A 72089-nucleotide genomic window follows, 5' to 3' on the forward strand; every position below is an offset into this window, starting at 1 on the left:
CAAGTGCAATCATCCAAATAAGAGAACCGAAAAAAAAACTTTAGTTATGACTTATGACCAACGTTTCGATAGGTTAAGTTTTTTACTTTTTCGGGATTGCTAAACCTCAGTCAACTAAGGCTTAACGAAGTCTCAAATATTATATTCGTGAGATCTTACATAAAGATTCGTGCAAACAATTCTTAAAAAAAAAATCTTTCTTCTTCCTTATATGTTGTGTCACTTGACTAAGACTTGTTCAATGTACTGAATCTAGCCACATCCTTACTTTTTTAGTCACCGTTCAAACAGCATGGCCCCTAATTCAACCCCTACCTTCGTTTAGGCCTGCGCCCCCGTCACCACTACCATGTCGCAGATTCGACAATCTCAGTATACTCTTCCTCGACAGCCGTAGCGGTCTGTGCCTCGCTCTTCCTTGTCCTCTCCGCCGGACGGTGGAAGAAAAAGGCCCGCGGCAGGTACATCCCGCTGGCAAAGCAGGGGGATGGAGCTGGTGGTTGGCGCTTCGCAGGCGACCATGGGGTCCGTCCTGTCCAAGCTTGGAGGGCTTCTCTCCGACGAGTACAGGCTGATTAGGGGCGTCGAGGGTGACCTCCAGTACATCAACGACGAGCTCGCCACCATGCAGTCCTTCCTCCGCGCCTAAAATGGTGTTCATGGCGGCTTGATGAAGGACTGGATGAAGCAGATCCGCGACGTCACCTACGACATTGAGGACTGTATCAACGACTCCGGCAAGCGCATCCGGGGCCTGCGCACCAGCCTGCGCTGCTACTGCCTCGTCAGCAGCGTCTACGAGATCCTCACTTGGCGGCCTCGCCGCGACATTGCCTCGAAGCTGTCCGTGCTCAAGATGCGGGCGCAGCAGATCAGCGAGCGGCGCGACAGGTATGGGGTCGTCAACCCAGCTGAGTCCAGCACCAGCGCCGCTAGATTTGACGTCGCCGACGACCAGGCCCCCAGCCTGCTTCAGCTGGTCAGCACGAGAGAACCCGTGGGAGTGGAAGAGCACACGCGGGACCTCGACAAGAGGGTGACCTGTATTGTTGGGTTTGGAGGCGTGGGGAAGACGGCCATCGCCACCTCCTTGTACAGGAACTCCGGGGACAAGTTCAGCCACCGTGCGACGGTCACCGTATCTCAGAGCACCGACCTGGAGGCCATCCTCCTGATCATCAGGGATCAACTCAAGCCCCACACCAGCGTCCACAAGCAGCTGGGCAGCTCGGAGAAGAAGAACAGCCTTGTTGCAGCTGCCGTCAAAGGCGTACGGGGTCACGTCAGCCGAGGCTCGTCGACCGTCATGGCGGCCATATGCTGCAGATCTGACGAATCCGAGGAAGCACGTGAAATCGATCACTCAACAAAGACATCGCGGACTTCTTGAACGAAAAGAGGTACGCACTAATTAACTTGCGGTAGATCCTCAGGAATTTTGGAAGGCAGCTTCATACAGTTCGCCCATCTTCAAAGAAAACAGAGGCAGAATGTTTTTAATTCATAGGAGCAAATGTTTACAGCCAATGAGTTAACATCATGTGAAAATAGAGGAATAGGCGTGTTTAATATCATGTGAAAATAATTTAGACCGCCAAATGCCTTCTTAGTCCCTTCGTGGACCCATAGTTTTTTCCCTCCCCTTTTCCTGTTCTCTATGTCACTTCGCTGATCACTGTACATATTTTTTCTCCCTGCTTATTAATAGAAAAAAGCCGTGACTTGCTGGGTCTTTCCAAAAAAAACTTACTAGAATATTTTTTTTTTCACATTGTTTGCTTTTACTGCTGGTTGTATAGATGTATAGAAGTCTCTGTTCTACCACAAACTTAATCTTAAACTGCAGTCTCAGCAAAGTTAGCTTATTTTAGAGAACCCATCCCATTGGATTTTAGTTTACTTCATTTTGTTTCAACTTCCTACTCACTTTGCGCACCCACTTTTAAATTTCTGTTCTTGGCAGTTACATGGTCTTAATTGATGACGTATGGTCTGCATCGCTGCTGGATAGTATTATAAATGCACTTCCAACTGGTGAAGAAAGCAAAATAATAGTTACTACACGGTTTCATGATGTTGCTACAACACAAAGAGAAGTCGACATTCGTAAAGTTCGTGGTCTTGTTGAAGAAGAATCCAAGAAGTTGTTTATGCAGGCGTACAATGAGTCCAAAGGAAGCAAAGATCCTACTCCAACATCTAAGAGAAAAGAAGGTGATTTATTTCATAATGTTTTGTTTTGTTTTGTTAGTTAGTGTACAAGATTTTATTCAGAATGCTAACACTTTTCTGGTCACAATCCTGCAAACTCATCTAAAGAAGCCACCTCAGAAACTGAAGGCAGGAAAGATGGTCTATTTCCAGAGCAAGTATGGAAGATTTGCAAGGGGATGCCATTGGCCATAATTACAATGGCTGGTCTTGTGGCCTGCAACCCAGGCAAAGAGCATCAGTATTGGGAGAAAGTTTGCAAAGATATATTTCCAGAATCAGCGAAAACTGGTGCGGAAGATCTTACACAGGAGGAAGTGGCCAGGCTCATTAGCCATTGCTATGACGACATGCCTGCTGAAATCCAGACTTGCTCACTGTATTTGAGCATATTTCCCAAGGGGTACAAAATCAGCAGGAAACGCTTAACAAGGCGATGGATAGCTGAAGGTATAGTCTGTGAGAAAGACGGGCTGGGTGTGGATGTTATTGCGGAGACATACTTCAATCATCTCATAAGGAGGAAGATCATCCAACCAGTAGAGCATAACGGTAATGGAAAGGTGAAGAAATGTGCAGTTCACGATATGGTTCTTGAGCTCATTGTGAGGAAGGCAAGTGAAGAGAATTTCATCACTGTGGTTGGTGGTAACTGGTTCATGCAACTTCCCAGCAGCAAGGTCCGTCGGCTGTCCATCCAAGACAGTGATTCCAAACATGCAAAGGATACCGAGAAGATGAATTTGTCTCATGTCAGGTCACTGACCATCTTCGGGAGCTTGAAGAAACAACTCTCTTCCCATTCGTTTAAGTTTGGAATTGTACAGGTCCTCGATCTTGAAGGCTGCAAGGATGTTAAACAACACCATATAAGTGAGATATGTGAAATGTTTCTTCTCAAATATCTCAGCCTCAGAAAAACATACACCAACCAACTTCCTGATAACATTGGAAAGCTTAAGAGCCTTGAGACGCTGGACATAAGGGAGACAGAAGTTGTCGAGTTGCCTAAAGCTGTAAGCCAGCTTGAATGTTTAGTTAACATACTTGGAGGGGATAAAGCAACACGGAAGGCATTGAGGCTTCCTGGAGATTTCAAGAAGAAAATAAAGGCACTGCAAATACTATCAGGGGTTGAGGTTGTTGAGGGATCATCGGACCTTCGTCATTTGACCAAGCTTAGGAAGCTTGCTATCTACAAGCTCAAAACCATGGTCACTGATGCCAGTTTAGAGAAGTTAAGGTCCTCCATTGAGTACCTAGGTGGCTGCTCTCTGCAGACCCTAATAATTGATGATGAGTCATCTGATTTTGTCAAATCACTGGATGGTTTGTCATCTCCTCCAAGATTCCTTGTTGCCCTTGAGTTATCTGGGAAGATGATGAAGCTCCCCAAGTGGATCACACAACTGAATGTTCTGAACAAGTTAACCCTTTCATTGACAGCCTTCCGGACAGATAACTTGAAGGACCTCAGTGAACTAAAAGCGTTGTTTTCTCTCACATTCTGTTTTAGGGCCAAACAACAGGACCGACAAACACTGAGTATTATTGCGAAAAACAAGATGTACTCCGACGGGCAGATCACGGTACCAGATAGTGGATTCAAGAGTCTAAAACTTATGTGCCTCTCTGGTCCTATATTGCCACTTCTGAGATTTTCAAGGAAGGCCATGCCAGAGCTAGAAAGGCTTGAGATTAGGTACAACATGCTGGAGGGCATTCTTGGTGCAGAAAACCTTGAGAAGCTGAAAGAGTTTCATTTGACATCAACCGACGAAGAAGAGGACCATCTAACGACCAAGGAGATTGTAAGTGAGCTGTGTAAATTGAAGAGGATTGACGGCACAACGCCCAGGGTGATCCTTCACCAGCGACCGGTTATAGTGAAACCAAAGTCCGGGTGAGTTTTGTAGGTTCAGATATTCACAACAGCTTTGTTTTTCCCTTTGCCAGGTTTGTTTCACGCTACCAAACTTGCTCGTATTTGAATGATGCTTCATTCTCGGTGCACATCATAAGAGAGTGATCAAATGTTGTGGGCTTTGGTCACAGGGCAATATTCACATTAGTCCCGGTTCGTGTGGCCAGGGGCCTGCCGGGCCTCGTGGGGGCATTGGTCCCGGTTCGTCCGACCCCTTTGGTCCCGGTTGGTGGGACAAACCGGGACCAATGGGCAACGCTCCTGGCCCACCACCCTTTAGTCCCGGTTCATACCACAAACCGGGACTAAAGGGCTGGTCCTAGTTGCGTCCAGTGTTTAGTCCCACCTCGCCAACCGAAGGGCGCTCACACCAGTTTATAAGCCCGTCCCTCTCTGCCTTGTTGAGCTCCTCTCAAAGTGAAAATAGATGCCCTTATACAGGGTATTTGACCTAAATTCACAATAAATTTCTTTGAATTTTATAGAAATTTATTATGAATTTAGGTTGAATTTTCTCTATAGGCGCATCTATGTTCATTTTTTATAGTAAATAAAATAAATAAACCTTAATAAAATAAATAAAAATAAATAAACCTTAATAAAATAAAATAAAATAAACTATAGTAACTAAAATAAATAAACCTTAATAAATTAAATAAAAATAGCAGCAGTAAAATAAATAAAAATAGCAGCAGTAAAATAAATAAAAATAAAATACATGAGTAATTAGAAATAAAATAAATAAGTTTTTTGTTGTAAGTAGAAACAAAACAAAACAAATAAAGCAAAAAAGAAAACAAAAACAGATAAAAAAATTATGCCACCTACTGGGCCACCACAGCCTGAATACGACTTGAAACCCATCCATGGGCCAGGATTCAGGCCCGCATAAGGCCTAGTAGGCCCCACAGGCAAAGAGAACGGTTAGGCCCGAAAGCCTGCAGTTGAGAGGAGCTCGAGAGGGTGGGCGCAGCAGCGCTTATAAACCACTCTCGAGCCCTCTCAACTAGCGAGGTGGGACTAAACTTTTGACGCGGAGCAGCACAAGGCCTTTGGTCCCGGTTGGTGCCACCAACCGGGACTAAAGGGGGTCATTGGTCCCGGTTCGTGGCACCAACCGGGACCAAAGGCCTTTAGTCCCGGTTGGTTCCACTAACCGGAACCAATGAGTTCCCTATATATACCCCATCGCCACAGCAGAGCACTCCACAGTGCTCTGTTTTTTCTGGCCGGCGAGGGAAGGGCATTTGGGTGCTCTAACTCACCTCCTATGCACATGAGGTGTTCGATGAAATGTCTGAGCCACACTAGTTAATCTTTCTCCTTTCGAAACTCGACCTCCGAGCTCCATTTTTCCCGAGATTTGTCTAGGTTTAGCGGTCCGTCACGTCCCGTCCCCGTCTTCACCGCCGTCGATCGCCCGCGCCGATCTCGTCGCCAGCACCACCGTGGTGAGCCTCTTGTTCTTATCTTCTTTCTGAAAGGAAAAAATTCTTACTTTAGATAAATACTTGTCTAATTTTGTTACTTTTATTATTCCTTCTTATTATATATTGCGATGGTTTTGGTCCAGCTCAGCTCAACGCACACGCGATTTAGTTTGCCGGTTATTCGCACTAGTGCCTGGGTCGTGCGGCCTTACATTACAGAAAAATCATTATTCGGCCTGGTGCTTGCGTGCTAGGCCTCTGCACGCTTCGGCCTGGTACCAGTGTTATATTTGACAGTGCTGATTTTTCTATCGCATCATTATTCGGCCTGCCCATTTCCTCTTTTTGCAATCTTCTTTTGGTTTGTTTGGTTTTCTTGCTTTTAATTTGGATTCATCGGTTTTCTTTGTTTTCTAAGTTTTTTTATTTTTCATCTTTATTTGGATTTCACCGGTTTCCTCATTTTTTTGTGTACCTCTGCCTGTATTCTTTGTCTATCTTTGCGTATTTCCTTTTTTATAGTTCTTCTGCTTCATAACTGTTTTTTTTCAAATTCTTTGGCTCCTTTACCGGTTATTTTGTTTTCATCGGTTTTGTTCATTTTTTGTTTTTCCTACACGGTTTCCCTTTTTCTTCTTCTTTTCCTACTTTTTCCAACACATGGCTACTTTCTTTCATACACATAGTACATTTTTACCCTACATCAGGAACATAGTTTTTATAAATGTGTAACATTTATTAATTACATGATTAACATTTTTTAAATACATCTTTGATGTTTATTTTTTCATACACATTTGTACATTTTTTTTGTACATATGAAATATAGTTTCTACATGCTTAACATATTTTAAATACATTATTAACATTTTTTCATACGTACGTATCTAAAACAATTCCAAATATGTGTTAAACATTTTTCAAATACACGTTAAGCAATTTTCTTAATACTACGATACTTTATAAAGAAAAATAATAATTTTGTAATGTCACAAAAAATTATTTTTTGCCATGTGTGAATATTTTACTTAATGTGTTTACATTTTTTAACACAAACATTTTCTCTTGTATTCGACAAACAGTCTTTTACATTGAATAATATTTTTTTAAATGCCGCGTACATTTTTATGAAACATGTAAGCATTTTAAATGTCACAAACATTTTTTTATGCCATCATGTGCCGGCATATTTTATATTTACGATTTTATGGCGGAAAATGAAGTAGTTTTTAGCTTCAAATATATGTATTTTAATATTATCGAAAATATGAAGAAAATAAACGTAAAAGAAGAAAAATAGAACGAACGACAAATCTCTCCTATCTAAAAGAAGAGTACCATTCCTTGTTTCGGCCTTTTTTTTCTTTAAAGCCCTTACGATGTGATCGATCTAAATGCAGAATCTATCGATAGGATCGGTCGGACCAAGCCACTCAAGCGACCGATTCCAGACTAGTCCAGTCCAGCGCATGTCTCAATGCGATGAGCGATCAATCATCTTTCCAGCTTTCCTGCCCCAATCCTATTATGCGCCTTAAGCACCGGTTAGAGTCCCCTAAAAAAGGCGACGGTTATAGACTATTTTGCCAACCCACGCACACCCCCTCCCCCCTCCCTCCGCCATAGGTCAGTGATTTACACTTTTTTCTGTAAACCTTCAAACCATGTTTGCCCAGCAAGATTTGAACCCCTAACCCATTGGCTTAGTACAAACCACGGTAACCAACTGGGACACCACACCTGTTGTGCCTGCTTTATTTCTTTTTTACTTTATCAAATATAACGCTAAAAAAATAGATGTTTCCCTGGCTAGTTTTATTTTTTTGGCTTTGTTTTGGCCAGTTTTTCTTCTGTTTCTTTTTCTTTGTCTCTTTATTTCTATTTTTTCATTTTTTTCTTCTCTTAAATTCGCTAGAAAATAAAAAAATCTTAAATTCTTCCAAAGTTGCGAAAACAAAGTTGCGAACTTTTTTACAAATCCGTGAACTTTTTTCTGAACCCATGAACTTTTTTCAAACTCGTCACTTTTTTTCCAAAATCAATGACCTTTTTTCAAATTCGCAAACTTTTTTTGAATTCCATGTTTTTAAATGTCAACAAAAATTGAAAATTGATGAGATTTTTTACAAATTCATGAAAATTTTCAAAATAAATGAACTTTTTTGAAATCCCTGAATTTGTTTCAAATCCAAGTACTTCTTTTTTCAAAATCACCGTGAACTTTTTTGAATTCGTCCACTTGTTTTCAAAATTCATGAACTTTTTTTATTTTGTGAACTCTTTTTTTTTTATTTCATGAACTTTTTGAATTCATGAATTTGTTTTCTATTTTTTGATATATTTTTTGCTATTTTTTATAATTTAATGATAGACTGATCAACTAGTTACCTGTGACCGAGCGAACAAGGTGATCATGGGACGAGCGGGGCGTGTGGGCGCTGGTTCTCCTAGCTGGCGCTTAAGGCGCCAACTAGGAGGTCTCGCTTTCCTCAGCCTAGTGATCAATCCCAGAGGGCGCCGGACGGCGAGCTTGGGAAGCTGGCGGCCAAGGCTCCGCCTAGGTTGCAGGCAACCGCCACTAAACAATCTAAAGCTAGCTTGTGTAGGCATTCTTATGTGTGCAAGGTGTCAAACCGAATAGGCTGGGAGTGAAAGGGACAGGGAGGCGCTCGAGTGGGCAAGGGCAGGGGAGATGGGGAGTCGCTGCCACGGCATGGCGCTGGAGCGGGGCAGGGGTGGCGCAACGTTGGAGACGGGTAGGGAGACATGGAGAGAGATATGAGAGAGGTACAGATTTTTCCGGCTATGATGTGTATTGACGTTCGTGCTACTACTGACATGAAAGATGGAGCAAAGGCGGCGTGAGAGATGAGATTTTTTTTATCCTATGTTGTTGTTGCTGCTATTTGATGCTGCTACTCAGAGATGAGATAGGCTTGAGAGAGAGAGAGAGAGAGAGAGAAAGAGAGAGAGAGAGAGAGAGAGAGAGAGAGAGAGAGAGAGAGAGAGAGAGGGAGATCTGAGTGGAATAGAGTGATGACTTTTTTGACAAATGGTGAATTTTATTGACTTATAATGAAGCATCGAGAGGTACAAACACAATGAGTACACACCCGGCCTTTGCATAATTAAGATGAAAGAGAGAGATGAGATGAGATTTTTTTTTCCTGAGCTGAAGTTGCTACTACTAGTTGCATTCCTTGTTGATGCGTAGATGGAAGATAGATAGATAGATTTTTTGTTTGTTTGTTACGATAGGCTCAAGTAAATGGATTTGTTGACTTGCTATCATTGTATTTTGTGTCACCATAAAAGTGCATCGATGATGTAGTGTGGTACATTTACATTGATGTACTCAAGTGGAAGTATGCGCCAAACCTAATTTTGCTTCGGATTAGCATTTTTGTTTCCAGTACTCATATGAAGTGCTGTTAAGCTGTCTTGCCTCGCAGTGGTGAACATGGAGCCCAGGCTGCGCTACATACGCTAGCCGCTAGGCTGAGGTGTCAGAGGATTTTCATCGGCCGCAAGTGTTGTTCGTGATAGTCAGGGAATGTTTGCACGCAAGTATTGGTGGTGCCATGAGATGGTGCATTGGCCCGAATACTTCTTTTCAGTGAATTCACCTCAAGTAATTCCCACCTTTTTTGTTCACAACATTTGATCCATGAATTCGGTTGATAATAATCATAATCTTATATGTCTTAAATATGTTATGTCGAATAGTGTTTCTGAGACATACATACTTAAACATAAATGTCTTTCTTTACCACATCATAAACCGTGTTTATGGAACGGACTAACCTTGATTCAGGGAAACTACTATTTGTTCTGCACGAAGCGTGAAGGTTGACAAAGAGGCAAAAAAGGGATAATAACTTCGATGCTTGCCACAAAACACATGGAGCGATTGCTCGCCTTTTACCCGTAGTAAGACACGGGCATTGCGGCAAACACTCATGCTTGAGAATTCACAAAAGTTCTTTATCGGTACCACATCTACACCAACCTTTTACCCATAGCAATTCACGGGCATTGCGGCAAACACTCGTGTTTGTTCAGTAGGGTGGTGCAGGAATATTCGTCTCCCATGGCAACACACGTCATATTTGAAAGTTGAAAGAAGCGAATGAGAAGCCACTTTCGGTTCCGCTAATGGACCTGGCCGCTGGTGCGCCATTGACGCGAGGCTACGCTAGGTATACCTACAAGGGTTACATAGTCGCCCCCTCTGTTCTTTCCTGCAACAAGAGACAAGGACCACTCCAGCAAGCGTCTATTTAGCTAGACCGGTAGATTAGTTCTTCCTAAGTTTGTTCTTCGTTCGTATGATATTTTTTATAATTCTGAAATATTCAAAACACATAATTTTCAGAAATTAATTTACTTCAAGGTATAAAAGTGTTTATCACACATTTAAAATATATTCGCACAGTGTAAAAAATGTTTTCACAACTTTTGAAACATGTAAAAAGCATTGAAAATATCCATAACATTTTATAAAAATTACACGTTTCGTAAAAAAATGCAATATTTAAAATATATACATAAACCATGTAACAAATATTATTTTGATTTCTAAAAGTATTTCATGCCATTTAAAAAAAGTTCAAGACCTTTTTAAAATATGATCATACATTTCAAAAATATGTTTGAGACATTTGTCAAAACATGCTTATAGAATGTAACAAATGTCCACATAATTTATGAAAAAGATGTGTCCTACCATTTACAAATATTGATCAAATATTTGAAGAATACTTAACACGTATTCAAAATAATATTAAAATATATATTAAAATAATTCTCTTCATGTATTTGAAAATTTTCAACATATATGAAAAAATGCTCCATGTGGAATTTGTACTAAATAATTTGAGATGTATCTCAAAAAAGAAAAGATAGAAAATAGAAAAAATGAATGGACAAAAATAGCTAAACAAAAAGCTGATGAAAAAGCAAAACATAGAAAAGAAAGAAGTAAAAAATGTGTTGAACCTTTAAAAAATGTTAATCAAGCATTTGAAAATGGACATACAACTACAACGAGACATCAAGTGAGCAATCAAGTGTGAGCCAGTGATCAAAAGAAAAAACGGGTCAACGCAGTTTAGAAAATGCTTCAGCGAGACGGAAGATATGCTCGCTATAAGAGTGACACTGTTCAAGATATCTTCCGATATTCCGATAAATCGGCCGATTTATCGCTTACCGTTGTCTGACCGATAAGATAAATCGGCCGATAAATCAGCCGATATGGCGATAAATCAGCCGATATGCCGATAAACTGGCCGATTTACCCCTTCTCATGGGTCGGCCGATAAGTTCCCATAAGCGATATCCCCAACATTGAAGAGTGATATATTGGTTGTTTGGTTTGAGACTAAGGGGTTGCTTGGTTTGAGACTAAGTTTGCCAAAAATTGCCACACCTAAGGTTAGACAAGTTTCATCAACTTAGGTGTGTGTTTGGTTCAAGCCATATCTTAGGCAAGCCACACTAGGGCCCCACATACTCAAAAAGTGTGGCAAGATTCCATTAGGCTTGCCAACTTGTGGCTCTCATTTTGAAAAACTAGCCTTAGGCAAGTTTGGCAACATTATATGGCAAAGTGTGGCACTCGTAGACCTAGAACCAAACAACCCCATAGTCTTCGCGCTTATTCAACACCTATAGCGCTCGCTAATGGCAAACCGTACGTGGCGCACATCCCCGCAATTAATTGGGCCTGCTCATAAACGTTCAACGTTCCGGTTTTGAGAAACTTCTAGAAGCTTTTGATCGGGTTTCTGTTTCTGTTTGTTTTTATTTTTATTTTTGTTATTCTTTATTATTCCCTTTTCTCTTTTTATTTTTTGTTTTTAAATTTTCATAATGTTTTTAAAATTTGTGTTCTTTATCAAACATCCATGATTTTTTTGAAATCTATGAATTTTTGCAAATTTGTATTGTTTTGAAAATTAATAATTATTTTTGAAACATTGACCTTTTTTAAGTTCATGAACATTTTTTGAATTCATGAAATTGTTTTAAATTTGTAAACATTTTTTCAAATCCAGAAACATTTTTTTATTTCTTGAACTTTTTAAAGTACCAGATTTTTTTTTCAAAAGTCAGGTCGACCGGTCATGCGTTGACCGAGCGAAAGATGTGGGGGTGGGAGGGGGTGGAAGTGAACACGTCGCGTTGAAGTTTTCACTATTGTTGAGGATAACAAGATAGATAGATTCTATTATAGTGTTTGTTTGTCAAATTAGCACTCTTCCTATGAGATACTTAGGGGTCCCTATAACATACTCCATGCTCAAGAATATTGATTGTGACTATCTAGATGCTAAGTTGATTAAGAGGTCGTACACTTGTATTGGCTATTCTACTTCTTCTCGAGCCAAAACAATCGCGCTTAACTCCAGTTTAGCTGGTATCCCATCTGATTTCATGTTTGTGTTTTCGCTTAACAAAACATTCATAGAAAAGGTGAATACTCACTGTAGATGTTTCTTTTGGAGAAAAAGAAAAAAGAAACATGCTTATCATATGGTGAAATTGTTGAGAACCTACCGCTTCATGAAAATCGGACGCCTGAGCTTAAAGACCTCCATAAGCAAAATATTAGTCTTTTTGGTGAAACGATGGTGGAAATTAGAGACTAGCAATGGCCTCTAGCAACAGCTTGTGTGTTGTAGATATTTTAAACATAAAATTGTTGCTAATATTCAATCCTGCTTTACCAATTCCCTTTCTTGGAAGGCAAATATGAAATTTAAGGAGGTTTATCTCACTGGTTGGAGAATTATTATCAATAAAGGTGATGTGGTTAGGATCTGGCATTATCATGGGGTCCTTGAGATTCCTTTGAAAGTTTGTTTTTCTATGTTGTTTGATGTTTGCGAGGAACAAGAATGTACTCTAGCTGAGTTTGTTTCTGTTGATTACAACATTCCTTTCCATCGTAGGTTGTTTGGAGAGCATATCATGCAATGGATGGAAATTATTTCTAAGGCCATGGGCTTAATTTAAATGGCTCTCCTGATGTTGTTACCTAGACTTTGATGAGTGAAGGGGTTTTTATCACAAAATCCGTTTATGGGTGTGGAAGGCCGGCATGCTTTTTAAAATTAAATTCCCATCTGGCAGTTATTTCGAAATGATGTGCTTACTCGTGACAATATGCGCAAATTCAAGTGGTTAGGGAATCCCTCAGGCTATTTTTGTCGAGATATTGACACTACCGATCATTTATTCTTCACTTGCTTGTTTAATCGTTCAGTGTGAGGTGTTTTTAGTCTGGTGCTGGGTTGTACTGGGTTTATTTAGTAGAGTTTTTCGTGGTTGTATTGTTTCCTTCTTGGTGGCAAGAATTTTTACATGTTGATTGTTTCCGCCATATGTTGGGGTATTTGGTGTACACGTAACAAAGTAACGTTTGAGGGGCATGTGGTACATTCCCCATCGGAAGCTGTTTCCATTGCTCATTCCTTTATGATGTATTGTGTAGGGCTGCTGAAGATAAAAGATAGAGCTGCATTTCAGGCTGACATGAAGAGGGTGAAAGTGGCCTCCTCCTTGGCTGGTCGATCTGCTACTGGGACGAAGCGGCTCTATGTGCTTTAGAGTTATATGCACTTTTCTTTTGCTTTGATGTTCTCACTAGGGTTTGATGCCCAATGAGATGGTTATTGCAGTTCTTCTGCGGTATGTGGTCGAGCTTGTTTGATACTGCTCAGGTTGTTGGTGTTCATAAGATTTTGCCCCGGAGTAGGTTTTTTGACAGCGAGTTAGCGAGTATCTGCAGTGGGTATTCTATTAGTGCCCCAACTCGCTTCTCTCCTTTCCCGTCTCCTTTTCCTTTGGTTCAGCTATAGCTGAGACTGTGTACTGAATATTTTTGTTAGGAAATTAATGGAAGGGGTGTCAGCCCGCTTGGGAAAAACCTTCATGTGCTTCCCAATGATGCTGGATAGGCTCTTCGGAGGTGGAGCAGGATATTTCCGGTGCCTAGTGGTCAACTGGCGCATATAGTCGAGCTTGGTTACCGTCCTTCATCCCGAAAAATCTTAATATTTGGATTGGCCATTGTTCCTGACTTTTTTTTACTCTCATAGCAGCTATGGCTTCTTTTCTTTGACAATATTTCTTTAGTGTTCACCCAACATGAGTTTTGTGTGATATGTCTATTTTATTTTCTTTTATTTAATTGATGAACAATCTTCTTCTTTGTCAATGAAACAAGTAAGGCCTTCTTTGGTTCATATGATAGGAATATCATGGGAACAGAAAAAATCATAGGAATTAAGATGACATGCATCTCATTTTCTATAGGGATAAAGATGCTAATTGATTGGTAGGACGTGGATATTTTCGTTGAGTCTAGGCTAATATTTTTTCTTTGAAATGTGAAAGATTACTTCCTATCCAATATAGGAATATGATTTATTCCTACTCCCTTCGTAAAGAAATATAAGAGCGTTTAGACTACTAAAGCAGTGACCTAAATGCTCTTCTATTTATTTACAGAGGGAGTACAAACTAAAAGATTTCAAAGAAACCTTTTTCTATAAAATCCCTATCACTTAGAAACCGTACATAATTCATGTAAACCAAAAGAAGGCTTAATGCTCTTTAGAAGGACCCTCATACCCGGCGAACGTTCTCCGGGGGAGGTGGCACATGCAGACGTTCACATAGCAGTTTTAGTTCAAGGGAAGAGGGGTGAGTGGGCAGATTCTTCAGGCGACATGACAATCTCTCTCTGAAAAAATAATTTTCGTTTAAAACCTGTCGTCGTCTGATCTTGTTTTTCAACTAAAACTGCCAACAAATATGGTTCGCTTGTTGTCTCTCCTGCACCGAAACATTCGGTAGCTACCATTACGTTTTAGAAAAAAAAACAAATTGAAGAGCCCAAAGAGAAGAGGAAACTGGGTTCACATGTCAGTGCACATGGCATCTGGGCAGAGAATAAATAAATACTTTAGCATAATGGAGAAAGCATATGGCGTGGCCACGTAGACGCATGCAGCAGCTCGTGGTGAAGAGAGGTTGGATAAGGAAGGGGCAGGAGGCGCGCGGAAGGCGCAGCCACAGACAGCAGCAGCGCAGCTCCCCGTTCCCGCCATGGCCACATGGCCACGTAGAAAGCATAATGCTCAGCGTGGATGAAGCTGGTGTGTGTGCTTTAGAGTTATGTGCTCTTTTCTTTTGCTTAGAAGTTAGATGTTCTCATTGGGCTTTGATGCCCCCCCTAGATGGTTATTGCAGTTCTTCTGCTACATGTGGTCTAGCTTGTTTGATACTGCTCAGGTTGTCGGTGTTAACAAGATTTTGCCCCGGAGTAGGTTTTTCGACAGCGAGTATCTGTAGCGGGTTTTCTATTAATGCCCCAACTCGCTTCTCTCCTTTCCCGTCTCCTTATCCTTTGGTTCAGTTGTATTTTCTTAGGAAATTAATGGAAAGGGGTGTGCCCGGTTGGGAAAAATATCTTGCATGTGCTTCCCAATGATGGTGGATACGCTGTTCGGAGGTGGAGAGAGATATTTCCAATGCCTAGCGGTCAACTGGCGCATAATAGTAGAGCTTGGCTGTCCTCCTTCATCCCGACAAATCTTCATATTTGGATTCGCCATTGTTCCTGAGTTCTTTTCTCATAGCAGCGGTGGCTTCTTTTCTTCGACAATGTTTTTTTTAGTGTTCACCCGGCACGTGTTGAGAAGGCTTGACATGTGATGTATCTGTTTTACTTTCTTTTAATTAATTGATGAACAATCTTCTTCTTCACTAATGAAACAAGCAAGTCTTTCTTTGGTTCATAGGATAGGATAGAAATGTTATGGGAATATAAAACCATAGGAACTGTGATGACAATCATCTTATTTTCTTTAGGAATAAAGATGCTATTTAATTCATAGGATATGGATTTTTTCCATTGAGTCTAGGTTAATAGTCCCTTCATCCGGAATTACTACATCCATTTCCGCGACAAATAATTCGTGATGGAGAGAGTTTTTTTTTCCTTTGAAATGTGAAGGATTACTTCCTATCCTACATAGGAATATGAATTCATTCCACCAAATCAAGGGGTTCAAAGGAATTTTTCCTACAAAATTCCTATCCATTAGAATTCCTATAAAATTCCTCTAACCCAAAAGAAGGCCTAAAGCTTTGTAGGAAAAAAAGCATTGCAGAGCCAAAAGAGAAGAGGAAACGGGGCTCACATGTCAGTGTACATGGCATCAGGCAGAGGATAAATAAATACTTTAGCATAATGGAGTGGAGAAAGCATATGGTTCGGCCACGTAGACGCATGCAGCAGCTCGTGGTGAAGAGAGGTTGGATAAGGGGCGCGGAAGGCGCAGCCACAGACAGCAGCAGCACACCTTCTCGCCGTTCCCGCCATGGCCACCGCCACCGCCGCGCTCCACCTCCTCCTCCCCACCCGCCGCCGGGGCCGCCTCCTCGTCCCCCGCGCGTGCCAGGCCGACTCCTCCGCCACCACGTCCCGCCGCGGCCTCATTGCCGACACCGCCACCGCGGCCGTGGTCGCCGCCGCCGCGCCGCTGCTGCTGCCCCGGCTCCCCGCGGCGCGCGCGGAGGACCTGTCCGAGTGGGAGCGCGTCGGCCTCCCCATCGACCCCGGCGTCGTCCTGCTCGACATCGCCTTCGTCCCCGACGACCCCTCCCACGGTAAGAAAAGAGCCTTCTCTGTTCAGTTCAGTCCATGGATTGAGTGGCCAAAGAAACACCATGCCGATCGACAATCCTCCGGTCTGCTGTAGGGTTCCTCCTGGGGACGAGGCAGACGATCCTGGAGACCAAGGACGGCGGGCGCACCTGGTTCCCGCGCTCCATCCCGTCGGCGGAGGACGAGGACTTCAACTACAGGTTCAACTCCGTCAGCTTCAGCGGCAAGGAGGGGTGGATCGTCGGCAAGCCGGCCATCCTGCTGCACACCAAGGACGCCGGCGACAGCTGGGAGAGGATCCCGCTCAGCGCCCAGCTTCCAGGGGACATGGTAACTAACTGATTATTTGGTTCCTTTCTTGACTGCATTTTCTGAATTGCAACACTCATTTTGCATTGCAAATGCATATACCAACTAAGTTGAGGGAACAGAGGTAGGGACTTGACTGATGGTTGATTTTGTGGCAGGTGTACATCCAGGCTACCGGGGAGCAGAGCGCGGAGATGGTGACCGACGAGGGAGCCATCTACGTGACCTCCAACCGCGGCTACAACTGGAAGGCCGCCGTGCAGGAGACCGTCTCGGCCACTCTCAACAGGTAGGGAGGCCAAGCATGTGTGTCCAGTTGAATTCTTCATAAAAAACTTATAATTCTGTTCTGCTTATTCTGTCAAGGCTGTTTGCAATGGTTATACACATGTTACACATTTTTTGCTGCTGGCTAATGAGCTTTAGAGACATTAGTAGGGTGTTGCACTCTACTTCCTGCTTCCTGTCATGTGCAATTTGGGTGACCAACTGACCAAGGCAAGGCATGACATTGTTTGCTCTGTCGTTTTTCTCTGTGGTGCAGAACAGTTTCAAGCGGCATTAGCGGTGCGAGTTACTACACCGGCACTTTCAACACGGTGAACCGCTCGCCTGACGGCAGCTACGTCGCTGTCTCCAGCCGCGGCAACTTCTTCTTGACATGGGAGCCTGGGCAGGTTCGATGATATTAAGCTACTACTTAGCAGTGTAGATTTAGGTGAATTGCGGGGTTTGGTTCTGAAATATCTATACATACCTGCAATATTGCAGCTATATTGGCAACCGCACAACAGGGCTGTGGCGCGGCGGATACAGAACATGGGATGGAGAGCAGATGGTGGTCTCTGGCTCCTCGTGCGCGGCGGTGGACTCTTCCTCAGTAAAGGAACAGGGGTGAGTGCTAGTTCTTATTGGATTTGATCAGTTTAGCTAGCAAAATGGGCAAACACAGCATAATGCAGTTCCTTTAAGCGCTCATTAACATATTCTAACTAGGATCCATTTCCAGATAGTTGAGGACTTTGAGGAAGCGTCGGTGCAAAGCCGGGGGTTTGGGATTCTGGACGTGGGCTACCGCTCAAAGGTAACAATAACTGAAACGAACGGTGCTCTGTTTACATCATACTACAAAGTATGATTGAACAACTGTTGTGCCATTTTAAAGGATGAGGCATGGGCTGCCGGTGGGAGTGGCGTCCTGCTGAAAACAACCAACGGCGGCAAGACCTGGGTGCGCGACAGGGCCGCCGATAACATCCCCGGCAACCTATACTCCGTAAAGTAAGCACTTGGATCGCCTGAATTCGGCAGGAGATATCATTCTTTTACTTGTTCAGGGTCTGAGTCTGTTTAACGTCTGAAACTCTGCCAACATTTTACAATGGTTGTTATGGATGTTGCAGGTTCATTGGAGACAACCAAGGGTTTGTGCTCGGGAACGACGGCGTCTTGCTCCGATATGTTGGCTGAAGTTAGGGAAAAAACCACGGCTATCTAAACCCTTTTTGTATGTAATGATCCATATATAGTCACACATGTGAAAGGCTGCTGATTGTCCCGGCGTTCTTTCTTGTGCAAGAGAGTGTAAATCTTATCTGTCTATTACTGTTATTTGACCGGCGATTGTTTCAAACATTCAAAGGCATACAGCACAGTACGACGTGAGCACATGCATTTATGCATGTATCTGATGCTGATATATATGCGATGAATTTTGTGAGGTGCAAAAGAAGTGCATACATCAAGACTGCCAGTACGTACTTCCCTGCTGCAAAACATGAAAACAGGTTGTGGTCAGGATATATATATATATATCTCCTGTCAACTGTCATGCTCATGTGAACATGTGGCAATGAGCAGCTTGCAGAGCTACTAAGGCCTGAGTTCTCAGAGAGGAGATGACATGGATTGTAGTACAGAAATGCCCTTGTATAGCAAGGGAAGGTCCCAAGTCACTGGAAGTGAAACACTCCCAATTTCTTCTTCTCCGCCTGACAGTACACAAAGCACGAGAAGCAAGATGGTTCCATACGCCGGCGGCAGAAAGTGGAGGCGGATACCTGGGATACCCAGGATGACCTTCTGTCGGAGTCGATCAAGAAGATCAAGAGCTTCCTGCCGAGGCCGGTCTCCAGCATGCGTCTGAATCAATGTTTTAAATAACGGGCTATTGCCAAATAGCGGCGGACCTCAAAATCAGCTATAGCGGGCTATAGCAGGCTATAGCAGGCTATAGCGGGCTATTTGTACATGGGACCATTTAGCGGCACCCTAGTGAAAAGGCTATATAGCGGAGCTATAGCCGGCTATTTAAAACATTGGTCTGAATACGGACGCGGGCAGCCCGGATCCTGCCGCGAAGAGCAATGGCGGCTCATTCCTCGACGGGTTCAAGTCCGTGGTGCGGAGGAGCTTTGCGGACTCGGAGAACAATGGGCGGGGTCTCCATGTGGTCGAGCTCCAAGTGGACATTCAACCACGAGGATGAAAGCTGCCCTAGACTGAGTTTTAGTCTCCTTGCCGGCGCAACACTAGTTCTACTGCTGCAAACTCCATTTGTGATCACTCATGTCATCCACGCATGTGATCTGAGTTGAGAGGGGAATGGAAGAGGTGGCTTGGTTTGCCATCATCTTCTGCCACCTCAATCCTTGTTCCTCATACTGATGACCATCACATTGACCACCCCTCTTTTCCGCCCAGCTGCCTTTTCTCATGTGGCTTCTGCTGCTAATTCTTCATTCGTCCTGTATAATTGTATATCGCATTATATACGGAGTAAAATGCATTGTTCAACTTTGTTACCACGCTTGTCTGCTTTGTTTATTTGGTTTGGTCGTTGTATTCAGGGAAGTGCAAAAATACAGGAAGTTGTAATTTTGCTACAGTTCAGAGTGACAGCAATATGTATGCACAACAGCAGCAGTTACTAAGATCAACCATGGTGCACAAGACTATGGAGCTTTCCTGCCTGTTGTACTCTGAAACAACGGACTCCGACTCCACGCGCTGTTATGCCGACAACCCTTACACCTCCGCTGCCAATTTGATCGGCTGCTTCCATACACGGGCGGTTCCTGACCATTGATAACAAGTGGTTAGTAAGCAGTACGTATGCCACTGGCAGATCGTTTCAGGCTTTCAGCGTAACTGATGCAGATGGGCAAAAACAAGATTTCAAATGGTCACCATTGGATGCCTTTTCCCCTTGAGATTACGTGTTGTGCCTGATGCTGAAGAAGAAAGCTTTGAAGAATCATCATGGTTGCAACTACCCGTGGAAAAGATGGCAAAAGGGCTTTTGCAGGCAGCAGAAGCAAAACGCCTTGTGTTTGCAGGTTGAAAACTCTGCTCTGCAGATGCACAAGTCCATCTGGTGAACTCATATTGTTATATCGAAATAAACCATCAATATATTCAGTAGTCAGTACCGAGGCAGCACAAGATTTGTTGATTTTTTTTTTCCCATGACATGGTGCAGCAAGAAAATATACTCGTATGAGTGAATTTGTTGTGCAGAGGACCTATAAGACAATGGGAAAAATTGTCTTCATCCTGAGAGATAGTTTAACAGAAAACCCAAGATATATATTGCTATGTAAGGCACTCCATTCTGAAGCATATACAACAAAATATATAATCTATTAACTCGGTAAGATAACATCTGGGTTCATGTAATTCCAAAACGGCAAAAAGGAACCTTGTAAATCCTTTCTTTTTTCCTTTTGGTGCGAACATTAAAACCTTGGCCCCAAATCCCATCTCACTAGTATTGCAAGGAGAGAATCTTCGATCTCAGGAGCCATGAACAACAAAACTCGCAAGTTGGAGCTGGCGAAGGCCTCCACCTCCACGTACTCTGCCCTGCCATCTATATAAAACTAACGAAACAAAAAAAAAAGTGAACAAAACATACATGCTCACAATTTGTCATGGTTGTGTATATTTTTTAGTGAATTCTGTTTTCTTTCTCTAATTTGTCACATAATAAGTTTAACTTTTTTCCCCAACAAGTTTCCAACAACTTGTCATGATTTTTCCTTACTGTATAGAACATTTTCCATCAAAATTGTGTTCTGCAGCAACAGCACACATCAACGAATGCTCCCAAGCAAGGCCAGGGCGAGACCGATGCTGCGGACGTCTCCACCTCCAAAGGTATGAACGTGCCGACTGATTTAGCTAGGCTCAACGATTTCCAATGGCACATTAACGCGTGTGCTTGCGCAGCACCAACTGAGATCATCCAGTTGGACGATGACGATAAGGTCGACCCTCCCAACCCGGAGGCTAACACGGGACTGGCGACCAACGTCGACGTGGTCATGCAGGAGGCCTCTCCTTGCCGAGTGGAGCGCGTTTCACCCTCCAAGGCTGCTGCAAGGCGTATCGGACCGAGTCCTCTGGCCCAGGGCAGCTTTGCACCCGTGAGCACCATGATTCCGACTCCAAGGCTTGCGCCCGCACTGCCGTTGACCTCCGTCACCGCCTACCCCCTATACCATGTCCCAGAAGACCAAGTGGGGGCGAGCAAGGAAGCCCGCATCTAGGTGAAGTTGATGTGTGAGCAGAGCAGCTAAAGGATGCGCATGACACCAGCGAGGCGCTGCAGACCAACGTCCGAGTAAGTACTATTGTGAGTATGATTTCTGAATTTTTTGTTGTTTCTTCTTCATGCTCCGAATGGTAGATAATATTCATGTCAGTGGGTTTGCGCGGGGCACACCCACCTGATGTTTTCTTTCCAGTGGGGGCACACTGAGTGCACCCACTGGGTGTAGTCCTCGAGGGTCCTGTTGGCTAGAAGCAGTCGGCGGGAGTCTTAGAACTTTAGTTTTCTTGTATTACCCCTCCACTAGGGTTTAGCCAGGGCGTTTCCGAGTGTTTTTGGTTCCAGTGGGGGCACGCTGAGTGCACCCACTGGGTGTAGTCCCTGAGGTTGTCGTCAACTGGAAGTAGTCGGCAGGAACCTTAGAGTTTTTAGTGTCTTTACCCGAAGGCCGATTGCCAAATTGTTTTTTTAGCTCATAAACATGAGTCACTTTCTAGTGGGGGCACGCTAAGTGCACCCACTGGGTGTAGTCCCCGAGATAGCCGCTGATTGCAGGCAATCGGTGGTGGTCTTTAGAACTTTGTTGGCAGTGAGGCACTCGGAGTGCGTCGTCACCCTCGGCTGGCCGAGTGGGTCATCTCATGATATGAAGGTCAGAGCGTTGTTGTCCTCGATATCCTTCATTGCCGACTCGGTGGCCGACCAAGTGATCAAAGAACAGAGTGTTGTTGTCCTCGATCTTCTTCATTGCGGAATCAAGCAATCCTGTATTTGAGGGCTTTGACATGTGTCTTTGCTTACTTCCCCTGACTGACCATTTTCTTATCTTGTAACAGATCTAGGGCCTGCGAGCTGGGATCACACTACACCACCTTGGAGAAGGAAGTGATATCACTTCGGGTGGATCTAGACGCCGAGAAGCACAAGAGTGCCCAACTGGACAAGGAGAAGAGAATCCTGGGAGGTTAGTTATTTTCTCCGACTGGTCATCGCATTTTGTTTTCTCTCTTGATCCGAGTCGATTCGTCTCGACAGATGTTCGTAGCGAGAACACACTTGTAAAGAGGCTCAGAACTTCTATTTCTGTAGAAACCATGAAGCAGGGACGCCAACTTGGCGCTGGCGCAGAAGGAGGCCAGGAGCAAGACTAAGGCCGCCGAGGAGAAGTTGGCGTCAGTCGGCAAGGTTGAGGAGGAGATCAATACTCTCAAGGCCGTTGTTTAAGTGGCGAAAGGTGAAGCCTCTGAGTGGGAGAAGAAGTGCAAGGACCAGGCCGGAGTCTTCGAGCAGGAGAAGAAGACCTTGGAGGAGAACACTACTAGGAAAAGGCCTGCTAGTGGCGCACCTGTTTTGCCTACTAATGACGCACTACACGTCTTGCTAAAGAATTGTAGACCTTGGAGGAGAACACTACTAGGAAAAGACCTTGAGTGGATGTCACTCTAAAGAATTTATCAAAGAGGTTATACGTCTTGCTAAATATCCGGTGGAACTGTACTGTAGGAAAGCACAAAAATTCAGACAATAAAACCTAATACAATCCTGTAGGACACTGGTCACATCATACAACAACTACAAGCCAATTCTGCCCACAACAGGCACAGACATTTGCAGCTTATTGGTGAAACAAAACAAACATCTGCAGCTACAGCTGCACGGTCATGAAAAATACATTATACAATGCGGAATGCAGATAAAGCGGCCTCTTCCACCAAATTGTGCATCTAGTCGGATGCATCATAAATACAGTCAGGTACACTTCATCTTGTGCACAATATTCTGCTGCATGGCATCGATACAACTGAAGAAAGCAACCCGCCAGATCTTGCACAAAAACAATGCTCCAAACCATACCCAGAAACCAAATACAATTCCAGCAATCACCGAGTAGTACAGCCAGAGTGTTTCCAGTTCATGGTGATATTCCTTTGCCCCATCCATCGGTGGTGTACCACTCGAATTATTTGTGCATGATCTTAAGGGGGGACCACAGAGTCCCAGATTATTGTCGTAGATCGATGGGTCATCGAGTGTTTGGAGCTGACTGCCTGTAGGTATCTCTCCTGACAGAAGGTTGTTGGAGAGATTGAAAGTGGTGAGGGACATCAGGTTTGAGACACTAGGAGGAATATGGCCTGATAGTTTGTTCCAAGAGAGGTCAAGGGATTCTAATAAATTTAGATTGCCAATATCCTTGGGGATACTACCAGACACATTATTTCGAGAAATATTTAGTAACCGCATGCCTCTGAGACTTGTCAGCTCTGAAGGGATCTCACCAGATAGAGAATTACCAGAGAGATCAATACCTGTCAGAAATGCATATCTTCCCTCAAAAGTGTACTCCCGTCCCTTCCAAATTATGGCCATGCTTCCATTGTAAAAATACCACTGAGGTATGTCAATTGTTACAAACGGTTGCATCACAAATGTCTGTTTCATCAAGGACAAGTTGTTGAAACTTTCTGGTATGGAACCTATAAAATTATTTTCAGCAAGATCAAGCAGTTGGAGATGAGGGAGTTGTGACAGCTGCCAGGGAATACTTCCGAAGAACATGTTTGTTCGCAGGCTGAGAATCCTCAAAGAAAGATTGATTTCCCCTATCCACAGAGGAATTACACCAGAAATTTTATTGTTCCCGAGATCCAAAACAACTAGGCTTTTTAAGTTCTTCAACACCGCTGGAAAGCAACCTGTGAAGTTGTTGCCTGACAAGTGCAGTGACCTTAGTGAAGAGTTGTTGAAAGTTGAGGTTGGAACTTCCCCAGCAAAAGCATTGCCTGACAAATCCAAGGTTTGTAAATCTTTCAAATTCCACAAGCAAGCAGGAAAATCTCCAAACAGCTCATTGTTTGATAGATCCAAGAGCATCAGAAGCGTTAACCCACAAAACACAGACCTTGATTCTCCCGAGAAGTTGCTATTGTCTGTACTATTGGCAACCTTAACTGGCAACTGCCTGCTGTCACAATGAGGAATGATACCTGTAAACTTGTTGCCAGACAAGTCGAGAGCAACAAGATTTATGAGCAAGGAGATAGTTTTAGGAAGCTCACCCTTTAGTTGGTTGGAGCTAACGCCAAGGAATTTCAAAGATGTTGCGTTACCAATATCTGATGGCATATTTCCAGTAAGGCGATTTTTGGACAAAAACAATGCTTGCAAGTTTCGCATGCTCCCCTATCCCGACTGGGATGCTTCCAGTTAGCAAGTTTTCAGATACATCAAAATAGATGAGCTCCTTGCACTTGCTGATATGCGATGGGATGCTTCCAGTTAACAAGTTTCTGGATACACCAAAAACTTTGAGCTTCTTGCACTTGCTGATATGCGATGGGCTTCTTCCAGTAAACAAGTTTCTGGATACATCAAAATACTCGAGCTTGGTCCAGTTTGTGAACATCTCTGTCGGGATGGTACCATTAATATTATTTCCAGCCAATGAAAAAATCATCAATGTTTTTATCCTGGCAAAACATGGTGGCATACTTCCATGTAACTGATTCTCCTGCAGCTCGAGATGCTTAAGACTAGTAAGGTTCCCCAGCTCAGGTGGAAGAGTAGAAACCAAACTAGTGTTTCTGATTTTGAGCACCTGTAGCAACTGAAGCTGCCCCAGTGAGGTTGGGATCGAACCACCAAGTGGGTTCCTGCCCAGTGAAAGGTTTCGCAACCCAGATATCATCCCCAGCTCGGGTGGGATTCCTCCTGTCAGATTATTTCTCCCGAGATATAGTGCCTCGAGGTTTTGGAGCCTTGAGAATGAGCGAGGTATGGATCCATAGAAACCATTAATGGACAGATTTAGATACCTCAACCGTGGGGCCATCTCCGGCAGTGAATCTGGTAATGGACCTGAGAAGGCGTTACCCGATAGATCGAGGGATTTCATCCTCAAATTGGTGCAGTTGAGGATGAATGGTGGGAAGGTACCACTGAGATCATTATTAGCTAGAGACAACATGTTCAAACTGGACATAGGTGAGAACTTGCTGTATTCCAGGTTAGTCAAGTGGTTATTTGCCAGATTAAACTTGACAAGCATTGGTAGGTTGCTGAGTTGGTAGGGGATGGCACCAGCAAGATTGTTGCTGCTCAAGTCCAGATAAGTGAGCGTTAGCAACTTGGATATGTTTGCTGGGATGGCGCCAACAAGATTGTTGTTGTTGAGTTTGATCTTGGTGAGGTTCAAGAACGCCGGCGAATACAAGTAATCGAGCGTACCGTTGAGTCCAGCGTTGGGAAGGCTGAGTTCCATAACATGCCCGGCAGTGTCACAGGAGACGCCAAACCAAGAGCAGGTGGAATTCGCAGTCGACCATGAGGACAGCGAGTTAGCGCCAACCAAAGTCGACTTCCACCAGAGAAGTGCTTCTGCTTCTGGGTTGGCCGCCTTGGCTGTGCATACTAGCAGGAGAAGTGAGATATGGACGAGTTTTTTCAGGGGCGCCATTGAAGTGTTGGGTAAGAAAATGGCGAGCTGCAGAGCATTTCCTTAGTTTACAAGTAGCTAGAGTTCACATAGATGAAAGAGATTGGTGTAGAAAACGCGAATAATATCTTGGGTATCTTAATTCTCAGCCTCACAGGGAAGTGACTACTAGTCCCTGCTGGGTGATAAGGTGATGACTGATGACGATGTGTGTGGCTGTGGCTGTCCGTTAACACAAGTGTAAGTGTACACCACCCAAAACAGCCAGTCCGATGCACGTCTCTTCAGAAAAGTCTGGACCACAGAATGATCGCTCTTGTGGCCAAGACATCTGTTCCGATTACGCAAATATTACTCCCTCCGTTCCTTTACATTAGGTGCATTTGTTTTTTGATAAAATTCCACAATGTAAGATGCATTTGTTATACTTTCACTTGAGGCCTCCGCTTCCATGTCGCTCCGTGGGGCGACACCAGGAGACCCAAACCCTAGCGCCAGATCTGCTCCTGCCTCAACCCCCGCCGCCGGCGGCGGCGAAGGCCTGCGCCGGAACCGGAGCACGCATCCTCCCTCAATCCAAGCTCCTGGGCACCACCTCGTCCACCTCCACTTGCTGCCAGATATGCAGGGGCGAGGCCAAGCTGGTCCGGTTGCCTGCGACCTGTGATGTGGCCACCGCCCTGGTGGTCTCCATCGCCATGCAGCCGTCCAAGTGCGCGGTGCCTCACCCTCAGCCGCTTGCTGCGTCCGTTTTGAATTTCTTGGGACATATCCGGGTGAAAACGTAGTCTTCGACGGTAGCCTGAGCCGGTGATGGTGAGTCGGTGACGCCCTTGGTGTTGTTTCCTTCATGAAGGCATCATTGACAATGTGGAGTTTTGGCGGCGTGGCGCAGCGGGATCTCGTCGACGGATGTGTGATGATTGACGCGTGTACGAAGGTGGCGTTGTCTGGCGCCGTGGTGGCGTCGACGGCAGACCTGACAGTCAGTGCGTCAGTACCTAATCTGTAGATGGATCGGTGAAAGATGGTGGCGGCGGCCTCTAAGAGTATGCCAGACCGGTGAGTGCCTCGCGGCTTGGTTGGGCCCTTCGGATTTAGATGTTAGGCCTTGATGGGAGGTCTGTTTGGCATCGTCCAGATGCAGAGGCCGGGGGTCATCCTCCTTTTGAAAAAAAAATAGTGCTGGAAGGAGAAGAATGACATGGAGGGCTCCGGTTCAGGGTCACATAAAGATAATGGTGGACATAGCAGTCTCACGAAATGGCAGGAACGAACTCGGTCTCTTTCAGGGAGCTTCGGTTGTTATAATTCAGGATTTGGTCCATCCAGAAACTCTAGAGGCAATTGCCTTCAACGAAGCACTTGTATTAGCGGCTCATTTATATACCCTGAAGGTTCATGTTGCTACTGATTGTTTGTGAACGGTGAATCATTTGAAGGGACCATATATGGGAGCAAGCTCTGGTGTCATTGATGGTATCAAGGAGAAGATGAAAGATTTTGAAGGAGTACATGTTGAGCTGAGCATGAAAAGAGAGAGATGAATTGGGAGGCTCATAATCTTGCAAAAGCTTCTATAACTCTAGATTTGGGTCGCCAACTTTGGCTTTTGAAGCCACCTGATTTCGTTTGTATCGAACTTTTTGTGTAGATTGAATAAAATAGTGTTACACCCCTCCAAAAAAAACATAACAAAACAGAGGCCATATAATGCAGCCCGATATTAAAACAGAGACAGGCTCTGGTGAGAGGCGATGCTGGACACACAGGGTCACGAGGGACACAGGTGAGACATAACTAAATCTCATCTAGATGAGGTTTAGCAAATCGGAAAAGAAATAGAGTCTGAGAATGGCGTTTTGAAGGCCGAGCTCCATGGAGGCCTTTATTTTCGAAAAATTCAAATTCAAATTTTAATGTTTCAAAAAATTCTGAAAAAAATATGCGTATATGTAAGGATGTAACCCACATGTGTGTAAAATTTTATGATGCAATCCATTGAAATGTGACTTGTACAAAAAAGATAAATTCATGACCAGGGAGGATAAATAGTATCATGTGTTAAACAGCCCCAGATTTGTCTTTTTTACACAGCCCTCATTTCAAGGTATTTTTCCCTAAAAATTTACACATATGTGTGTTATGCCTTCATGTATATCTGTACTTTTTTCAGATTTTTTTGAAATGTAAAAATATGAATTTCGATGAATTTTGAATTTTGAATTTAGAGGCCTCCAGTAAGCTTGGTCACCAAAAGCAATTTCCGAGTCTAAGATATCCAATATAACAGTATAGTTATATGCATGCAAATAAAGCTCCACCGTTTAATCGGTCCAATCTAGAGTAATGGTCATGCATGCATGCATGCAAGATGCAAGAATAAGATCACGCATCACAAGCCGTGCATAGCAAAGGGTTTGAGGAACCATTCTCTGATAAAGGAACCAAGAACAATGCCGTGCCACATATAGAGAAGCTCCAGAACTAAAAGAGAAGGAAAATTCAATCCTGAGACAAGTTGTGTCTGAGTAACCTCTCTAACCTAGAGTATAAGACAAGCATGCATGTAAGATAGACCGACCACCGCCGCTAGTCATGCATAGCATAGCTTAGCTTCTCCTCATGCCAGTCCACCACCCGAACATGGCTTGTTTATCTTCCCAAATTTCATAGAGCGACGGGTTCGTGTCCTGGTCGAGACTCTCGTCCATGCGGCGGAGGTACTGGTGCTTGAACACCGCAGGGTTGCCGGCGAAGCACTCGCGCAGCGCCGCCGTAGCGTTGACCTACGCCTCCACGTCCACCACGCGCTTGTCGACCAACACGTCGGGGATTAACGCTTCGGGATCGGAGCGACCACGGCACTCGTCCATGGCCTTGTTGAAGTCGTCGAAGCACCAACCGTTGATCACGTGATGGATGACGATCCACTTGTCGCTGCTCGCGGCGCACCCCAACCCCAAGCCCGGCCGGCTGGCTTATAACTAGCTAGGGTTAACAACGAGATCGGTCGATTGATCAATCGATATCTGGCTTTATAAATAGCTAACGCATATAGGTTTGTGTTCTTTTCTTTTCTTGTTCCAAATCCGTGTCAACACGCTCAAAAAAATAAATTGTGTCAACCTCGATCACGCTCGGTCTCCATCGCACCGTCGATCCCAATAACACGCAACGCATATTCCCGGGACATCATTTTTCTGACCCGTATCGGTAGCTAGCTCTTTTTTGATTCCAACAAGATCTATATTTTTTGAAAAGAGGCGCTTTATTATTACTTAAAAGATTTAAGTATTACACCCAGCCTCTGCATAACTAAGATGCACACAGCCAAAAATGATCCTCTCACATAAAATAAAAATAAAAGGCGAATTACAACGAAACATGTAGAGTCCGTATAACGCCTAAGGTGGAGGGGGGCCAATCCTTAGATCATGCTGCCACCCATGTTGGGTAAAAGTATCCCTCGTCGTAGCCTCCAATCGTGTACACACCTCTGTAAACATACCTCGATTCTCCACGCGTTGTAGAGAGGACCATAAAAAAGTCCCAGTACATCTATAGATAACCTGCAACAGAGAAGTACTTTTATCGTTAAAAACCTTATCATTTTTACATAGCAAAAGCGACCAAATAACGGCAAGCGCTCCCACCCTGAGAAGAGTTCTAAACCTGTGATCAATCCCATGTAACCAGTTGCCAAATACATTAGCAATACTACAGGGAGGATACAAGCCAGAAGCTATTTGGATGACTGATCATATAGAACGAGCCAATTTGCATTGGAAGAATAAATGTTTTATTGTCTTCTCATGGTGACAAAAGACACATTGCGGGCTTCCATGCCAATTCCTCTTAATAAGGTTAGTCAAGATACCATGCAAAGATCTTATTCTTAAGAGGTATCTTCATCTTCCAGATCTTCTTGTTATTAACAACTGGCACATTAGACTGGATTAACACTCTATACATAGAATCCACTGAGAATTGTCCATTCCCATGGAGGTTCCATCAAAATACATCAGACCCATGTGACAATTACACCGTGGACAACCGTTGGAGCAGGATGTTCCACGATTGGAGTCTGGGTCCAATTAACTCTCTTCTGAACGTCACATTTGGCGGAAATGATTCCATTACCGTGGCGATAGTATCACCTTTGTGGCGCACAATGTTGTATAGAGCCGGATATTGTTCCTGGAGTGTGGCATTTCTTAGCCACTTGTCCTCCCAGAATCTAATTTCCGAGCCGTCCTTAATCCAGAAGGATCCATAGCAGAAGAAATATTTCTTTGTAGCCATTAGACCCGCCCAAAAGTGGGAATCCCAGGCTTCCAATACACTTGGAATACCGCCTTAGAACCCACATATTTCCTTTATAGGAGGGTTTGCCATACACCATATTCCGTTAGTAATTTAAACAACCATTTGCCGAGGAGGGCCCTATTCTTAACCTCAAGGTCATGAATGCCCAACCCGCCTTGGTCTCTGGGACGACAAACCACACTCCATTTAGCCAGTCGATATTTCTTTCTCTCGCTATCTCCTTGCCAAAAGAATCTTGATCGGAAGTAATCCAATCTATGTAAAACTCTTTTCGGTAACTGGAAGAAGAAAATCATATATAGTACTATATTACTAAGTACTGAATTTATGAGGACCAATCTGCCACGCAGAGACAGCAGTTTACCTTTCCAACTATTAAGACTTTTTTGCAGTCTCTCCTCGACGTGTTTCCATTCAACATTTGTGAGTCTCTGATAATGTATCGGTATCCCCAAATATGTGATCGGAAACTGACCCAACCCGCATCCGAACAGTTCAGCGTATAGGTGGGCCTCGTCTTGAGCCTCGCCAAAGCAAAACAATTCACTTTTATGAAAATTGATCTTAAGATCCGAGAGTTGCTCGAATGCTGATAAAATCAGTTTCAGATTTTTCGCTTTCTCGAGGTCATGATCCATGAAGAGAATCGTATCATCGGCATATTGAAGTATAAAGAGACCACCATCAACTAGATGATTTACTATCCCATCAATTTGGCCATCAACCTTGGCACGCTCAATCATGACCGCTAGCATATCCGCCACTATATTGAATAGCATGGGCGATACCGAGTCACCTTGTGGCAATCCCTTCTTCATTTGGAAATAGTGTCCAATGTCATCATTGACCTTAATGGCAACACTACCTCCAGAAACGAAGCTGTGGATCATAGCGCGCCACTCTGCAGAAAATCCTTTCATTCTGAGAGTCTGTTGAAGAAAAGGCCACTTGACTTTGTCATAAGCCTTTTCAAAGTCGATTTTGAGTACCACCCCATTTAACTTTTTCTAGTGTAATTCATGGACTGTTTCATGAAGGATAACAACTCCATCTAGGATGTGTCTGCCTTGCATAAAAGCCGTCTGTGAAGGCCGAACCACATGTTCAGCAACCAAATTTAGCCTAATAGTCGCAACCTTCGTGAATATTTTAAAACTAACATTAAGGAGGCAAATAGGTCTATATTGTTGTATCCGTTCAGCCTCATTAACCTTAGGTAATAAAATAATCTCACCGAAGTTTAAGCGAAACAATTCTAGTTGGCCAGCATGTAGGTCGGTAAACAAAGTAGGAGATCCGGTTTGATGACTTCCCAGAATTTCTGATAGAACTCAGCGGGAAAACCATCCGGACCCGGGGCTTTGTTATGCTCCATTAGGAATACCGCCTTTCTAACTTCCTCCTCGGAGTATGGGGCTGTTAGAAGGTTGTTTTCCTCATCAGAGACCTGTGCGACGTCATTTGTTCGGGTCTCATCCATCGAGAAGTTTCCTTCCTCTGGGGCTCTGAACAGATTTTTATAATAATTAGTGATATAAGATTTAAGTTGCTCATGCCCCTCAATCACTCCCTCATCCTGTTGTAGGGAACGAATAACTTTCTTCCGGTGTCTGCCACTCGCGACTCCATGGAAATATCTAGTATTCGAATCACCTTTCAGGATAAACTGAGAGTTAGAATGTTGGTATCATTTGAGTTCCTCTTTCACGCAACATGTTAGCTATCTGTGCATTCAAATGATTCTTGATCTCGATTTCATGCTCAGATAGAGGTCTAACCTCTGCCAAAACATGATCTATATAGAAGCAAAATAAGTGAATCTACGCTCTAATATATGTCTGTGTACATCCGTATGTAGTCCGCATTGAAATATTTAAAAGGGGTTTATATTTAGAAACGGAGGGAGTATAATATTTTCAATAGACACGATTTTTATGGATACTTCTAGGCGTCTGCCGACTGGTCGGTCGTCACAGGCGGTGTTCGATCAAGCCATCCAGCCGCATTGGATGCGTTCGCCTTCTCGCATCTGCGCTGTCTCTCGTCACCACGCCGCACGCGGGACTTTGTCTGTCACCACGCGGGGCGCAACTCCGGCAAGAGCAGCACCCCCCGTCGTTGACGCACTGACCCAGCTCGCAACACCGGCGAGGTCACCATGCAGTACCCGGCATTGCCGCTTGCAGCATGGCGGCCCTCTAGTCACCATGCCCACCACCGCCACACACAACATCGCCGTCCCAACTGGTTCATAGCAAGCACGCACAGGCTCGCAACACCGCCGGCCACTGCTTGTAGCTCCGGTGGCCGATGATCGCAGCACCATGCACCGCTGCTCGCAGCTCTGATGGCCGACACCCGCAACACCACGCACCATCAGTCGCAACACTTGGCGGCACCGGTCTGGTGTGGACTTTCGTATCACCTGGCAGCACCTACACAAACCCACCTCCTCCCGGCAACACCCTCTACTACTACCCTCTACGGTGCTCCTCGCCACCGTCCCCCTTGCAGTCATGACTGGCAGCACAACGTGGGGTGTCCCCTTTGCAACACCGCTGACTCCTTGCAGCACTACCGCACCCTATTGTTGAAGCACCCAGGATGATCTTGAGTTAATTGGTTGATAAAATTGTGTATCGCCTCCGTACTTGGAGGGTGTCCATTATGGCGAAGGCTTATCGGCTCACCTTGGTCAAGTTGTCGGTCTGAGCCACCATTCCCCTCTACCAGCTGGTGGACCTAGGCTTGAACTAGAAACCTTTAAGAAGATCACAAAAATCCATCATGGTTTCTGCTATGTGGGTAGGGCGGCCACTGCAACACTAACTTGCCCCTCCGCTTGGGGGGCTTAGGTGGTTTGGACCTTGGCAAGGCATCGACCAGCCTCAAGGTCCACTAATTGTGGAGGATGCACATTGAACCCATCCACCCCTGGAGCGGTCTAGATCGACAATGTTCCCATGATGAACGTGAGGTGTTCCCCACATCTACCAATATGGTGGTTGGCAACAGAGCATTTTCTTTTTCTGGGAGGAACGGTCGCTTGACAATCTCCTCATTTTTGAGTTTCCGCCTGAGCCACTGCTTCTAGTCTCATGGTCCACTAGGATGCGGTATACTGTTAGAGTTGACCGTCATTGGATCTTGGACATTATAGAATCCAACCTAGAAGTCGCGTGGGTTCCTCTAAGGGTCAAGTTCTTCGCGTTGTTGGCATGTTAAGACTGATGATGAACTGCTGAGCGGCTAGCGGAAAGAGGCCTGCAGAATATGCCTAACTGTGTTTTCTGGTACTAGTTAGAGGAGACCATGACACATCTCATCACTAGGTTCTCATTTTTACGACGCACTGGCAACATGTGCTCTCATGGATATGATAGACGACAAACCCTGCTGCAAGAGAGGACTTCGTGCGACGGTAGGAAACATGCATTGGAAGCATCGCAACGCTCTCATGTTTGATGATGCTTAGGTCAGACTATCTAGACTCCTCGACAAGATAAGGATGAGAGAGTGGAAACGGGAGGTCTAGTTGCGTTGCTACCTGATGGGACCATGTCTAAGATTTAGGAGGTGTTTGTTTCGATGAGTGGTAATCTCTACTCCTAATGTCTTAGTTGGTAGTCTCCGTTCCGGGTTTATTTTCGTCCCACCACTTTCGTCCGGTTTTTTTCGTCCGGTTTAATTTCGTTGGTTATTTTTCGTCGAGTTATTTTCCGTCTCGCCTCTCTGTCTCCGACCGATTTTTTTATCATTCAGCCCGCACCCACGAGACGCTCCTCTCCTCCCTCTCCTATGCGCTCGATCCCCTCTCACGCCTAGGGTTCGTAGAGGTTGCGCCGCCACCGCTCGGCTCGGCCTCCTCCTTCCCTTCCCACCCCCCACCTCCAGCCACACCCGTCCGACCACCTGCCGGATCCCGCGCCGCCACGCCTGCATCGCTCCGGTCTTCTCCCACAACTCGCGCATCGCAACGGCGCTCGCGCCCGCGCGGTCTCCTCCATGACCTGTCTCCCTTGCGGCGGCGGCGGCACACATGACGCATCCGACGGCGAGCTCCACAGGTCAACGCATCCTCTCTTCTCTCCCATGGAAGTCCCTCCCCTCTCACATCTCTCTCTCTCTCTGCGAGCGGTGGCGGCCGGCTGCGCGACAGGTCGATCTGGTCACGCCTTCCCACCATCGACCTCGCCGTCATTGAAGCACGCCACCACGCCGCCGCTCTTCTGTCTCTCCCTGCTCGCCTCCCGCGGCCAAGGAGCGCCCCAACCTCGCCATGTCGCTCGTGTGGCTCCCATGGTGCCGCCCCACATAGCTCCTTGCTGAGCGCTGCAGGTCATGATGCCCGCCGATTTGATCTGCACAGCCACTCAATCCTCGGAACTCCCGATCGACGGCAACTCGACCGAGGGCTGGGGTGAGAAGACTTCGACAATGCAGACGAGGAAGATCACGTCATGGACGATTGTCTCAGCTAGGGTCCTTTGTTGTGGCACCGTTGACCCCGTGCTGCGGGCCGGCGAGGTCGTTGAACTTGCCGAAGGCATCACCAAGCTTCTATCTCTAGGTTAGATTCAGGCACCTGTAATCTATGTGCATCATATTGCTCATCGTTAGTTCGGTTGTGCCATTCGTTTCGATTACTGTATGCCTGAATACCTAGCTTAATTAGAGCTCACAACCGCAGTAATCATCCATTTATGCTGCTTAAACAGTTTCTCATGTGCTCTCTAATTTAGTGCATACACATTTTGACTGAGTGGCGGAGATATAGAGAAATTGTTTGATTTTGGTGCACCAATCCTTGTCAGAAAATTGAGAAGTCATGGCATAGTCAAATCTGAACAAGCCGTGTGGAGCTTCGCCATGAGTCTGCGCATGAATTTGGGAATGGACGGATGTCACTCCGAAAAAGTCAGAGAATATTTTCAATGCGCAGCAGGACAAGAGAAAAGAAGAGAAGCAAAGAGAGGTGGGTTATCGCTCCTACATTGCTTACATGAACATTTTGGTTTTTTTAGAAAGAAGGCATAGACCCGACATTAAATTAATGACACCCTGAAAAATAGAAAAGGCAAAAGAAACACGATACAAGGTACATGGTGCTGTAGGACCAGCTTACAAGACATGAAACAAACCATGCAATATAAAAATATAACAGAGTGGATTTTCTACTCCCAGATGCACCTACACCATCCATGAACAGTAAATTCAAAAGAAAATGAAAAACAGAATAAAAAAATATGAAATTTTGAGACATGAAATTAGATCAAAAGTTTTAGCATCTTGCAAATTTTTCACCACGAAATAACATTCATGGTGAAAAATGAGGCGTAAGTAGATTCACTCATTTTGCTTCGTAAGTAGTCCATATTGAAATCTATATAAAGACTTCTATTTAGGAACGGAGGGAGTACAAAAGAAACGCCTCTTGATCGTCGAAGTCCTCAGCGACGAAGCGAAACACCAATGAGGCGTAAGTAGATGATGAACACATAGCAAGCACTGCGCAGGAGTGAGATCACGTCAAGCAATATTGATTTGTTTGATTTGATGAATATTCTACCATTTGAAATAAATCTGAATGTTATTGTTTATTATTCTTATGGAGTGTTTGGAAGTGTGAGCATGTAGTATAAGAGTACCTTATCCGTTCAGCGGGGTGCTCCAACTTTTGATGCTGGCGAAGCTTTTGCAATGATGGCTGCATCCTCCATCATTTGTTAGTCTCCGTTGGAGGTTTAATTAAACTGAAGTAAATATGCTAGATTCTTTTGTCAATAAAAACAGGACTGCCTAGTTTGCTTGTCAGGACCAAGATCTCTAGCTATCAATGAAATTTTCATAGTAGTTTTTGTTGCCTTTGTGTAACCCTGATAGCAGCTTCTTGGAAGGTTCAGATGTGTGGCAAAGGATTTCAATTTTCCTGCTTACACAAAGGAAACTCGAGGAAGGTTCAGATTTCTCATGCTTGGTTCTGTGCTCTCAGGGTTACATAGACAAAAATGCCTCCTATTTACACAAAGGCAACTCGAGGAAGGTCCAGATTTCTCATGACTGCTTCTTCGGCATTTCATGCCTGTGCCATCTTATTAGAAAATGTAGTTTGTTTTATAGCTGATGATGCTTGATGCTTTCATCGATTAGTAAATGCTCAGCTTTAGCTCATAAACTACATGGCAAAAGCTAATTCCGATGGGTCTGATGCAAATAATTTTCATCTTTAGACATGCCTTTAGTTGATTATTTAATCCTTTTATAAGAATCTATTTAGCTTTGTATTGTTGCAGTTTCATTATATATCCACTTACCAATGCATCTAAAGATTCAACAATGTAGAATCCAGCATCAGTCTTGGGACTACAAATTGTTTCTTCATTCCTCCGTGTTGCACTGTAGGTGATAAGGGGTCGAGGTCGTATGTTCGTCGTGGCATCAATACAGTAATACACTTCACTTTCCTTTTCCTTTTCCCTTTTTCTGTTCTTGCATTTATTTCTTCTTCGCGGACCTCTCTGTCTACTGCTTTAATATGGTTCTGATTGGTGCCCTGCATCTTCCAAGATATATGGATTTTGGTCGAGGTAGTCATCACATAAGTAAAATGCTATCAACCTCTCAATTTCTGAATGGATTTGTTAAATTGCCTTTCTCTTCTTTGATCACATACCTGATTTGTTTGTTGTCCTTGAAGCAAATACCATGACATGAGCTTGAAGATTTCAAAGATACAGAAGGTTGACAGAAAGAGGATACACTGATTTCAGCTGCGGACATTGAGCTGAGTCTCTCCCTAATAGGTAACTCACCTTTCAACATATTCATTGCAGAAGCAGAAACAATGGGATACATGACCTGCATACTTGCATTCTGACATGTTTTTGCTCGTGCCGTAAAATTGGAATGATGTCCATGCTGTTAACCTCTACAACTTACCCACACTTCAGATAACCCAAGGTCTGGAACCCCAACAATTTTAGTACGTAGCAAATGTAACTTCTTCTCTAACAAAAATAATAATGAGAGGCATGTTACAGTTAGTTTTACCCTGAGAATTGATCATCATTCTGTAACCTTAAGACAAACATATAACTTGTGACATATTCATGCAGATGTGTGCTTTGCAAATCGACTGACCTTTTTTGTCTTCTGTGAATAGATGTTGAATGCTAATATAAATCTGCAATATGTCTCAGCAAAAATGTGCACTTCATAATTTGTCTTTCAATGGTGCATAGTTCAATTTTGTCTTCCTAATTTATACAGTATCAGCTCATATGCCGATTTATCTCATAAATAAGTATTCACTCTTACAACACCACCATGCATGTTTTCTACACTTCTGCAGCAGTCCATCTTTCAATTTTGATTTGCATAACCATGCATATATAGTGTATTGAAGCAGCAAATGGCATTTACCATGCTGCTAAAATAAGCATCAAAATTGAAGAGTGTATTGAACCAGTGGGAGAAGTTAATGTTCCACGGAATTGCTAATCCCGTCTCCAAGGTTTAATGTTTGTTATTGACCTAAGAGAAATGGGTTCTGCATCTCTGATGTGATGTATTTCTAACAAACAGTGGCAAAATGCACGGGTAATTACTCTTATATAGTTTGATGCTTGAAAAGTTGTAGAGTCGGCGCCTCTCATTGAAGTGTACATGATGTAATAAGAACAAAAAATAAAGAAGCATCTTGAGTACCATGCCCAGATACAGTGTTAATGCCCACAGCTCTATTTTGTTCCATTAGAAATACAATTATATTTTGTTACATTCAGGTAGTGTTATATCATGCACGTGTGTTACAGGTGTTTCTCTCTACTTTGTGCTCTAGATTTGTTTCCCTACAATATGGCAGATTAATGTATATTCTTCTGAAGTCATAGTACATTCATGGTCTGTATATATGTTTGTATGCTGCAAACCTGAGTCCGGTAGGCAGTGGCTGATTTCTTCATTTGCTATCTTTATATTCTTCAAAGCAATTTGATTTCTTATCTTGCACCTGTGATGAACCTACAATCTAGAGCACAAGGAAACTATAGATAATTTGTTCTATTGCCTCTGTGAACTTAAGTTATGGCTTTTAAAAGTATTTAAACACCATGTCTTTTATATGGATGTCTACCTTTTCCAAAAGAATTGATATTCTATTTGGTGTAATTCAGGAACAACTGAGTTATCAAACATAATATAGGATGCAAAAATAGAAGTGTATGAGCATGTAGTGTATAATTCGGAAGATTAGGGGAATGTATTGACAAGTGACAATCGTATTTCCTTGCGTCCTCGATGCTGCTTCCTTAGCTCACATAGTAGTTCTTTTAATACGTACCGTACTCGATTTGATTGGCAGGCTTCAGGTAATTTGTGTTTGTGTGGTAACATCAGCGGACCTGTACTGCTACGAATTACATCACGGACTATGTGTTACTTTATTAATTGTAGTTTCTTTGTTCAGTTAGTTCTCTGGAAAAAACCACTTCTTCTCCCGATGTATATGTTTTTTTTTGTGAATTCCCGATGTATATGTTTAATACTAATCTTCCAAAGATTGTTGTAAGAAATAACTATATTTACTATCTTATCTCATCAGTGGGCTAATTCTATAAAAGAACTAATAAGGAGATTTCTTAGCAGTACTGTATATGTTTGGAGCAGTGAGATAATTTTATCCTATATGACTTTCTTTCTCTTGCCTTTCCTGATTTCGTTTTCCCCTCCATTTTTTTCAGGTTTCAAAGTTTGGCCGCAGCTAGCTTGATTTGGAGACATTTCCTGTTAGGAGTTAAACTTTGGTTTGGAGGCATCGAGCTTTGGCTGTAACTAGCTTTGTTACTTGGTATACCTCTGTCAGCATTCACGTAAACACTATCTACCACATTGTTTAATATGGGGTTTACTCTGGTGCCACGTGTACTATATTGCTAGATTTAACTTTAATCTATGAGTTGCTTCGTATCTATTTCGGCATAAATGTTTCATCATACTAGGATTTAATTGGTGATCTTACTTTTGTTGCCTTTTGGTGACTATGAAATATATTGCATTTTCATGGAAGCAGGAGCCGGGTAGTTGTTGAGCGGGTTGTGGGAGAGGCGGTCGGCGAGCGCGGGCTAGACGGGAAGGTGATGCCTGCGATGGCGACCATGCCGGCGGGCAGGGCAAGGTTGATTGTGTCCATCATGGTGTTTCCGAGGGAGAGCGAGGCATCTGCCATCGCGCATCTGAAGAAGTCGATGCTCGGGGCGAGGTTGACCACCATGGCCGGCGTGAAAGCGGACGGACTTAAAGGCCGGTGACAGGTTTGCCGTCGTCACACTGTCTCTCAACTTGGCGGAGAGGCGAAAGGAGAGTTGTGGCACCATGAACACCTCGACGCCTGCTGCTGTGACCACGACCAGGCCATTGTGTTTGTAATAAAGATACTAATTGTATACATATCCCCCAGCTTCAAAAACATTAGATAAATATCCAACTTATTATTGAAAAATCTTGATTCAAGATAAATGGAACCTTTCCTATATACAATGAGCTTATTATTTGAAGGTTGCATTGATTGTGCTATTATTGCTGAAATAAGAGGCTTACGTGAATTTGTCAATCTTTGTATACCTTGTAATAGTGATTGTCAATCTTTATGTAGCTTGTAATATTGACTGTCAATCTTTGTGTACCTTATAATAGTGACACATGGATGCGTGAAGTTGACTGGTACTCCCTCCGTAAAGAAATATAAGAGCGTTTAGATTCACTACTTTAGTGATCGAAACACTCTTATATTTCTTCTTTAGAGAGAGAGAGAGTACTAATACTACTTAAAAATGGATGATATATATTCAGTTATGAGTTCTTGGGTGGTGGTGGCGATCGATTTGGTTAGTTAAAGACATACGAAGATTGCCAGAAGGAAAAGAGTGAAGAGAATTTATATTCGTCGTTGCATGATGAAATCTGAATGTAACCATGCTTAACCCGTATTTCTAAATTGGAAGAATAGTTTGATCAACGTGCTCATATTTTTATTATTCCGTGGCAACGCATGGGAATTCGGCTTTTGCCCGTAGCAACGCACGGGCTTTCTACTAGTGTAAACGTAAAGGGGAACTGATTACACACTGTAACAACACTGGACAAACCCCATTATGTTTGGTTCTAAAGTGTAAAGGAAACACGTACATCCTTGATCTGCAGGAGGAGGTTGTCGTAGGAGGAATAGATTGATCTGGGAGTAAATTGCATAAAACCACCACTTTGAGGGCTAGGTTTGCGAAAATCACTAGGATACAATTTCTCTGCAGAAGGCACCACCTCTTGCATAATTCTTTTGCAAAAACCACTGATCGGCGGATCTGGGTCGTTTAAGAGCGTTTATGACAAATGGGTCCCGTTTTCTGCTTACGTGGCATAATTGTTTAGGTTTAATGCAAAAAAGCCCTCCTACATTCTCCCCACTACATCTCAGGCCCTCCAACCACGCCCTCGCTCCATCCGCAGCCGGGAGACGAGCTCAGCGCCGCCCCTCCCTCCCCGGGCCGCCGCCGTCGTGCCCCCCCAACACCCACGAGAGCTCGTTCCCGATTTTGAGCAGGCCGGAGACCAGGGGCAAGGTGGCGTTGAGCGCGACCCCGCCTGTGAGGATGGTGGTCGCGGCTCTCGCGGCGAGGGAGTAGACGGCGTTGAAGGCGAGGACGACGCGCATGACGACGGTGAGCTGATGGCCGCGGCCGCCGCGGGGTGGGTCGACGAACGAGATGGAAGGAGCGCTGGCAGGGCAGGGGAGGAAGTGCCCCCCACGCTGCGGCCGTCTCGGTCGTCAAGCGCGGCGCGCGAGCGGCTGAGGGACGATGGTGACTGGGGCGACGACGAGACATGGTGGACCGTGAGGCGGGAGAGGAGGCGGCGCCGGTGGAGGAGGTCGACGCGGGCGACGATGGTGTTGCAGGCGTCCAGGAGAGCAACGCCGGCGTCGAGGTGCGCGGCGACGGCGACGGTGTCCTTCCCATCCCCGGGCCCGGCGGCGAGCGCGGGCACGGCGTCCGCAAGGGTGGTCGCGAGGAGGCTGGCCAGACACGCGAGAAGGCCGGCCAGGCGCCCGAGGAGGACGGTGGCCCTGATCCAGATCCTCGCCGGGGAGTTGTGGTCCACCGCGGAGGAGGAGCGCTGGGTCTAATTGCGTTTTTCAATTTTGACTTAGGGGTTTCTATGTAAAATTGTAGGGCCTAGTTTGTAATTTTAGATTGAAAACCATCCGGCACAAAAAGTTACGCCACGTAGGCAGAAAACGGGCCCCATCTGTCATAAACGCTCTTAAACGACCCAGATCCACCGATCAGTGGTTTTTGCAAAAGAATTACGCAAGACGTGGTGCCTTCTGCAGAGAAACTATATCCTAGTGATTTTCGCAAACCTAGCCCTCAAAGTGGTGGTTTTATGCAATTTACTCATTGATCTGGAGATGGGCCTTGCTCCTCCTCGACGGCGGCTTCAGCGGTCCATCCTCGTCGGCGGAGATGGCTGGCCTGGTCGTTCCCCGGCGACTGGATCAGGAGGAGAGGACCGTGGGGAGGCACCGGCGCAGGACTCGAAGCGGGTCGACTGTGGGTGGCGGCGCTCGACTCGAAGGGAGGCAGCGGCGGCGGTGCAGACAAATCAAGGGGAGGAGGGAGTCACATGGGAGAAGGACGGCTTGGGGTGAGGAGCGCTCGAGGGTGGGAAGGAATCTTTTAGCGGTGGGGGGTATCAACCCATCGCTTGCCTGGAACTGATTACGGAGGGACCTGATTACATAAGGTTGTCACTAAATGCACGTAACGGTATCCGTTTACAACATAAACAGGTGACGGACGAAATTTGCTGAAACAAACACCTCCTTAGTGGTGTCATGTTGTATCATCGGGTCCACCCCTCATTTTTTTGCGGGGATCGGCTGCGCCCCTATGTGGGCTTGTACTGAATTTTACTTCAGCATACATCAAGCGGAAGCAAGGCTTTTGTGTTTTTTTTAATGCAACTCCTTTTTGTTCAGTCGGAAACTGATCAAAATCATTTGGAGTCAAATTAGGAATAAATACCTACTAAAGGTTGCATATATTATGTGACGAGACATGCCTATTTTTGCAGGAGACAAAGCTTCATAATTCATAGATCTGAACAAGGATTCTTTTCTGCGGGAAATACTTCCAATCTATTTATCACATATCATGAGAGTACAAATAACAGAAATTACATCCATGGCTACGTCGTGGCACTGGGTCATCAGTCATCACCCCTCCCTCACTGGATACAAGCAAACATTTTTATAGTAGACGATGAGAAAGTCGTTGTGCTAAGATCTCAAAAGACCATCGCATAAGAACAACAACTGTCATCGACGAAGAGTATGTATATCGAAAGAATCCAATCCATACACAAACAAACAGAGGGTCCAAGGAAGAAAAACACCGACCAAATTCCACGAGATCCGTCGGAGGCACACCTTCACACGCCCTCCAACGACGCAAGATGCATTGCCGCGAGCAGGGTTAGGCGAGGAGAACGTTATTCCAATTTGAAGATCTCTGCCGTCACGCTTTCGTGAGCAGGATAGAAACCCAAACAAAGTAAAAAAAACACCTACAAAGGAAGTAGGACTGTGATCCATCAAGCCTCCATGTCCCTAAGAGCATCTCCAGCCGTTGGCCCCCAGGGGCGCGTAAAATCACCGCCTGGGGGCGAGCCGACGCTAAAAGTCTGTTGGAAATATGCCCTAGAGGCAATAATAAAATGGTTATTATTATATTTCCTTTTTCATGATAATTGTCTATTGTTCATGCTATAACTGTGTTATCCGGAAATCGTAATACATGTGTGAATACATAGACCATAACATGTCCCTAGTGAGCCTCTAGTTGACTAGCTCGTCGATCAATAAATGGTTACGGTTTCCTGACCATGGACATTGGATGTCATTGATAACGGGATCACTTCATTAGGAGAATGATGTGATGAACAAGACCCAATCCTAAGCATAGCACAAGATGGTGTAGTTCGTCTGCTAAAGCTTTTCTAATGTCAAGTATCTTTTCCTTAGACCATGAGATTGTGCAACTCCCGGATATCGTACGAATGCTTTGGGTGTGCCAAACGTCACAACGTAACTGGGTGGCTATAAAGGTACACTACGGGTATCCCCGAAAGTATCTGTTGGCCTGGCACGAATCGAGACTGGGATTTGTCACTCCGTATGACGGAGAGGTATCTCTGGGCCCACTCGGTAAGACATCATCGTAATGAGCTCAATGTGACTGAGGGGTTGGTCACGGGATGATGTGTTACGGAACGAGTAAAGAGACTTGCCGTAACGAGATTGAACAAGGTATCAGTATGCCGACGATCGAATCTCGGGCAAGTGCTATATCGGTAGACAAAGGGAATCGTATACGGGATTGAATGAATCCTTGACATCGTGGTTCATCCGATGAGATCATCGTGGAACATGTGGGAGCCAACATGGGTATCCAGATCCTGCTGTTGGTTATTGGCCGGAGAGATGTCTCGGTCATGTCTGCATAGTTTCCGAACCCGTAGGGTCTACACACTTAAGGTTCGATGACGCTAGGGTTATAGGGAATAGATGTACGTGGTTACCGAATGTTGTTCGGAGTCCCGGATGAGATCCCGGACATCACGAGGAGTTCCGGAATGGTCCGGAGGTGAAGATTTATATATGGGAAGTCCAGTTTCAGTCACAGGAAAGGTTTCAGGGTTTATCGGTATTGTACCGGGACCACCGAAGGGGTTCCGGGGGTCCACCTGAAGGAAATATGCCCTAGAGGCAATAATAAAGTTATTATTTATTTCCTTATATCATGATAAATGTTTATTATTCATGCTAGAATTGTATTAACCGGAAATATAATACTTGTGTGAATACATAGACAAATAGAGTGTCACTAGTATGCCTCTACTTGACTAGCTCGTTGATCAAAGATGGTTATGTTTCCTAGCCATAGACATGAGTTGTCATTTGATTAACGGGATCACATCATTAGGAGAATGATGTGATTGACTTGACCCATTCCGTTAGCTTAGCACTCGATCGTTTAGTATGTTGCTACTGCTTTCTTCATGACTTATACATGTTCCTATGACTATGAGATTATGCAACTCCCGTTTACCGGAGGAACACTTTGTGTGCTATCAAACGTCACAACGTAACTGGAGATTATAAAGGTGCTCTACAGGTGTCTCCGAAGGTACTTGTTGGGTTGGCGTATTTCGAGATTAGGATTTGTCACTCCGATTGTCGGAGAGGTATCTCTGGGCCCTCTCGGTAATGCACATCACTATATGCCTTGCAAGCATTGTAACTAATGAATTAGTTGCGGGATGATGTATTATGGAACGAGTAAAGAGACTTGCCGGTAAGGAGATTGAACTAGGTATTGAGATACCGACGATCGAATCTCGGGCAAGTAACATACCGATGACAAAGGGAACAACATATATTGTTATGCGGTCTGACCGATAAAGATCTTCGTAGAATATATGGGAGCCAATATGAGCATCCAGGTTCCACTATTGGTTATTGACCGGAGACGTGTCTCGGTCATGTCTACATAGTTCTCGAACCCGTAGGGTCCGCACGCTTAAATTTAGATGACGGTAATATTATGAGTTTATGTGTTTTGATGTACCGAAGGAGTACGGAGTCCCGGATGAGATCGGGGACATGACGAGGAGTCTCGAAATGGCCGAGACGTAAAGATCGATATATTGGACGACTATATTCGGACTTCGGAAAGGTTCCGAGTGATTCGGGTATTTATCGGAGTACCGGAGAGTTACGGGAATTCGCCGGGGAGAAGTATTGGGCCTTATTGGGCCATACGGGAATAAAGGAGAGAGGCCAAAAGGAAGGAGGCGTGCACCCCCCCCCCCCCTCTGGTCCGAATTGGACAAGGGGTGCAGCCCCCTTTTCCTTCTCCCTCTCCCCCTCTTTCCTTCTCTCCTACTCCAACAAGGAAAGGAGGAGTCCTACTCCCGGTGGGAGTAGGACTCCCCCCTTGGCGCGCCCTCCTCCTTGGCCGGCCGCCTCCCCCTTGCTCCTTCATACGGGGGCAGGGGGGCACCCCATAGAGACAACAATTGATCTCTTGATCTCTTAGCCGTGTACGGTGCCCCCCTCCACCATATTCCACCTCGATAATATCGTAGCGGTGCTTAGGCGAAGCCCTGCGCCGGTAGAACATCATCATCATCACCATGCCGTCGTGCTGACGGAACTCTCCCTCAAAGCTCGGCTGGATCGGAGCTCGAGGGACGTCATCGAGCTGAACGTGTGCTGAACTCAGAGGTGCCGTACGTTCGGTACTTGAATCGGTCGGATCGTGAAGATGTACGACTACATCAACCGCGTTGTGCTAACGCTTCCTCTTTCGGTCTACGAGGGCACGTGGACAACACTCTCCCCTCTCGTTGCTATGCATCACCATGATCTTGCGTGTGCGTAGGAAATTTTTGAAATTACTACGTTCCCCTACAGTGGCATCCGAGCCTGGTTTTATGCGTTAATGTTATATGCACGAGTAGAACACAAGTGAGTTGTGGGCGATATAAGTCATACTGCTTACCAGCATGTCATACTTTGGTTCGGCGGTATTGTTGGATGAAGCGGCCCGGACCGACATTACGCGTACGCTTACGCGAGACTGGTTCTTCCGACGTGCTTTGCACAGAGGTGGCTGGCGGGTGTTAGTTTCTCCAACTTTAGTTGAACCGAGTGTGGCTACGCCCGGTCCTTGCGAAGGTTAAAACAGCACCAACTTGACAAACTATCGTTGTGGTTTTGATGCGTAGGTGAGAACGGTTCTTGCTAAGCCCGTAGCAGCGACGTAAAACTTGCAACAACAAAGTAGAGGACGTCTAACTTGTTTTTGCAGGGCATGTTGTGATGTGATATGGTCAAGACATGATGATAAATTTTATTGTATGAGATGATCATGTTTTGTAACCGAGTTATCGGCAACTGGCAGGAGCCATATGGTTGTCGCTTTATTGTATGCAATGCAATCGCCCTGTAATGCTTTACTTTATCACTAAGCGGTAGCGATAGTCGTAGAAGCATAAGATTGGCGAGACGACAACGATGCTACGATGGAGATCAAGGTGTCGCACCGGTGATGATGGTGATCATGACGGTGCTTCGGAGATGGAGATCACAAGCACAAGATGATGATGGCCATATCATATCACTTATATTGATTGCATGTGATGTTTATCTTTTATGCATCTTATCTTGCTTTGATTGACGGTAGCATTATAAGATGATCCCTCACTAAATTATCAAAGTATAAGTGTTCTCCTTGAGTATGCACCGTTGCGAAAGTTTTTCGTGCTGAGACACCATGTGATGATCGGGTGTGATAGGCTCTACGTTCAAATACAACGGGTGCCAAACAGTTGCACACGCGGAATACTTAGGTTAAGCTTGACGAGCCTAGCATATAACAGATATGGCCTCGGAACACAGAGACCGAAAGGTCGAGCGTGAATCATATAGTGGATATGATCAACATAGTGATGTTCACCGTTGAAACTACTCCATCTCACGTGATGATCGGACATGGTTTAGTTGATATGGATCACGTGATCACTTAGAGGATTAGAGGGATGTCTATCTAAGTGGGAGTTCTTAAGTAATATGATTAACTGAACTTAAATTTATCATGAACTTAGTCCTGATAGTATTTTGCAAATTATGTTGTAGATCAATAGCTCACGTTGTTGCTTCCCTGTGTTTATTTTTGATATGTTCCTAGAGAAAAATTATGTTGAAAGATGTTAGTAGCAAAGATGCGGATTGGATCGTGATCTGAGGATTATCCTCATTGCTGCACAGAAGAATTATGTCCTTGATGCACCGCTAGGTGACAGACCTATTGCAGGAGCAGATGCAGACGTTATGAACGTTTGGCTAGCTCAATATGATGACTACTTGATAGTTTAGTGCACCATGCTTAACGGCTTAGAATCGGGACTTCAAAGACGTTTTGAACGTCATGGACCATATGAGATGTTCCAGGAGTTGAAGTTAATATTTCAAGCAAATACCCGAGTTGAGAGATATGAAGTCTCCAACAAGTTCTATAGCTAAAAGATGGAGGAGAATAGCTCAAGCAGTGAGCATGTGCTCAGATTGTCTGGGTACTACAATGGCTTAAATCAAGTGGGAGTTAATCTTCCAGATAAAATAGTGATTGACAGAATTCTCTAGTCACCATCACCAAGTTAGTAGAACTTCGTGATGAACTATAGTATGCAAGGGATGACGAAAGTAATTCCCAAGCTCTTCGCGATGCTGAAATCGACGAAGGTAGAAATCAAGAAAGAGCATCAAGTGTTGATGGTTAACAAGACCACTAGTTTCAAGAAAAGGGCAAAGGGATAGAAGGGGAACTTCAAGAAGAACGGCAAGCAAGTTGCTACTCAAGTGAAGAATCCCAAGTCTGTACCTAAGCCTGAGACTAAGTGCTTCTACTGCAAAGGGACTGGTCACTGGAAGCGGAACTGCCCCAAGTATTTAGCAGATAAGAAGGATGGCAAAGTGAACAAAGGTATATTTGATATACAGATTATTGATGTGTATTTTACTAGTGTTCGTAGCAACCCCTCGGTATTAGATACTGGTTCAGTTGCTAAGAGCAGTAACTCGAAACGGGAGTTGCAGAATGAACAGAGACTAGTTAAGGGTAAAGTGACGATGTGTGTTGGAAGTGGTTCCAAGATTGATATGATCATCATCGCACGCTCCCTACACTTTCGGGATTAGTGTTGAATCTAAATAAGTGTTATTTGGTGTTTGCGTTGAGCATGAATATGATTTGATCATGTTTATTGCAATACGGTTATTCATTTAAGTTAGAGAATAATTGTTGTTCTGTTTACATGAATAAAACCTTATATGGTTACACACCCAATGAAAATGGTTCGTTGGATCTCGATCGTAGTGATACACATATTCATAATATCGAAGCCAAAAGATGCAAAGTTAATAATGATAGTGCAACTTATTTGTGGCACCGTCGTTTAGGTCATATTGGTGTAAAGCGCATGAAGAAACTCCATGCTGATGGGCTTTTGGAATCACTTGATACTTGCGAACCATGCCTTATGGACAAAATGACTAAGACTCCGTTCTCCGGAACAATGGAGCGAGCAACAGACTTATTGGAAATAATACATACTGATGTATGCGATCCGATGAGTGTTGAGGCTCGCGGCGGGTATCGTTATTTTCTGACCTTCACAGATGATTTGAGCAGATATGGGTATATCTACTTGATGAAACATAAGTCTAAAACATTTGAAAAGTTCAAAGAATTTCAGAGTGAAGTGGAAAATCATTGTGACAAGAAAATAAGGTTTCTACGATCTGATCGCGGAGACAAATATTTGAGTTACGAGTTTGGTCTTCAATTAAAAAAAAGTGGAATAGTTTCACAAATTCGTGCCACCTGGAACACCACAGCATAATGGTGTGTCCGAACGTCATAACTGTACTTTATTGGATATAGTGCAATCTATGATGTTTCTTACCGATTTACCACTATAGTTTTGGGGTTATGCATTAGAGACAGCTCCATTCACGTAAAAAGGGCACCATCTAAATTCGTTTGAGACGAGACCGTATGAACTATGGTTTTGCAAGAAACCAAAGTTGTCGTTTCTTAAAGTTTGGGGTTGCGATGCTTATGTGAAAAAGTTTCATCCTGATAAGCTCAAACCCAAATCGGAAAAGTGCGTCTTCATAGGATACCCAAAAGTTACTGTTGGGTACACCTTCTAGCACAGATCCGAAGGCAAGATATTCGTTGCTAAGAATGGATCCTTTCTAGAGAAGGAGTTTCTCTCGAAAGAAGTGAGTGGGAGGAAAGTAGAACTTGATGAGGTAACTGTACCTGCTCCCTTATTGGAAAGTAGTTCATCACAGAAACCGGTTCCTGTGACACCTACACCAATTAGTGAGGAAGCTAATGATGATGATCATGAAACTTCAGATCAAGTTACTACCAAACCTCGTAGGTCAACCGGAGTAAGATCCGCACCAGAGTGGTACGGTAATCCAGTTCTGGAGGTCATGTTACTTGACCATGACGAACCTACGAACTATGAGGAATCGATGATGAGCCCAGATTTCGCGAAATGGCTTGAAGCCATGAAATCTGAGATGGGATCCATGTATGAGAACAAAGTGTGGACTTTGGTTGACTTGCCCGGTGATCGGCAAGCCATGGAAAATAAATGGATCTTCAAGAGGAAGACGGACGCTGATATTAGTGTTACTATCTACAAAGATAGAATTGTCGCAAAAAGGTTTTCGACAAGTTCAAGGGATTGACTACGATGAGACCTTCTCACTCGTATCTATGGTTAAGTCTGTCCGAATCATGTTAGCAATTGCCGCATTTTATGAAATCTGGCAAATGGATAAACAAAACTGCATTCCTTAATGGATTTATTAAAGAAGAGTTGTATATGATGCAACGAGAAGGTTTTGTCAATCCTAATGGTGCTAACAAAATATGCAAGCTCCAGCGATCCATCTATGGACTGGTACAAGCATCTCGGAGTTGGAATATACGCTTTGATAAGTTGATCAAAGGATATAGTTTTATACAGACTTGCGGTGAAGCCTGTATTTACAAGAAAGTGAGTGGGAGCACTACAACATTTCTGATAAGTATATGTGAATGACATATTATTGATCGGAAATAATGTAGAATTATTCTGCAAAGCATAAAGGAGTGTTTGAAAGGAGTTTTTCAAAGAAAGACCTCGGTGAAGCTGCTTACATATTGAGCATCAAGATCTATAGAGATAGATCAAGACGCTTGATAAGTTTTTTCAATGAGTACATACCTTAACAAGATTTTGAAGTAGTTCAAAAATGGAACAGTCAAAAAAAGAGTTCTTGCCTGTGTTACAAGGTGTGAAATTGAGTAAGACTCAAAGCCCGACCACGGCAGAAGATAGAAAGAGAATGAAAGTCATTCCCTATGCCTCGGCCATAGGTTCTATAAAGTATGTCATGCTGTGTACCAGATCTATTGTATACCCTACACTGATTTTGGCAAGGGAGTACAATAGTGATCTAGGAGTAGATCACTGGACAGCGGTCAAACTTATCCTTAGTGGAATTAGGATAGGTTTCTCGATTATGGAAGTGACAAAAGGTTCGTCGTAAAGGGTTACGTCGATGCAAGTTTTGACACTAATCTAGATGACTCTAAGTCTCGGTCTAGATACATATTGAAAGTGGGAGCAATTAGCTAGAGTAGCTCCGTGCAGAGCATTGTAGACATAGAAATTTGCAAAATACTTACGGATCTGAATGTGACAGACCCGTTGACTAAAATTATCTCACAAAGCAAAACATGATCACACCTTAGTACTCTTTGGGTGTTAATCACATAGCGATGTGAACTAGATTATTGACTCTAGTAAACCCTTTGGGTGTTGGTCACATGGCGATGTGAACTACGGGTGTTAATCACATGGTGATGTGAACTATTGATGTTAAATCACATGGCGATGTGATCTAGATTATTGACTCTAGTGCAAGTGGGAGACTGAAGGAAATATGCCCTAGAGGCAATAATAAGTTATTATTTATTTCCTTATATCATGATAAATGTTTATTATTCATGCTAGAATTGTATTAACCGGAAACATAATACTTGTGTGAATAAATAGACAAACAGAGTGTCACTAGTATGCCTCTACTTGACTAGCTCGTTGATCAAAGATGGTTATGTTTCCTAGCCATAGACATGAGTTGTCATTTGACGGGATCACATCATTAGGAGAATGATGTGATTGACTTGACCCATTCCATTAGCTTAGCACTCGATCGTTTAGTATGTTGCTACTGCTTTCTTCATGACTTATATATGTTCCTATGACTATGAGATTATGCAAATCCCGTTTACCGGAGGAACACTTTGTGTGCTACCAAACGTCACAACGTAACTGGGTGATTATAAAGGTGCTCTACAGGTGTCTCCGAAGGTATTTGTTGGGTTGGCATATTTCGAGATTAGGATTTGTCACTCCGATTGTAGCAGAGGTATCTCTGGGCCCTCTCGGTAATGCACATCACTATAAGCCTTGCAAGCATTGTAACTAATGAGTTAGTTGCAGAATGATGTATTACGGAACGAGTAAAGAGACTTGCCGGTAACGAGATTGAACTAGGTATTGAGATACCGACGATCGAATCTCGGGCAAGTAACATACCGATGACAAAGGGAACAACATATGTTGTTATGCGGTCTGACCGATAAAGATCTTCGTAGAATATGTGGGAGCCAATATGAGCATCCAGGTTCCGCTATTGGTTATTGACCGGAGACGTGTCTCGGTCATGTCTACATAGTTCTCGAACCCGTAGGGTCCGCACGCTTAAAGTTAGACGACGGTAATATTATGACTTTATGTGTTTTGATGTACCGAAGGAGTTCGGATTCCCGGATGAGATCGGGGACATGACGAGGAGTCTCGAAATGGCCGAGACGTAAAGATCGATATATTTGACGACTATATTCGGACTTCGGAAAGGTTCCGAGTGATTCGGGTATTTATCGGAGTACCGGAGAGTTACGGGAATTCGCCGGGGAGAAGTATTGGGCCTTATTGGGCCATACGGGAATAGAGGAGAGAGGCCAAAAGGAAGGAGGCGCGCACCCCCCTCTGGTCCGAATTGGACAAGGGGTGCAGCCCCCTTTTCCTTCTCCCTCTCCCCCTCTTTCCTTCTCTCCTACTCCAACAAGGAAAGGAGGAGTCCTACTCCCGGTGGGAGTAGGACTCCCCCCTTGGCGCGCCCTCCTCCTTGGCCGGCCGCCTCCCCCTTGCTCCTTTATACGGGGGCAGGGGGCACCCCATAGAGACAACAATTGATCTCTTGATCTCTTAGCCGTGTGCGGTGCCCCCCTCCACCATAGTCCACCTCGATAATATCGTAGCGGTGCTTAGGCGAAGCCCTGCGTCGGTAGAACATCATCATCGTCACCACGCCGTCGTGCTGACGGAACTCTCCCTCAAAGCTCGGCTGGATCGGAGCTCGAGGGACGTCATCGAGCTGAACGTGTGCTGAACTCGGAGGTGCCGTACGTTTGGTACTTGGATCGGTCGGATCGTGAAGACGTACGACTACATCAACCGCGTTGTGCTAACCCTTCCGCTTTGGGTCTACGAGGGTACGTGGACAACACTCTCCCCTCTCGTTGCTATGCATCACCATGATCTTGCGTGTGCGTAGGAAATTTTTGAAATTACTATGTCCCCCTACACCACCTGCCCCGAAGGACCTAATGGGCTGTAGTTGGGTGGGAACCAGCCCCTTAGTGGGCTGGTGCGCCCCCCAAGGGCCCAAGGTACCTAGGGTTGGAAATCCTAGGGGGCCGATGCCCCCCCCTAGTTGTAAACCCTAAGGGGGCCGCTGCCTCCCCGATGGGCCGCCGCCCCCCCTCTAGATGGATCTAGGGGGCCGGCGCCCCCTCCCCTTCTTGGCGGTTTTGGGGCTGCCAGAGACACGAGTCTCCCTCTCTCTTGGCGCAGCCCTACCCCTCTCCCTCCTCGTCTCTCGTAGTGCTTGGCGAAGCCCTGCAGGAGTGCCACGCTCCTCCACCACCACCACGCTGTTGTGCTGCTGCTGGACGGAGTCTGCCCCAACCTCTCCCTCTCCGTTGCTGGATCAAGGCGCGGGAGACGTCACCGGGCTGCACGTGTGTTGAACGCAGAGGCACCGTTGTTCGGTGCTTAGATCGGATTCGGCCGCGATCTGAATCGCTTCGTGTACGACTCCACCGACCGCGTTCGTGCAACGCTTCCGCATCGCGATCTTCAAATGTATGAAGATGCACTCCCCTCTCATTGCTAGTAAACTCCATAGATTGATCTTGGTGATGCGTAGAAAATTTTAATTTCTGCAACGATCCCCAACAGTGGCATCATGAGCTAGGTCTATGCGTAGTTTCTATGCACGAGTAGAACACAAGTTGTTGTGGGCGTCGATTTTGTCAATTTACTTGCCGTTACTAGTCTTATCTTGATTCGGCGGCATCGTGGGATGAAGCGGCCCGGACCGACCTTACACGTACGCTTACGTGAGACAGGTTCCACCGACTGACATGAACTAGTTGCATAAGGTGGCTAGCGGGTGTCTGTCTCTCCCACTTTAGTTGGATCGGATTCGATGAACAGGGTCCTTATGAAGGGTAAATAGAAATTGGCATATCACGTTGTGGTTTTGGCATAGGTAAGAATCGTTCTTGCTAGAAACCTATAGCAGCCACGTAAAAATTTGCAACAACAATTAGAGGACGTCTAACTTGTTTTTGCAGCATGTGTCATGTGATGTGATATGGCCAGAAGGATGTGATGAATGATATATGTGATGTATGAGATTGATCATGTTCTTGTAATAGGAATCACGACTTGCATGTCGATGAGTATGACAACCGGCAGGAGCCATAGGAGTTGTCTTAATTTATTTATGACCTGCGTGTCAACTGGAACGTCGTGTAATTACTTTACTTTATTGCTAACTGTTAACCATAGTAGTAGAAGTAATAGTTGGCGAGACAACTTCATGAAGACACGATGATGGAGATCATGATGATGGAGATCATGGTGTCATGCCGGTGACGATGAGGATCATGGCGCCCCGAAGATGGAGATCAAAAGGAGCAAGATGATATTGGCCATATCATGTCACTATTTGATTGCATGTGATGTTTATCATGTTTTACATCTTGTTTGCTTAGAACGACGGTAGCATAAATAAGATGATCCCTCGCTAAAATTTCAAGAAAGTGTTCCCCCTAAATGTGCACCGTTGCGAAGGTTCGTTGTTCCGAAGCACCACGTGATGATCGGGTGTGATAGGTTCTAACGTTCGCATAGAACGGGTGTAAGCCAGATTTACACACGCAATACACTTAGGTTGACTTGACGAGCCTAGCATGTACATACATGGCCTCGGAACACGGAAGACCGAAAGGTCGAACATGAGTCGTATAGAAGATACGATGAACATGGAGATGTTCACCGTTGATGACTAGTCCGTCTCACGTGATGATCGGACACGGTCTAGTCGATCTGGATCATGTATCACTTAGATGACTAGAGGGATGTCTGTCTAAGTGGGAGTTCATTAATAATTTGATTAGATGAACTTAATTATCATGAACTTAGTCTAAAATCTTTACAATATGTCTTGTAGATCAAATGGGCCACACTAATGTCAACCTCAACTTCAACGCGTTCCTAGAGAAAACCAAGCTGAAAGACGATGGTAGCAACTATACGGACTGGGTCCGGAACTTGAGGATCATTCTCATAGGTGCCAAGAAAGCATATGTCCTTGAAGCACCGCTAGGTGAAGCACCCGTCCCAGCGAACCAAGACGTTATGAACGCCTGGCAGTCGCGTGTTGATGATTACTCCCTGGTTCAGTGCGGCATGCTTTACAGCTTAGAACCAGGGCTCCAAAAGCGTTTCGAGCAGCACGGAGCATATGAGATGTTCCCAGAGCTGAGAATGGTTTTCCAAGCTCATGCCCGGGTCGAGAGATATGAAGTCTCCGACAAGTTCTACAGTTGTAAGATGGAGGAGAATAGTTCCGTCAGCGAACACATACTCAAAATGTCTGGGTTGCACAACCGCTTGTCTCAGCTGGGAGTCAATCTCCCGGATGACGCGGTCGTTGACAGAATCCTTCAGTCGCTTCCACCTAGCTACAAGAGCTTTGTGATGAACTTCCATACGCAGGGGATGGAGAAAACCATTCGGGAGGTATATTCGATGCTGAAATCAGCGGAGGTGGAGATCAAAAAGGAACATCAAGTGTTGATGGTGAATAAAACCACTAAGTTCAAGAAAGGCAAGGGTAAAAAGAGCTTCAAGAAAGACGGAAGGGAGTTGCCGCGCCCGGTAAGCAAGCTGCCGGGAAGAAGCAAAAGAATGGACCCAAGCCTGAGACTGAGTGCTTTTATTGCAAGGGAAACGGTCACTGGAAGCGGAACTGCCCCAAGTACTTAGCAGACAAGAAGGCCGGCAACACCAAAGGTATATGTGATATACATGTTATTGATGTGTACCTTGCCAGTACTCGTAGTAGCTCCTGGATATTTGATACCGGTGCGGTTGCTCATATTTGTAACTCAAAACAGGAGCTGTGGAATAAACGGAGACTGGCGAAGGACGAGGTGACGATGCGCGTCGGGAATGGTTCCAAGGTCGATGTGATCGCCGTTGGCATTCTACCTCTACATTTACCTACGGGATTAGTTTTAAACCTCAATAATTGTTATTTAGTGCCAGCTTTGTGCATGAACATTGTATCTGGATCTCGCTTAATGCGAGATGGCTACTCATTTAAATCCGAGAATAATGGTTGTTCTATTTATATGAGAGATATGTTTTATGGTCATGCCCCGCTGGTCAATGGTTTATTCTTAATGGATCTCGAACATGATGTTACACATATTCATAGTGTGAATGCCAAGAAATGTAAGGTTGATAATGATAGTCCCACATACTTGTGGCACTGCCGCCTTGGTCACATTGGTGTCAAACGCATGAAGAAACTCCATGCAGATGGACTTTTGGAGTCTCTTGATTATGAATCATTTGACACGTGCGAACCATGCCTCATGGGCAAAATGACCAAGACTCCGATCTCCGGAACAATGGAGCGAGCAACCAACTTATTGGAAATCATACATACCGATGTGTGCGGTCCAATGAGCGTTGAGGCTCGCGGTGGCTATCGTTATGTTCTCACCCTCACTTATGACTTAAGTAGATATGGGTATGTCTACTTAATGAAACACAAGTCTGAGACCTTTGAAAAGTTCAAGGAATTTCAGAGTGAGATTGAGAATCAACGTGACAGGAAAATAAAGTTCTTACGATCAGATCGTGGAGGGGAATATTTAAGTCACGAATTTGGCACGCACTTAAGGAAATGTGGAATTGTTTCACAACTCATGCCACCTGGAACACCTCAGCGAAATGGTGTGTCCGAACGTCGTAATCGCACTCTATTGAATATGGTGCGATCTATGATGTCTCTTACCGATCTACCGCTATCATTTTGGGGTTATGCTTTAGAGACTGCCGCATTCACTATAAATAGGGCCCCGTCGAAATCCGTTGAGACGACATCGTAATTATGGTTTGGGAAGAAACGTAAGCTGTCGTTTCTAAAAGTTTGGGGATGCGATGCTTATGTCAAGAAACTTCAACCTGAAAAGCTCGAACCCAAGTCGGAAAAATGCGTCTTCATAGGATACCCTAAGGAAACCATTGGGTATACCTTCTACCTCAGATCCGAAGGCAAGATCTTCGTTGCCAAGAACGGGTCATTTCTGAAGAAAGAGTTTCTCTCGAAAGAAGTAAGTGGGAGGAAAGTGGAACTTGATGAAGTACTGCCTCTTGAACCGGAAAGTAGCGTAGCACAGGAAAATGTTTCTGTGGTGCCTGCACCGACTAGAGAGGAAGTTAATGATGATGATCAAGGTACTTCGGATCAAGTTATTACTGAACTTCGTAGGTCCACAAGGACACGTTCCACACCAGAGTGGTATGGCAACCCTGTCCTGGAAATTATGTTGTTAAACAACGGTGAACCTTCGAACTATGAAGAAGCGATAGCGGGTCCAGATTCCAACAAATGGCTTGAAGCCATGCAATCCGAGATAGGATCCATGTATGAAAACAAAGTATGGACTTTGACAGACTTGCCCGATGATGGGCGAGCGATAGAAAATAAATGGATCTTTAAGAAGAAGACGGACGCGGATGGTAACGTTACCATCTATAAAGCTCGACTTGTCGCTAAGGGTTATCGACAAGCTCAAGGAGTTGACTACGATGAGACCTTCTCACCCGTAGCGAAGCTGAAGTCCGTCCGAATCATGTTAGCAATTGCCGCATTCTACGATTATGAGATATGGCAAATGGACGTCAAAACGGCATTCCTTAACGGCTTCCTTAAGGAAGAACTGTATATGATGCAGCCGGAAGGTTTTGTCGATCCTAAGAATGCTGACAAGGTATGCAAGCTCCAGCGCTCAATCTATGGGCTGGTGCAAGCATCTCGGAGTTGGAACATTCGCTTTGATGAGATGATCAAGGCGTTTGGGTTTACACAGACTTATGGAGAAGCCTGTGTTTACAAGAAAGTGAGTGGGAGCTCTGTAGCATTTCTCATATTATATGTGGATGACATACTGTTGATGGGAAATGATATAGAATTCTTGGAAAGCATAAAGGCTTACTTGAATAAGTGTTTTTCAATGAAGGACCTTGGAGAAGTTGCTTATATATTAGGCATCAAGATCTATAGAGATAGATCAAGATGCCTCATAGGTCTTTCACAAAGCACATACCTTGATAAGATATTGAAGAAGTTCAATATGGATCAGTCCAAGAAGGGGTTCTTGCCTGTATTGCAAGGTGTGAGATTGAGCACGGCTCAATGCCCGACCACGGCAGAAGATAGAGAAAAGATGAGTGTCATCCCCTATGCCTCGGCCATAGGGTCTATTATGTATGCCATGCTGTGTACCAGACCTGATGTGAACCTCGCTGTAAGTTTGGTAGGAAGGTACCGAAGTAATCCCGGCATGGAACACTGGACAGCGGTCAAGAATATCCTTAAGTACCTGAAAAGGACTAAGGATATGTTTCTCGTTTATGGAGGTGACGAAGTACTCGTCGTAAAGGGTTACGTCGATGCTAGCTTCGACACAGATCTGGATGACTCTAAGTCACAAACCGGATACGTGTATATTTTGAATGGTGGGGCAGTCAGCTGGTGCAATTGCAAGCAAAGCGTCGTGGCGGGATCTACATGTGAAGCGGAGTACATGGCAGCCTCGGAGGCAGCACATGAAGCAATCTGGATGAAGGAGTTCATTGCCGACCTAGGAGTTATTCCCAATGCGTCGGGGCCGATGACTCTCTTCTGTGACAACATTGGAGCTATTGCCCTTGCCAAGGAGCCTAGGTTTCACAAGAAGACCAGGCACATCAAGCGTCGCTTCAACTCCATTCGTGAAAATGTTCAAAATGGAGACATAGATATTTGTAAAGTGCATACGGATCTGAATATCGCAGATCCGTTGACTAAACCTCTTCCACGAGCGAAACATGATCAACACCAGAACTCTATGGGTGTTCGATTCATCTCAATGTAACTAGATTATTGACTCTAGTGCAAGTGGGAGACTGTTGGAAATATGCCCTAGAGGCAATAATAAAATGGTTATTATTATATTACCTTGTTCATGATAATTGTCTATTGTTCATGCTATAACTGTGTTATCCGGAAATCGTAATACATCTGTGAATACATAGACCATAACATGTCCCTAGTGAGCCTCTAGTTGACTAGCTCGTTGATCAATAGATGGTTACGGTTTCCTGACCGTGGACATTGGATGTCATTGATAACGGGATCACTTCATTAGGATAATGATGTGATGGACAAGACCCAATCCTAAGCATAGCACAAGATCGTGTAGTTCGTCTGCTAAAGCTTTTCTAATGTCAAGTATCTTTTCCTTAGACCATGAGATTGTGCAACTCCCGGATACTGTAGGAATGATTTGGGTGTGCCAAACGTCACAACATAACTGGGTGGCTATAAAGGTACACTACGGGTATCCCCGAAAGTATCTGTTGGGTTGGCACGAATCGAGACTGGGATTTGTCACTCCATATGACGGAGAGGTATCTCTGGGCCCACTCGGTAAGACATCATCGTAATGAGCTCAATGTGACTAAGGGGTTGGTCACGGGATGATGTGTTACAGAACGAGTAAAGAGACTTTCCGTAACGAGATTGAACAAGGTATCGGTATACCGACGATCGAATCTCGGGCAAGTGCTATATCGGTAGACAAAGGGAATCGTATACGGGATTGAATGAATCCTTGACATCGTGGTTCATCCGATGAGATCATCGCGGAACATGTGGAAGCCAACATGGGTATCCAGATCCCGCTGTTGGTTATTGGCCGGAGAGATGTCTCGGTCATGTCTGCATAGTTCCCGAACCCGTAGGGTCTACACACTTAATGTTCGATGACGCCAGGGTTATAGGGAATAGATGTACGTGGTTACCGAATGTTGTTCGGAGTCCCGGATGAGATCCCGGACGTCACGAGGAGTTCCGGAATGGTCCAGAGGTGAAGATTATATATGGGAAGTCCAGTTTCAGTCACCGGAAAGGTTTCGGGGTTTATCGGTATTGTACCGGGACCACCGAAGGGGTTCCGGGGGTCCACCTGCCCCGAAGGACCTAATGGGCTGTAGTTGGGTGGGAACCAGCCCCTTAGTGGGCTGGTGCGCCCCCCAAGGGCCCAAGGCACCTAGGGTTGGAAACCCTAGGGGGCCGATGCCCCCCCGGGGGCCGGGCGCCCCCCCTTAGTTGGAAACCCTAAGGGGGCTGCCCCCCCCGGAGGGGCCGCCGCCCCCCTCTAGATGGATCTAGGGGGCCAGCGCCCCCTCCCCTTCCCCTATATATAGTGGGGGTTTTGGGGCTGCCAGGGACACGAGTCTCCCTTTCTCTTGGCGCAGCCCTACCCCTCTCACTCCTCGTCTCTCGCAGTGCTTGGCGAAGCCCTGCTGGAGTGCCACGCTCCTCCACCACCACCACACCGTCGTGCTGCTGCTAGACAGAGTCTTCCCCAACCTCTCCCTCTCCCTTGCTGGATCAAGGCGCGGGAGATGTCACCGGGCTGCACGTGTGTTGAACGCGGAGGCACCGTTGTTCGGTGCTTAGATCGGATTCGGCCGCGATCTGAATCGCTTCGTGTACGACTCCACCGACCGCGTTCTTGCAACGCTTCCGCATCGCGATCTTCAAAGGTATGAAGATGCACTCCCCTCTCGTTGCTAGTAAACTCTATAGATTGATCTTGGTGATGCGTAGAAAATTTTAATTTCTGCAACGATCCCCAACAAAGTCGGCGTGGGGGCTTTCGGGTTCCCAGCTGTTGGCCCCAGGGTCGCCCCCAGAAGGCGGTTTTATTTAAGAAAAAGGAATTCGGCTAAAGTTCGGCAAACTGGACAAAGATTCGGCTAAAGTTTGGCGGACATGACATTACATAGCAAAGTTTAGTAAAAAAAATGGCCGCACCACAACTACGGGCCGAAGAACTCGCCGAGCGCGGCGAAGTCGCTGCCATCCCCGCCATCATCCTCGTCGTCCTTCTCTTCCTTGACGCGGCCGCCCCTGCTGGACCACTGCCCGCCGTCGCCCTGGCGGACCGGCGGTGGCGGCGCGTCGTCGTCGCTATCGTCGTTGAGGACGACGACGCCTCCCTCGTCGCGGCAACGGCGCCGAGCGGTGAACTGCTCGTAGGCATGGCACTGGCACTGCAGCTCCGTCCGCGCCCAGTTTTCACGGGCCCACTTCATGGCCGTCGCGTCGTCGAGCTCCTCCTTCACGCCGCCGGCGAGCCTCGGCTCCGTCTTCGGTTTGACGTAGCGGGGAGGAGCCGAGGAGGAGGCGCGGCCGCCGCCCTCGTTGACGACGATGCCGGCGCTGCGGGTGCACCGGCCGAGTGAGAAGAGGAGCGGGAAGAGGAGTGGGAGGACGAGGACGAGGAGGAGCCGAACCTCCTGGGCATCCATTGCCCGGCGCTCCGGCAGGACCGGGGCGGCGGCCGCGGCAGGGTATGTCAGCGGCAGGTCGTTGTCGCCCTCGAGGTGCTGCAGAACCTCGTGCAGCGTGTGGCCGGGGGCGCCCCACCACAGGCGGCGCCCCTCACTGTTCTTGACACCCCCGACCACCGGCGCCCCGTTGGTGGACGCCAGCCGGCGCTCCTGCCGGTGTTGGAAGTACGCCGCCCATGCGTCGTGGTTGTCGGCGGCGTACTGCGGGAGGGCGCGTTGTTCCTCCGTCAGCGACGCTCGCACGCGGTCGACCTCATCAGCGAAGTAGTCGGCGCGCGGGTTGATGTCGGGCACCGGGGTAATGGGGACGCCACCGGCACTGAGCCTCCACCCGTCCGGCCCTGCGCGCATGTCGGGCGGCGCCGGGATGTTCACCTCGAAGAGGAGATACGCCTCCCACGCATGCAGCGAGTGTCGGTCGAAGCCGTTGGCTGCCGCCGCTGGGGAATCGCTCGCCCATCGTCGATGCTGGGCTTGGGGGAGAGAGGGGAGGATCGTCGGCGGCGGGTGCACACGGGGAGAGAGAGGCAGAGCACGGTAGGGTGTGGCCAGAGGGGAGGGGTGGCGTCGCTTTTATAGCCGGGCACCGTGTGTACGTGTGGCGGGAGGGGGGCGTCGCCGCGCCGCCCGTGAGGGAGCACCGCCCGTGAGGAATCAATGGAAGGCTGACCGGCGGCAGCCTTGGCATTGATTCCCCCGCGAAAAACTGAGTTCGCGCCAAAATCACTCGCCCTAGCGCTCCCAGGCGTCCCCAGCGCGCCAGGTTCGGCCTGGGTACGCTGGCCCCAATTTCGGCCCAACCCGGCGAAAAACGAGCTCCTGAGGCACTCACGCAGGGATCATGGCTTGGGGAACTAGTCAACTAGCCTGCAACATTCATCTGGCGAGGAAACAAGAGGAAGACTGGGGGAGGGACAGAGCGACGACCAAAGCGAGGTCAGGCGACAGAAGAAGCCCTAGCAGCATGATCGGTCTAGGCCGCGACGTGTATACGTCAATGGGATGGGCCTTATATGATCTGCCGAGGACTAGTGGGCAGCCCAGCCTACACACTAATGATTTCGGGGGCCCGAAATTTTGGCGGCCTGGATATGATAGACGACCACCCCTGGTGCAAGAGAGGACTGTACTGAATTTTATTTCAGTACATCAATCGAAAGACAAGGCTTCTGTGTTTTCTCAAAAAAGAATGCACCTCCTTTTTCTTTGGTACTCCCTCCGTCCGGAAATACTTGTCCTAGAAATGGTTGAAAATGGATGTATCTATAACTAAAATAAGTCTAGATACAACCATTTTTAAGACAAGTATTTCCGGACGGAGGGAGTAGAAGACAAAGTTTTTGTAGAAGACAAAGTTTGACAATTCATTAGATCTAAACAAGGTATTTTTGCCTAAACAAATCAAGGTCTTTTTCCTACCTGAAATACTTCTGATCTATTCATCAAATATCAAGCACTGGGTCATCGCCCCTACCTCACAGGAGCCAAGAATATCCTATTGCAGTAGAAAGTCAAGAAGTCATTATGCTAAGGCCAGAAAGAAACACCGCACCAGTCATCGATGAAGAGGAGTGTAAGATTGGAAGGATGCAACCTGTAGATAAATGAACGCATGATCCATCGAAGAAAAGCACCGACGAATCCCGTGAGATCAATTGGACGCACACCTCCACACGCCATCTGATGGTGCAAGATGCACCACCCGAAGGAGGGAAGTAGGGGGAGGAGAACCTTATTCCATCTTCAAGGAGCTACCACTTCAAGGAGTTGACACATCTAGACCTCATTTGTGTCCAGCCTCTTTATCCCGAGCAGGACACAAATCCACAACAAACATAAAAAAACAGCTAAAAAAGAAGTAGGACTAGGATCCATGGAGCCTCCATGGCCCTAATGCCAAAGAGACGAGGCAGATCGGTGCCGGGGCATGCAGAATGCGGGGAAACCCAACGCCTGGGACGTCGACGATCAAAACAAGGTTTACATCAGGGTATTCTCCGGGTGGAGCGGCATTGGGGCTACTGCCTTGTCTCAGAAAACCGCCGTATACAGTAGTAAAATATGGATCACAATTAAAAACAAATATAGATTTCTTGCAAGAAATAAAATTAAAATAAAAACAATATAGAAAAAGTAAAGTCTTTTATTATAGGATGTGTCTAGTCTTAGTCGACTGTGACTAGCCAAGTCTCAGTCAAGTGATACAGTATATAAGGAGAAAAAAGAAAAAATGAAAATAATTTTTTTGTATGAATCTCAATGCAATATCAAAGGAATATAGCATCGACTGAGACATAACGAAGTTTAAGTCGACTGAGACTTAGCAAAACTGTTTACTATATAACGCAGCAAAAAAACAAATCTCTGAATAATATAACAATATTAATAGAACTAACGATCGAGCTACGGAATGCATGCAGTATGCCATCGAACGCAAGGAATCACGACATATACGAAGTAGTAGTGATGCAATCTCTAGCTAGCTAGCTTCTCCTCATGCCTCTCCACCACCTGAACTTGCCGACGTCCTCCTGCCAGTCGGGGTCCTGGTCGAGGCCGCTGTCCAGGCGCTTGATGTACTGGTGCTCGAAGTAGTCGGGGTTGCGGCCGAAGCACTCGCGCAGCGCCTTTGTGGCGCCGATGCACGCGACGCGGCGCTTGGCGGCATCGTGATCCCGTGGTGTGGGAGACGGGCGTGGTGCAGACGATCAACAAGGGGAGCCTCGTCGTGGTGTTCCCCATGGCCGGCGGCGCTAAATCTGATGGGTGTGTGCTTTAGCTAGGGTTATTAATTAATTAATCTGGCGCTCGATCGATCGGTCGATCGAACTAATTAAATAGCACATGCTGCCGCACGATTGCCCGGCTGGGAGATCCTATCATATTCTTGGGGTACAAGTTGCAGCGATTTATATAGTAAATACAGTAGTACTTCTCCATGCATGTAGCCGCACTAGAATCAGCTCCCCTGACGTACTGCACATGCTGTTGGGGCACTGACGTGTGGGCCTGATTCCCGGCAGGCCCACCTGTCAGTGGCCGAACGGTACCCTGCCGCACGGCAGAGGATCCTCGTCCAGCCGCACTATATATTGCTATCGGCCTAATTCGAAGCCGTAATAGAAACGCACACACGGTCTACACTATGTGACTTGGCCGTTGCTTTCCGCAAGAATATGTCAGTCAAAATTTATTAAATTGTACCATTATGTAAATGCTTCTGTTTCAAATCGACATAATAACACACACACACACAAATAGTTAGACCATAAGTCACAGAATTTATGCAGAGTTTTCTAACTGGGCGGAGGCACCTATTGTATCCAACACTATATAATTGCAACTAATATTAAACTCCACACATAATAGGTGATGACATGAATGCTTAAATAGGATCTTCTATGCAAATATTAAGCTGCTGAATTATGATGTAACTACAGAAGCATTAAGCTTTTCGGCAATATAAATGTCTGTGCTCAACAGTAGCATACCCAGATTATTTGAAATTTTGTATATAGTTCTCCTTGTCAAAGTGAATTCTAGAATTTTAAATTATAACTTTTGTACAAAGAGACAATTATTCTCTTTGTGTACCAAATGTGTGCAAACTATTTTGGTTATCTCCTTAAATCTGAAGACTGCCAAATACCTTTTTTAATTATGGTTATCTCCCTAAATTTGAAGACTCCGCCAACTATCTAATCTACTTTATGTCTGTAGTAAACTGAGATGGTAAAATAATTTCTTAATGGAATCTAATTGCATGTGAAGAAATCATGTAAAATAATCAAGCACAAGAAATCGTACAAATTTTTGGTCGTTGTTTTTAAAGAATAATTTGTTGATCTACCTGCCCATATGTATGCATGTGCGTAGTTCCACATGAAATTCTCCCTAAACAAAATATAAAAAAACACACCTAAAAACGAAGTATGACTGGGATCCATCGAGCCTCCATGGCTCTAATGCCACATGAGACAAGGCAGATCGGCGACGGGACCAACCAGAAGGTGCGGAAACCCTAACGCTTGGGAGTCCCTTGTGGGGGAGGAGAAAACGTTAGACACGTGAATGATCAAAACAAGGTTTACATCAGGTTATTCTCCAGGTGGAGCAGCATTGGGGTACTGCCTCATGTCAGAAAAACTCTGTACAGTAGTAAAATATGATTTATCACCATAAAATCAATATAGATAGACAGAGTAAAGTCTCTCAATACAACCCCGCAAAATACAAATATCTTATTATAACTACTCTGCTAGTACTAATATTAGAACAAACGATCGATCTATCGGATGCATGCAGCATGCCATGGAACATTATGTAAGGAATCACGATACTAACTACTACTACGTACTACTATGTAATGCAATCTAGCTTCTCCTCATGCCCTGCCACCACCTGTACTTCCCCACATCCTCCTGCCTCGGCGACGAGCCGCGGTCCTGGTCGAGGCCGCTGTCCAAGCGCTTGATGTACTGGTGCTCAAAGTAGTCCGGGTTGCGGCCAAAGCACTCGCGCAGCGCCTTGGTGGCGCCGACGCACGCCTCGACGTCCACGACGCGGCGCTTGGCGGAATCGGGTTCGTAGGGGTCGCACGTCCTCATGGCCGCCCGGAACTCCTTGAGGCAGCCGCCGTTGGCCACGTAGTGCGTGACCGCGGTTTTGTCGTTGTCGACTTCGGCGTTGTGGGAGGCGGCCACGGCGCCGAGGAGGCCCAAGCCGAGCACCGACGCGGTGAGCCCCATGGCCGGCAGCGCTAAATCTGATTGGTGTGTGCTTTAGCTGGGGTTAATTAATCTCGCCCTCGACCGATCGATCGGCCTACTTAAATAGCACATGCTCCCGCACGATTGCCCTGAAGATCCTATTCTTGCGGTACAAGTTGCAGCTATTTAAATATAGCACGCATGCATCCGCACTATTGCGACCGGCCTAAATTTGAAACAAATCCCTTCAGAGATCCGGAGTAATAGAAACGGACACATGGTCTCCACTATGCGACTTTGGTGCAAGAATATGTCAGTTAAAATTTAATAAACTGTAGCATTATGAAAATGCTTCTGTTTCAAATTGACAAAGTAATACTTCCTAATGTTTTGCATTTGAGCTAAAAATTTACAGGTAGCCACTCTGACATTTTTCAAAGATCCACATGCATGGATTTATAATATTTGGAACCAAAGGGATTTAAATTGCAAGTGGGCTATCCTTTGTTCCAAATTAATGGAATTATTGTTTTCTTTAGCTCCCTAATAATATTGTGAGGATATTCCCCTAAAAAAAATACTGCAAGGATATGTTCATGGGTTATAAAGAGAACCACCATGTGAATCCCCTCAGTTTAAATAACTTCCTAATAATATTGTGAGGATATCTTCATGGGTTATAAAGAGATCCACCATGTGAATCCCCCCAATTTAAATAGATCAGTGATCCATGCAATTTATTTATTCAAATTTCATTTGAGTTGCAAATTTTAATAAAATACAATTTAGGTTTTAGTCAACATCACTTCAAATGAAAAGTAGAAATGACATATTGCATTAATAATAAGGCAATATTAATAGGGTATGAAACTCTGGTGTGTTACAAGTATTTGAACTGTTCGGTTGAGTCTGGTTTGAAGTTACAAGGAACAGATCCACATTAGTCAATGAGTATTTATCTATATTTATTTAAAAAGGTATTTAAAACAAAAAAATGATTATGCATATAAAAGTACACACCTTGATAATTTTTAGATAATATCAATTTCAAACAGAAGAAATAAAAATTATACGAAAAAGCTATGGCCCACCCGACCGATCACTTTGCGAGTGTCAATCACCTCCATGGCCATCAGATTTGATTTCGATGGGAAGGCTCAGGAGCAACCTCTACCCATTGTATAGTATTGTAACTTGCATGTTGTTGCAATAATTTCAATCTCAACAAGGGGTATCTTGAGGACAACCATGTGCTAGGGAGGGTGGCGATGGTTGGATCCTACAGCGGGGACGACCTAGTCTATGGGGGCAATGAAGTTGATTCTGTGACAAGGACGACACAAGTGCTGCCGCTGCGGGCCTCCACGACTCAATCAGGCATCGATCAACAGATCCCCTTTCCCCTGCTTGTAGGCTGTCAATCTCAAATTGATGGGCTTAGATTGTAGTAAGTAGCATTTCCCATCTAATCTCTTAGGTAATAAGGAAGTGGTGTCAATTTTCATGCTAAGGAACTGACCACTGACCTTTTTGTCTCAATTGAGTCAACATTACCAGAGTTTATATAAGAGCATCGATTGGAAGGGTGTTCTTTCGCTAGAAAAACAAGAGTTTGAAGATTACCCAACCCATGAAAAGGTCAGAATTCTCCATCAAGCACCACTTTCTATAGCAATTTATAGACATGTTGTTTCGAATGTCCTTGAAAAAGTCCTATGGACGTACCCTGCCACTCGATGTGTAGTAGGTTTGATCAGTAGAGATGGGCAGAGCGTAGAAGTATTGGAAAGAAACTATCACCCTTCTTAAAAGAGAAAAAGTTTGTACTGAACTATTTTTTGAATTCCTTTCTTATTAATTTCCACGTGAAAAATGTTCATTGCATTGATCATAGCCATTAAGCATATTAGAAGCAACGAATGGAAGAGAAAAACTTTGAATAAATCATAAAGAAGGAACCAACAAGAAAATAAAGAATTGTTCAACCTCGGCTTGGGGTCTAACTCGAAATGGAACTAGTTCTCTCTCTCATCTGGTCTCGCCACGGTGAGAAGAAAAACAAGTGAATATTTTGAATAGAACGCAATCATCAACCAAAATCGGGTAGGATGTATTATAGAAGAAAGCCTTGCCTCACTCTGCATTGAGGACCTCACCCCTCCATTCCTCCGTTTTTGAGAATCGAAAAAGATAACATTCATTGCTCTCTGAGAACAATAGTACCATGGTCGGATTTAAATAAACATCTATGCGCAAGGCAAGTCAATTCACGAAGGATTCATATAATCTTCTAGTTAGTATACTAGACTATTATTACTATAAGGTCCCCTAGAACAAGCATATCTAAAATGGAAATACAAGGGAAAATGGACAGAGATTGGTCAGTGGTCTCCTCTCCACTCCAGGTCGAGTATGATCGTTGTTTTCTTTTATTTTGGTTAAGAGCAATAGTCATATTCCACTTTGTTAAATTCATTTTTTATTTGACATAACAAGAACAGAATCATGCTCTGTAGGATTTTGAAGCTATGACATTTGGTTTTGGAGACACACGTTCTACTGAACTGAAGTAAGAGCGCTTTCCGGGGGGGGAGCAGTAAAGAAAAGGATGCTTTTTTTACCGCATTCATATAGAAAAATGAAACTGTGAATTTTATCCAATTTGAATCGATCTCAATTGGCCTCTCGTTACTTCCCATAGGAGATGTAATATGTAGGCATGATAGGATTTGAACCCATGGCTTGTTTTCCACATCATAATTTATCCCTCCATCTACATGCAACTTTTTTTGTCATTCCTTCTTTTTGGTTTGATACTAGTAAGCGTGCATGTGCAACGCACGCCTCAAACATTATGCCTACTGGTGTGTTAGATGAAGTTTCCTTTCACTATGATGCACATACATAGCTTTTTTACGAGTTCGGGCTTCACTTGCTAGCGGGTTGCTCCTTCTCTAGGCAAGTGTGGCACGAGATTCTTGCTTGGGCTAGATCTGTAGGGGAACATAGCAATAATTTTCAAAAAAATTCTACGTGTCACCAAGATCAATCTAGGAGATGTTAGCAACGAGAGAGAGGGAGTGCATCTTCATACCCTTGAAGATCGCTAAGCGGAAGCGTTTCAAGAACGCGGTTGATGGAGTCGTACTCGCAGCGATTCAAATCGCGGAAGATCCGATCTAGCGCCGAACGGACGGCGCCTCCGCGTTCAACACACGTACAGCCCGGGGACGTGTCCTCCTTCTTGATCCAGCAGGTGGAGAGGAGAAGTTGAGGGAGAACTCCAGCAGCACGACGGCGTGGTGGCAATGGAGCTCGTGGTTCTCCGGCAGAGCTTCGATAAGCACTACGGAGGAGGAGGAGGAGTATGAGGAGGGAGGGCTGCGCCAGGGAAGAGGTATGGCTGCCCTCCCACCCTGCACTATATATAGGGGCAAGGGGAGAGGGGGAGGCGCCCTAGGGTTTCCCCTAGGGGGCGGCAGCCAAGCAGATTGGATCTCCCTAGGGAAAATCCTAGGGAGACTTGCCCCCCAAGCCAAGCAGGTGGAGGCTTGCCTCCCAAGCCAGGTGGATGCGCCCCACCTCCCCAAGTAATGTGGGAAAGGGTGTGGGGGGCGCACCACCCCTTAGTGGGCTGGTTTGCCCCTTCCCCTTTGGCCCATGAGGCCCTCCAACACTTGCCGGGGCTCCCGAAACACCTTTCGGTCATGCTGGCCATAGCCTGGTACCCCCGGAACACTTCCGGACTCCAATACCCTTCGTCCAATATATCGATCTTCACCGCCGGACCATTCCGGAACTCCTCGTGATGTCCGGGATCTCATCCGGGACTCCGAACAACCTTCGGTAACCACATACTATTTCCCATAACAACTCTAGCGTCACCGAACCTTAAGTGTGTAGACCCTACAGGTTCGGGAACCATGCAGACATGACCGAGACACCTCTCCGGCCAATAACCAATAGCGGGATCTGGATACCCATATTGGCTCCCACATGTTCCACGATGATCTCATCGGATGAACCACGATGTCGGGGATTCAATCAATCCCGTATACAATTCCCTTTGTCTATCGGCATGTTGCTTGCCCGAGATTCGATCGTCGGTATCCCAATACCTCGTTCAATCTTGTTACCGGCAAGTCTCTTTACTCGTTCCATAACGCATGATCCCGTGGCTAACTCCTTAGTCACATTGAGCTCATTATGATGATGCATTACCGAGTGGGCCCAGAGATACCTCTCCGTCATACGGAGTGACAAATCCCAGTCTCGATTCGTGCCAACCCAACAGACACTTTCGGAGATACTCTGTAGTGCACCTTTATAGCCACCCAGTTACGTTGTGACGTTTGGTACACCCAAAGCATTCCTACGGTGTCCGGGAGTTGCACAATCTCATGGTCTAAGGAAACGATACTTGACATTAGAAAAGCTCTTAGCAAACGAACTACACGATCTTGTGCTATGCTTAGGATTGGGTCTTGCCCATCACATCATTCTCCTAATGATGTGATCCCGTTATCAATGACATCCAATGTCCATGGTCAGGAAACCATAACCATCTATTGATCAACGAGCTAGTCAACTAGAGGCTTACTAGGGACATGTTGTGGTCTATGTATTCACACATGTATTCCGGTTTCCAGTTAATACAATTATAGCATGAACAATAGACAATTATCATGAACAAGGAAATACAATAATAACCATTTTATTATTGCCTCTAGGGCATATTTCCAACAGTCTCCCACTTGCACTAGAGTCAATAATCTAGTTCACATCACTATGTGATTGTAATGAATCCAACACCCATGGGGTTTGTTCATATCTTGCTTGTGAGAGAGGTTACTAGTCAACGGGTCTGAACCTTTCAGATCCGTGTGTGCTTTACAAATCTTTATGTCATCTTGTAGATGCAGCTACCACGCGCTACTTGGAGCTATTCCAAATTACTGCTCTACTATACGAATCCGGTTTACTACTCAGAGTCATCCGGATAGTGTCAAAGTTTGCATCGACGCAACCCTTTACGACGAACTCTTTCACCACCTCCATAATCGAGAAAATTCCTTAGTCCACTAGTTACTAAGGATAAGTTCGACCGCTATCATGTGATCCATTCCTAGATCACTCTTGTACCCCTTGACTGACTCATGGCAAGGTACACTTCAGGTGCGGTACACAGCATAGCATACTGTAGAGCCTACGTCTAAAGCATAGGGGACGACCTTCGTCCTTTCTCTCTCTTCTGCCGTGGTCAGGTCTTGAGTCTTACTCAATACTCACACCTTGTAACACAGCCAAGAACTCCTTCTTTGCTGATCTATTTTGAACTCCTTCAAAAATCTGTCACGGTATGCATTCATTTGAAAGTACTATTAAGCGTTTTCGATCTATCCTTATAGATCTTGATGCTCAATGTTCAAGTAGCTTAATCCAGGTTTTCCATTGAAAAACACTTTTCAAATAAGCCTAGATGCTTTCCAGAAATTCTACATCATTTCTGATCAACAATATGTTAACAACATATACTCATCAAAAATTCTATAGTGCTCCCACTCACTTCTTTGGAAATACAAGTTTCTCATAAACTTTGTATAAACCCAAAATCTTTGTACATTCCAACTCCGAGATGCTTACTCTAGTCCTTAGAAGGATTGCTGGAGCTTTGCATACTTGTTAGCATCTTTCAGGATTGACAAAATCTTCTGGTTGTATCACATACAACCTTTCCTCAAGAAAATCGTCGAGGAAACAATGTTTTGACATCCTATCTGCAAGATTTCATAAATAATGCAGTAACTGCTAATATAATTCCAACAGACTCTTAGCATCGCTATGAGTGAGAAAATCTCATTGTAGTCAACTCCTTGAACTTGTCGGAAAACATCTTAACGACAAGTCGAGCTTTCTTAATGGTGACACTTACCATCATTGTCTGTCTTCCTTTTAAAATCCATTTGCACCCAACAGCCTTACGACCATCAAGTAGTTCTTCCAAAGTCTACACTTTGTTTTTATACATGGATCCTCTCTCGGATTTAATGGCCTCGAGCCATTCGTCGGAATCCGGGCCCATCATCGCTTCTCCATAGCTCGTAGGTTCATTGTTGTCTAGCAACATGACTTCCAAGACAGGATTACGTACCACTCTGAAGTAGCATGCATCCTTGTCGTCCAACGAGGTTTGGTAGTGACTTGATCCGAAGTTTCATGATCACTATCATAAGCTTCCACTTCAATTGGTGTAGGTGCCACAGGAACAACTTCCTGTGCCCTGCTACACACTAGTTGAAGTCATGGTTCAATAACCTCATCAAGTCTCCACCATCCTCCCACTCAATTCTTTCGAGAGGAACTTTTCCTCGAGAAAGGACCTGTTTCTAGAAACAATCACTTTGCTTCCGGATCTGAAATAGGAGGTATACCCAATTGTTTTGGGTATTCTATGAAGATGCATTTATCAGCTTTGGGTTCGAGCTTATCAGCCTGAAACTTTTCCACATAAGCGTCGCAGCCCCAAACTTTTAAGAAACGACAGCTTAGGTTTCTCTAAACCATAGTTCATACGGTGTCGTCTCAACGGAATTGCGTGGTGCCCTATTTAAAGTGAATGCGGTTGTCTCTAATGCCTAACCCATAAACGATAGTGTAATTCGATAAGAGACATCATGGTATGCACCATATCCAATAGGGTGCAGTTATGATGTTCGGACACACCATCACACTATGGTGTTCCAGGCGGTATTAGTCGTGAAACAATTTCCA

General features: G+C 45.1%; 2 protein-coding genes, 1 long non-coding RNA gene and 1 pseudogene across 5 annotated transcripts; 3 read left to right on the forward strand and 1 right to left on the reverse strand.

Annotated features, from left to right (window-relative positions):
- Nucleotides 1–418: 418 nt before the first annotated feature.
- LOC109748901 (disease resistance protein Pik-2-like) lies at nucleotides 419–4993 on the forward strand (annotated as a pseudogene).
- Nucleotides 4994–15835: 10842 nt separating this feature from the next.
- On the forward strand, nucleotides 15836–18284 carry LOC109748897 (photosystem II stability/assembly factor HCF136, chloroplastic). The gene is made up of 8 exons (XM_020307916.4): nucleotides 15836–16248; nucleotides 16341–16576; nucleotides 16714–16844; nucleotides 17100–17232; nucleotides 17327–17449; nucleotides 17565–17639; nucleotides 17721–17836; nucleotides 17959–18284. The coding sequence occupies exons 1-8, from the start codon at nucleotides 15960–15962 to the stop codon at nucleotides 18023–18025; spliced, it is 1170 nt and encodes a 389-aa protein (XP_020163505.1). The 5' UTR covers nucleotides 15836–15959; the 3' UTR covers nucleotides 18026–18284.
- A 4339-nt stretch (nucleotides 18285–22623) lies between these two features.
- LOC109748899 (uncharacterized) lies at nucleotides 22624–25612 on the reverse strand. Its single transcript, XM_073505593.1, has 2 exons — nucleotides 24218–25612; nucleotides 22624–24183 (listed from the first exon to the last, which is right to left on the reverse strand). Exons 1-2 carry the CDS (start codon nucleotides 25561–25563, stop codon nucleotides 22857–22859), a joined length of 2673 nt encoding a protein of 890 aa, XP_073361694.1. The 5' UTR covers nucleotides 25564–25612; the 3' UTR covers nucleotides 22624–22856.
- Nucleotides 25613–35920: 10308 nt separating this feature from the next.
- Nucleotides 35921–39481, forward strand: LOC109748900 (uncharacterized). 3 transcript variants are annotated; one of them, XR_012189976.1, is made up of 5 exons: nucleotides 35921–36317; nucleotides 36569–36674; nucleotides 37712–37811; nucleotides 38613–38741; nucleotides 38942–39481. It is a non-coding gene; the product is annotated as an uncharacterized lncRNA (long non-coding RNA). The 3 variants fall into 3 exon arrangements; XR_012189975.1 differs by lacking the exon at nucleotides 37712–37811 and having other exon boundaries at nucleotides 35921–36458; XR_012189974.1 differs by lacking the exon at nucleotides 37712–37811.
- Nucleotides 39482–72089: the final 32608 nt, after the last annotated feature.

The sequence above is a fragment of the Aegilops tauschii genome, chromosome 7 (assembly GCF_002575655.3).
Source record: "Aegilops tauschii subsp. strangulata cultivar AL8/78 chromosome 7, Aet v6.0, whole genome shotgun sequence".
NCBI lineage: Eukaryota > Viridiplantae > Streptophyta > Magnoliopsida > Poales > Poaceae > Aegilops > Aegilops tauschii.

Coding starts and splice junctions, on each gene's coding strand:
- LOC109748897 (XM_020307916.4), top strand. CDS start 15,960: ATGGCCACCGCCACCGCCGCGCTCCACCTCCTCCTCCCCACCCGCCGC. Junction 16,249..16,340: donor CCCCGACGACCCCTCCCACG/GTAAGAAAAGAG, acceptor GGTCTGCTGTAG/GGTTCCTCCTGGGGACGAGG. Junction 16,845..17,099: donor GTCTCGGCCACTCTCAACAG/GTAGGGAGGCCA, acceptor TCTGTGGTGCAG/AACAGTTTCAAGCGGCATTA.
- LOC109748899 (XM_073505593.1), bottom strand. CDS start 25,563: ATGGCGCCCCTGAAAAAACTCGTCCATATCTCACTTCTCCTGCTAGTA. Junction 24,184..24,217: donor AAATATGCCATCAGATATTG/GTAACGCAACAT, acceptor CCTTGGCGTTAG/CTCCAACCAACTAAAGGGTG.